Raw genomic sequence first — 70866 nt, 5'->3', positions numbered from 1 at the left:
TGAAGGGTTTCTCGGGAAACCAGTGATGTTTGTAATGCTCTGTAAGAAGAGAAGAAATTTCTAAGTGGACATGCACACCCTGCTGGAGCTAACTGGATAACAAGCACTTGCAGAACACCCATCCTATAAAACAGTCTCCCCAAAATACATGAAGGCCCATCTTAAGTACTTCACTTGTTTACACATGAGCTGTTTGCTCTTACATTTGGAGCTAGGATTCTCCAGGCATCAGTAGAATGATCTTATTTTAACCTTAACTATACCAATCCTGTCAGTCTGCTCTAATACTATAGGGAATGAAACTACGACAGACTACACAAAACGGGACCCAGATGATATTTTCCATCTCCTGATTTGTGATTGTGTGGCAGTACAGCAACTGCCTGCCTTGGAGGCCAGTCCATATGCATGGCCTGGTAGGGCTGGGGTAGTATTACCAAACATGAGCAATGTTTAGTTCCTCCTAGGGTGACCAGATTGAAAGTGTGAAAAATCAGGAGGGGTGGAGGCAAAATAAGCACCTATATAAGAAAAAGCCCCAAATATCAGGACTGTCCCTATAAAATCAGGACATCTGGTCACCCTAGTTCCTCCACAAGTAGCATCGTGAATTTAGTTTTGGTAAACCCCAAAGCCAGCTCACATGTCAGGATAATAAACACAAACCAACATGTCTTACTCCAGGAGATATCATCTAATCCAATATCAGCTGTGTGCAACAAAGACTAGAGAGGAACAAACTTCTCTAGGGGGTGGTTAGCAACAAGTTGAAGACACATCGATGTTCATCTGGAAATAGCAGAGCTGAGTCCTAATGTCTCATGGCCCAGAGCAAAGAGAGGAAATGTCTCCCCTCCCCACGAAGTTGGCCTGATCCAAAGCCCTTTCAGTTTACTACAGCGGACTTCAGAGCAAACCCAATATAACTAAAGATCCTAGACACCAGTTGCTGAAACAAAGGGGCTCCAACTCCCAGCAGCACAGAAAGATCAAGAGCCTGTTTCCATCCGATCCCCTTACCCCAGTCCCAGCGAAGCAAGGAGCCACTTCCAGACCTGCCTTCTCCTGATGCAAGGATGCAGCTCCCCACCCCACCAACCAAAGAAGTTTCTTATGTTATAGGGACACACAGCTGGTGGGAAGAAGGACTGTGTTTTGGGTTAATAAAGCTGTATTTGTGCCGAGGTGACGACACTTGTGTAACACATGAGTTTAACCATTCTGGTTTAGGACACTCATTAATTTCTCTCAAAAAGAGGTAGCAGCTATGATCCCTGTACTGTGTTACACCTTTACACAGGCAAATGGGGGGGGGGGGGGGAAGGGAGGGGTGTGAAGAAGCAAATGGCCATTCAATTCCTACAGCATCGTAAGCTTACGTGGCACAGAATGAACACCCACAAAAGCTTATGCTCAAATAAAGTTGTTAGTCTCTAAGGTGTCACAAGGACGCCTCATTCTTTTTGCTGATACAGACTAATACCACTACCACTCTGAAACCAAGGAGAATGGGGCCCTAACGGTTGGAGCAAGTGGGGATATGGTGGATAAGCCCCCACCTCACTAGGGTACGAGACCCCCCCAAACACACACACACACACACACACTCTAGGGCAAGCCCAAGCAGTCAATGGGGTGCTCCCTCTCTAGGGCACACAGAGGGGACCCCCTAAGCACCCAATGGGGTGCTCCCTCTCTAGGGCACACAGAGGGGACCCCTAAGCACCCAATGGGGTGCCCCCCACTCTCTCTAGGGGTGCAACATGCATATATCTCCTCCGCCCCTCGCCTCACCTGTGAGCGCCTCCTGCAGGGCCCCGCTGAAGACCTGCAGCTGATGCTCGCTGACGCAGCCCCGGGTCCGGAGCAGGCTGGACACGAAGCCCACGGCGGCGGCGATCTCGGGCACCATGTCCGCCCGGCTGCTCAGCCCGCTCCAGCGTTGGCTCATGGTTAGGCTCAGAGGGCGGCGCGGTCCCTTTAAGGCGCTGGTGTAGTAAGGGGGCGGGGGGAGCGATTTCCCGGCCGCTCTCGGGCTCTGCGCTGGTCTCGGAGGGGAAGCAGCGAAGCCGGATCCTTTATACCCCTTCCCCGATAGGCGTCAGCAGCTGCCAGGCCTCTGATTGGCTGGGGTTCTGCTTTGCTATGCTAATATGGTGTGACCTCAGCAGGGTGGAAGGAGTGACGTGGGTGCTGGGAAAGTCAGGCTCTGTGTGAGCCTGACAATAGCAGCTGGGATGGGGGAGCTCCAGGGGGGCTATTTTTAGGGTCTCTCCTGGTAGGGGGGCTGCGGGAGGAGGGTAAAGAATGGCACGTGGAATGCCTGGGCACGACAGCGGCACCCTGCTGCTTTTGCATTGTTATTAAGCCCTTTATACCAGCAGCTCTCAACCTTTCCAGAGGACTGCACCCCTTTCAGCAGTCCGATTTGTCTTGTGTACCCCCAGGTTACACCTCACTTCAAAACCAGACATAAAACAAAAGTGCCACAGCACACTAGTACTGCAACATTGCTAGCGTTCTCTTTGTACCCTATAATGACTAAATAAATCAGCTGGAATATAAATATTGTGCTTCCATTTCAGTGTATTAGTATACAGAACAGGATAAACGGTCATTGTTTGTATGAAAGTGTAGCTTGTATTTTTTATGTAGGGCTTTTTATGTAGCCTGTTGTAAAACTAGGCAACTATCTAGATGAGTTGCTTTACCTCCGGAAGACCTCTGTGTTCCCCCAGGGGTATATGTACCCCTGGTTAAGAATCACTGCTTTATACAAGGTACCATTATATGAATTGACTCCTAGTCTTCTGAACTAGCAACTCTCTAGGCTTTTTTTTCCTGAGTTGTTGGACTTGCTGGTAGTGGATTATTTTGCACTGGACTCTTGAACTTTGCTTATTAATTTTCAACTAATTTCAAGGATGCCAGGAGCATATGGACAGAGGTGCTTTTTAGTATTTGCTTACATTTAAATAAATGATAATCCTCTCCAGGGGGGGAAAGGCATTTAGATGTTACAGAGATGGCTGTGATACACAGCTTGGGCAAAAGCAGCGTTTTCTGGGAGAGTCTCAGAGCATTTAACAAATATTCTTCATTCAACTAAGCTTCTCAGACATCCCTGTGAGGTACCTGGTATTACGCACTATGGGTGGATTGGGCTGGCATATGAGACGAGTTGGTCTTTTCCCCAATGACTGCTCCAGAATCTAAACTTGCATTAATAATAATATTAAATCCAACATTTTCAACTGTGACTAGTTATTTGGGGTTTCATTTTTTTTAGGAACCCAACCTGATACAACTTCAGGCCTTCTCTCTTTCCTTGCCTGCTTTGATCGGCCACGGAGAGTTAACAAATTGACTGATATTTCAAAGGCTCCAGAGTTAATACTCCATTGAGTCAAGTTCCTTGTGCGTAAGTATCCCATAAGGCATTATTATCCCTAACACTTCATATTGGCATTCTCAGCAGAGAGGATTTGAGACACCAGGTGGGACAATTCAAACGTGTTTTTATATTTTTCTTGTTAAAATTGATGTAAATAAACCAACACATTTTCTATGCAATCAGATCTGCATGACACTGCCACTGCAGAATGTGTGTGTGTTTGTGTGGAATCAGACCACTGTAGGATCAGGAGATATATTCTTTGCCTGCCACTGAAATGCAGCCATTTCTGAAGAGTAACACTATGGTAATTAAACAGCAAACAGCAACATTCACACAACAAATCAGGATGGGGGGTGGGGGAGTTTTAAAATCTTGTTTCTGTTTACAACAAGTTTATTTTAAAAAATTGATCTCCTGTAGTTTTGTACAAATCCAGGTTTGGTGCTTGCCCTAGCTTAAGAAAGCTTTGGGATCCGCATGTAAAAATTATCAGTGTTCACCCAATTGAGTGTCAAGCTAGCCTGAAGGTGGAACAAAGTAACAGCAGCGTCTACCCTCCCCCACCCATCTGCCATTGCATTCATCAGTGGGTACAAGGAATCAGGCAAATCTCTTGCTACAAACCAGATTTGTCCTTGTAGGCTTTGAAATAAACCAAGAGATTAAAGTCATTTAAAGGACTATTTTTTCTGAATCAGTGACGCTTAGAGAAGCACATGGATGCAAGTGAGATTGGAGTAAGGATAGCGCAGGATGGGGTTATTTATATTACTGCAATGCCTAGAGGCCCCCCCTAGGATCAGGTTCGGGACCCCCTTTGTGATTGTGTAGCCCAACACCCACACAATGTAAGGGCACACCTATACTAGAGAGTTTTGCTGCTTTAACTATATTGGTGTAGTTAAAGCAGCAATGTCCTCTCTCCTCCCTATATAAAGTGCCTATAATTTATTCCAGTTTGGAAAGCAAAATAAACTATACCAGTATAAGGCACCTTTATACCAATATAACAGCAATCCCACTAGAGCTTATACTGGTATAAATATATTGGATTAAAAAAATCATATTCCTAACTGGGATCATTTTACTAAAGTAACTTTTCTAGTGTAGACCAGCCCTGCGAGACAGTTCCTGCTGCAGAGTTTACAAACTAACTAGACAAAAAAAGACAAAGGCTGGGAGAAAGGAAATATTTAAAACCCACATTTTAGATAAGGACTTTTCTCTAGTATTTGTGGTGTTCAAATCACTGAAAGCTATCTTGATGGTGTGAGAACATTAGCTGTCTTCAGTGCGGGGCTCCGTTGGGCCAATGTCTCTCTTTACCATAGGAAGAGCAATAGGTCTTGCACTTAAAACTCAACCCATCGTGGGATCAGAACTGTGCTAGCGACAAATGTATGTTTTGATATAGTTGGTGCTAACAGTGGTCTTACAACTCTTTCCCTGATCATGGTGGACAAGTTTTGGTTTTTGTCCTCCCCCTTCCTCACCAACTAGCCAAACTATGTGATGACACCATTTCTCAGTTCAGACCTGCTAAACCTTCTCTGCTACACATCCCTCCTTAATCCTCATCTCTTCCAGCAACCTTCCTGCCTCTCTCATTAGCAATACTCCTGCACCGTCTCAGGCACACGCTATTGTCCAGTGTGTCACTTTGTGGGTTGACCTTATCTAACTAAGGCCTGATCAACACCTAAAATGTAGGTCACTCTAGCTGCATCACTCAGGGCAGTGAAATATTTCGCACCCTCAACACAATTGTTAGGTCAACTTTTTTCTCCAGTCGAGACACCGCTAAGTTGCTGGAAGGATTCTTCTGTTGACCTAGCTACCGGCAGGTGAATTACCTACAATCAGCAGAGAAACCCCTTCCATTGATAGGGAGAGCCTATACTCCAGCGGCACATGATCCCTAACACCAACGCTAATTCCCACTGATACCAATCTGTGTGGGAACAGGAGTTTAGCCCCCAATCTGAACCAGTTTCAGGATGCTCACCTTAGATTGTAACCTGTTCAGGGCAGTGTCCTACATGTTTGCCAAACGTGCAGCAAAAATGACATTATTTTAAAATAATAATTGAAATCAGGAGTTTTAATTTGGTTTCAAAACCATTCCAGCTAAACCAGTTTCAGATGTGGGTTTGGCTGGAAAATGGGTTAGGTTATTTAATAAATACGTTTTAAAAAACGGGGTTTGTACATACCAATTAGTCAAACTAGATTTAAAACCAGTCTGGCAGGAAACAAGTTCAGACTAGTGTTTTCAGACAGTGTGTGGCTCTGCTTATCCCAGCCAGTCAAACCAGATTTCAAACCGGTTTTGCCAGAACCATGTTTAAATAAAGATTAACAATTGGTTTTCAAACCACAGTCAAAGCCCAGCCTCAACAGGCCAAGGCACCTACACAGGCTGACCACCTACACGTAAAGGAAATCAAATACACTTTTTCCATGGTTGTTTAAAGGGACAGCAACCCACCATGTATTATGTTGTCACTTTGAATCAGTACATAATCTTCTGTATTATCGTTGCTTGGAAACAGACCTTATCTCATCTTTATCTGCCCCAGACAATCTGGTCCACTTCAAGCCCTAGTGTTTAGGCCTGCTCAGAACTGGTCTGTCCATGATGGTTATAATACCAGCAGCAACCTGTTGGCTGCCAACTATAAGGACAAATCAATGCAAATTTCTGGGTGGGAGGGGACCTAGGTGGACAAGGCCACTATGTTTAAACACAGCTGTAGGTAGTGAGCCAGTTGAGATTCTGAACACCAGAGACAGAGGTCACAACAAAATTCAGCCTATGCTGCAAACATAAAACCTCTTTTAAAAGCACATGGTTGTGAAACATCATAGCTGTCACCTAACTGTGATAAATACAAGGAAAATAGTGGGGATGGAACACACAGCATATCATTATCTAGCAGCTAGGGTCCAATTTTCAAGTACTTGGGCTCCCCCCATAGCTCCCACTGTGACCCTTGTGGCCACGTTTTCCAAGAGTTCAGAACGCAACATGCGCCCAATGTGCTGAGCTCCTCCGAAGATCTAGCTGCTGGCTCTGGTGCCTAAATAGAAGCTCTTTCTGAAAAGCTGGTCCTTCGTGCTGTTGGTTTACTTAGGCTGCCATGATTTCGGAACATCACAGTGTTTGTGGTGTGGATAAGACATTTTAGAACATGTATTTCTAGACACAGCACCTGCACAGTTAGACTTGGAATATAGACAGGCCCTTAAAACATGATTACACCACCCAGGCAGGAATTCATTTATATACAGTTGGGTGACAGCCATATTTCACAACCGTGTTTGGACACGGTTGTTTTTGTAGTGCAAACAACATTCCCAGGGGAGCAACTTCCCAGGGTTGCCCTTCGGAACTCCACTTTTCTTAGCACAAGGAATTTTTCCCTTTGTAAAACATACCTGACTTTTCGTGAATGAGGGTCTGTGTGGAGATACTTTAAGCAATTGACGTCACCTTCTTACTGTACTCAGTGGAACAGTAGCGGTGATGGGGAACTGAATGAATTTTCTTCTAATTTCCTTAAGGCGTCTGGCCTGATTTGCAATGATGTTGAGCATCCCACAACTCCAGCTAACTTCAGGGAGAAAGAATTGTGGGTGAAAAATCAGGTCCCATGTGCTGATGGTGCTCTCCCTCACCTCTTTACAATAACTTATCTTAGAAAAAGTTGGGTGTTCAAAGAGTGACACTGCCAGTAGGAGAACAAGCCCAGGCAGAAACACCCCCATGCAGAAATCTTGCCAGAGAAGGTGAGCTGGTGATCTCACTATCTATTTCAGAGCTGGTTTCCTGTTCCTCGCATCTGGTTGAAGTTTTTCCACATCCTCTTTATAGAATGCAGCTCCACCCACCCCACCTTGCTTGTGTCAGTGATTCGCATTGCAGAGCAAAACCCAAGGAGGTGGCATGGGCAGAAACAAACCAGAGATCAGCCTAAGCAGCAAAATTTGGATCCAGAGCCAAACATCCCTGAGTTTGGAGTTTTTCAGATGTGGGGTTTTAGTTCAGCCCATTATAGAGGCAGCAGCTAGCTGCAAAGCCTGGACCTAGATTAATGACTCAGGAGATGAGGGGTGTTCAGATCCAGAGTCCTGGTTGAGGCCTTTCTCTAACAGAAGAGGAGCAAGCAAGAATTAGCAGGAGAGAGCTGGATGTAGCACTGGATGGAACAGAGGGAGGTCCAGGGGGCAGAGAGAGAAAGGAAGTGCTGGGGAGATAGGTGAAGCAGAGAGCAATTCAACAAGACATGCCCCTCAACACTGCTTCACCATCATGCTTGACAATCTCTGCAAATCAATCTCTCTCTCTCTCAAAAACATCTTCCCACGGTCCCAGCCTCCTGCAAGCAAGATAAACTGCATGTTTCGAAACACAGACACATGCAGAAGACCAGCAGTCCCCCAGGCAACTCTACGGTATTACAATCACGCTGAGGCTTGCCACGTCAGCTGGCCTGCTCCTTTCCTCTTTCTGTAGAAAAGTCCCCTAATAAATAAATATTAGTGGCAACTCCAAGTAGAGCACAAGCTCTGATTTCTCCTACCTACCCACCCCCAACAAAAAATTGAGGGACATTTGGATCCAGTACCCAACTTTGTCATTATTAGTATGACAGCGGTGCCTGGATCAGGGTCCCATTGTGCTAGGCACTATAAAGGCAGTCCCTGTCCTAAAGAGTTTACAGTCTTAATAGAAATGACAGCCAACGGGTGGGAGGGGAAACTGAGGCACACAGCAGTGAAGTGGCTTGTCCAAAGTCTCACAGCAGCGCTAGGAACAGAACCTAGATCTCCTGACTCGTAGGACAGGTCCCTATCCACAGAATAACACTGCCCCGTTATTTCAACCCAGCTTTAAAATGGGCTGAAGCAGAACGCCCTTCAATTTTGCAAGAGTTCAGAGTCTGAATCCAAATCTCCCCACTCAGGTCCATCTCTTGTTTATATACTGACTGATAGCACCTTTCCTTCTAAGGGATGGCCCAAAGCTATATATAGGAACCATTTCACACTTCCCTGAAACAAAGCCAGGCCAGCTAAAGGTTGTTCTTTTCTTAGAAAAAGAGAAGTTAAGAAAAAAAGAAGAAGAAGAAGAAGAAGAAGGCCTCCAACTGAAACTACAGGAGGGGAATTTGTAGGTGGTTAGAACGTAACTACCTCCCCCGAACTGGAACGTGGCCAGAGGACACCAGCACGACTGAGTAGCTGCCAAAGCAGCACACCGGCAATAAACATTGCTGCAGGATTCAGAGTATTAATGTGGAATAACGTCGCTCAGCACCATGGCAATTCAATTGTCAGTGAAGAATAGAATAGAAGGAGTCACTGTAGCGCAGTTGAGCGAATTTACCAACCAGCTCAGAACTGCCCAACACCCTGATTGGAATAGGGAGGCTCCTGAGCGGGACACATTTTTATGCCGTCTGTCTTTAAGGCCTGCAATGAATTGCTTAGGCCTGGTCTACACTAGGACTTTAATTCGAATTTAGCAGCGTTAATTCGAACTAACCGCTCAACCGTCCACACCAGGAAGCCATTTAATTCGAACTAGAGGGCTCTTTAGTTCGAATTTGGTACTCCACCCCGGCAGGTGGAGTAACGCTAAATTCGACATGGCTAGTTCGAATTAGGCTAGGTGTGGATGGAAATCGAACGTAGTAGCTCCGGGAGCTATCCCACAGTGCACCACTCTGTTGACGCTCTGGACAGCAGCCCGAGCTTGGATTCTCTGCCCAGCCACACAGGAAATGACCCGCGAAAATTTGAATTCCTTTTCCTGTCTGGGCGGTTTGAATCTGACGTTCTGGTTGCACATCGGGGCGAGCTCCGCAGCACCGGCAGCAATGCAGAGCTCTCCAGCAGAGGAGTTCATGTAATCTCTGAATAGAAAGAGGGACCCGGCATAGACTGACCGGGAACTCTTCGATCTGATCGGTGTGTGGGGCGAGGAGTCTGTGCTTTCGGAGCTGCGCTCCAACAAACGGAATGCAAAGACCTACGAGAAGGTCTCCAAAGCCATGATCCAGACAGAGGATACAGCCGTCATGCAACGCAGCGCCGCGTGAAAATCAAGGACCCCAGACAAGCCTACCAAAAAATCAAAGCGGCCAACGGACGCTACGGAGCCTGCCACCACTGCCCCACCAGTGACCATGGACTCTGATGATGGGACAGTGTCGACGGACAGTTCCTCGACGATGTTCACGGACGGGGAAGATGAGGAAGGGTTTGTGGAGGACGAGGCAGGCGATAGCGCTTACAACGCTGGTTTCCCCGACAGCCAGGATCTATTCATCACCGTCACGGAGATCCCCTACCAACCCTCCCCGGCCAGGAACCCGGATCCTGAATCAGGGGTAGGATCTGTCGGTAAGTGCTTTAACCATGTTAACTTTTATTCTTAATATAACAGGAATCTGAAGTGTGTGAAAAGGAGGTCTCTGTATATATGGTGATAGAACAGAAATCCTCCTGGGAGAATGCCACGAAGCTCTCCTGCCGTTAATCGATAAGCATCAGCAGGAGGTTCCTGGGGAGAGCTGCCTTATTGGGTGCTCCGTGGTAGCACACTTTTCCGCGCGAGGCTTTCATGCGGTATTCAGGGAGCACTGCCTCCCAGAGCACGGCTGCATAGGTCCGTGGTTCGTGCTAGATTTCACGCAGCATGCGCTCTCTATCTCCTTCAGTGCCCGTCCTCACGGTGATCTCGCTCGGAGACTCCTGCATCTAAGTAGGGGAAGAAATGTTACGTTACGCCTGGTCCAAAGTATTTTTAATAAATAAACGGACAGACGGCATAGCACAGACTCAGCACGCAGCTGCGTGACGAGCGTAACGGAAAGCCAAAGAATCAAATGGACGCTCATGGAGGGAGGGGGGAATGAGGACGCAAGGTATCCCACAGTTCCTGCTGTCTCCGAAAAGCATTTGCATTCTTGGCTGATCTCCAAATGCTTCTAGGGTCAAACACAGTGTCCGCGGTGGGTCGGGGCATAGCTCGGCAATTTACGCAGCCCCCCGACCCCCAGAAGTTAAAGGGAAAACAATCCTCTGTTGACTCTTTTACATGTCACCGTATCTGTACTGAATGCTGCAGATAGACGCGATGGTGCAGCACTCAACACCAACATCCTTGCTCCCCCCACGCTATGGATGGCTGATGGTACAATAAGATGGAAATCCATCCTCATCATCAGCCTATTGGCACATGGGGCAGTGCAAAAGGACTGGTAACCATAACGACCGTACCAACTTGCTTGGAACAGGTCGGTCAAGACCGCCTGTTGCTAATTTTTCATGGTAGATGGTGCAGTATGGCTGGTAACCGTCCTCATCATTGCAACAGGGGGCTGAGCTCCATCAGCCCCCACCCTTCATTGTAAAGAAAAGATTCAATTGCCCCTGGACTAGCAGAGGGATGAGTGGCTCCCTCCTCCACACCCCTTAATGTCATCTCTGGACTATCATTGCAGCTGGAGGCTTCCTTCCACTCATTTCTCACAAACGACTACCTGTGTCTTATTCATGCATTCTATATTACTTCATCACACAAGTGGGGGGACAATGGTATTGGAACCCAGGAAGGCTGGGGGAAGAACGGAATGAACAGCTGGGGTTGTTTCAGGAGCACACCCTGTGAATAGCGTTCAGCTCAAAATTTATGCAGGATTGGACAGAGAGCAGCTGTGGTCTCTGGTTGTATGATACAGTGGTTCTCTAGTACACTTGCCCATAATCTAGGCAGGACTGATTCTATTTTTAGATACCCAAAAAGGAGGGATTGACTCGGGGAGTCATTCCCAAATTTTGCTTTTGCGCCCCTGGCTGATCGACCAGGGGCACTTATGACAGCACCAAATGGCGCAGTGCAAAAGGACAGGTAACCATGACCATCTTATTACCGTCTTCTTACCAGTTCATGGTATGGTAGACGGTGCAGTATGCCTGGTAACCATCGCTGCTGTCATGCAAAAGCATAAGCATGCTGCTGTGTAGCGCTGCTGGTCCGCCTCTGTCAGCGGCATCCAGTACACATACGGTGACATATACAAAAGGCAAAATAGGGTCCATTGTTGCCACGCTATGGCGTGTGCCAGGGCATTTCATGGAAAACGTGCTCGAAATGATTGTCTGCCATTGCTTTCCCGGAGGAAGGAATGACTGGCGACATTTACCCAGAATCCACCGCGCAAATGATTTGTGCAACAGCAGGCACAGGGGTCTCAACAAAAAATTCACAGAGACAGCCTAGACTCAGTTAATTGTTCGCAAAAAAGTATCATTGCAAGGAATTAACTAACTGTTTCCCATCTCACAGCTTCCACTGTCTCCAGACCTGCCACAGCATCCACCTCGCAGAGGCTGGCGAAGATTAGGCGGCGAAAGAAAAAGACAAGGGACATGATTTTCGATGAATGTGTGGGCTGCTACCTAGCCGAGGCGGACCAGCAGAGGCAGTGGAGGGAGAAAGTCTCTCTGTACCAGCGCTCACACAACGAATTGGAGGAGAGGTGGCGTGAGGAACACAAGCAGGCGACTCAAGCAATGCTTGTACTACTGAGGGAGCAAACGGACACGCTCCGGCGACTTGTGTATGTTCTGCAGGACCGCTGCAGGACAGAGCCCCCGGCAGTATCTCTGCAACTGCCCTCCCCCGCCACAAAGTCACATTCCCCCCTCACCTCAAATAACCAGGAGGATGCCCGCCCTGGGCCGTGAATACTGTCACTGCACCCCAGCAGAGTGCTCAAGTAACCAAAAGCTCTCATACCCTACGTTTGCATAAGTCCTTCCCTTCCGGACTCAAACAAGTCCCAATCCCAGTCCCATCCCATAACTGTGTACTTAAGTAATAAAAATACTTTGCTGTTAAGTACTGTTTCCGTCATGTTTCTTCACTGAAGACTGTGTTTGAATGGGGTGCGTGGGGAAGTGCGTTGCTAATTGCATAGGACAGGCACCTTTCGCAGGGTACAGACACGGGGGCCGGATCAGCAGCGGGTAACACACACAGTGCAGTCAGCAGGCACCGTGGTCGGTATGGGAGGTGGTTTCCAGGTTCTGTGTGGGCGGTGGGGATGTGACTTTTTAGCGGGGGAGGGCAGGTACAGATCTTATACAGCGGTCCTTGTCGTGGACCGCTGAGTCACGCAGCAGAGGAATCTGTATCCGTCCTCCTCCGCCACAAGGCCACATAGCCCCCCGCACACAGAATCCCAAAAAGGAGGGATGGCAGGCTCCGTTGAAACAAGCAGTCCGGCAATGCGGACCGCTGTAGGAGCAGGAGCCTGTCATTCCTTGAGTTTAGAGGCGGTCTTTACATCAGCGCACACCCTACCCACCGCAGTCTGCGTTCCAGTTTCGACCCTTTAACGAAAAGTCATGAATAAAGAAACCTCTCCTCAGTAACAGTGTGACATGTATTTTATTTTTACACGTGTCTTGGAAGTGGAGGAAACGGGGAGAACGGGGTATTTAACCGAAGAGGAGAGTCAACAGTAACTGGGTAAAGAAACAGGGGCAGGTTCAGCTTCTCTGTAAAGAAACTGAACAGTCACAGGTCACGCTGCTCGCTGGTATTTAAAGAGTTCCTTGTCGCTGTCCCAGGCGCCTGTATAGGGCTTCATGAGCAAGTGCATTAGCGGGCAGGCTGGGTCACCGAGGATCACTATAGGCAAATGCACATCCACAACAGTTATTTCGTGGTACAGGAAGAAACTACCTTCCAGCAGGCGTCTGAGCAGCCCACAGTTCCTGAGAACACACGCATCAGGAACCTTGCCCGGCCATACGACGTTCATGTTGGTAAAACGTCCCCTATGGTCCCCCAGTGCTTGCAGAACCATTGAAAAGTAGCCCAATTTCTCAGCAGCTGAATGTGGAAGAGGTGGACGATAAAGTGCGAGGAGGAGAAAACGGCGAGGATCGCAGCGGGCTCCATGCTTGCAGTGCTGTGGCGTCCACGCTGTCACTGACCAGAAAAGTGCACGAACAGATTGCCCGCAGGCGCTTTCAGGGAGGGAGGGAGTGAGGGCGTGATTGACGGTTCAATGACGACAGTTACCCAAAACCACCCTCGACACATTTTTTCCCCCAGCAGGCATTGGGGGCTCTACCCAGCATTCCAATGGGCAGCGGGGACTGCGGGAACTGTGGGATAGCTTCCCACAGTGCACCGCTTCGAAAGTCGACGCCGGCCCCGTTAATGTGGACTCAGAAGTTCGAATTAGTGTATTTAGTATGGATACACAAATTCGACTTCATAAGGTCGAATCCACAAATTCGAATTAAGTAGATTCGAAATAGTCCTGTAGTGTAGACAAGGCCTTAGAGTAGAAGATACAGAACAATCCATAGGGGCCACTGAGACCCTGGACACCCAAAGAGCCAGCGGGTAGAGCTCTTCATATTGGATTCTAGGGGACTTGGCTCTTGGAGCTGTATGAAATCTGATACCTACGGGGAGGGGACGCCATGCATGGAAAACAGGGCAAGTGGGATATTTAATGCAGGATCGTGGGATCAGCTGCTGTAGAGTCCGAATCTGTGCTGCACCTCCAGGAGATTCAGTGCACAAGGGGCAACCCAGGGAAGATGAGAGCAGAAGTGGCCTTAAACCCTCCAAGTTCTGGGCTGCTCCAGGGCTTGAAACCACCCACGACTGATTTAACTTATGACAGCTTGGCCCAGGCCAGAATCCTAATAGCACCATGTGCTGTGGGTCTCCTCCCCTAACCCATCCCCATCTTGTCCTGCCCCTGATGTCAGGGCTTGCGATGGATGCAATGGCTGCTATGCTGTTCCTATGCTGTCAGAGGTCTTCCCCCACCTGTTTTGGGGGCTTTACTTGATCCCTATACGCTGCTGGAGCAGTGTATGTGTAGGGGAAGAATCTACCTCTAGATCAGAGACCACTGTGACAGATGGACAGACGTCAGGGAGAGGAGACGAGAGCCCCAAGATCAGACGGGCCCTGCCCCTCACCACTGAGAGTGCAGGATGAACCTCCCAACACCCTGTGGAGTGTGAATCACCGCACAGACGGAGCAACACTCTGGCATTCAAACCTGGGTGTGACCAGAGGGTTAATCCCAAATTTAGAAAGAGATTCTTCTAGTACCGGAGGGGGTGGGGGGACTTGGAAAGAGGCCCTGAGACTATTCCCAAGTGCTCCTCGCCATGCTGGGCACTGCCCTGGAATTCTTTGCACCTGGGCGAGGAGGGCGGGGCAAGGGTTGCTGCTTGGATTCCTCCTGCCCTGCAATCGGCACCTTCTATTGTACGTGAACTTCAGTTGGGCCAATACTCTGCATTAGCTCCCACCTCACTAATAGCGAACACAAAAATACAGCTGGAAGGCAGCAGCAAACACAGAATTTGTGTTTTATTAGCCTGACAGGAGGGACGCAGGCAGGCCTGGGGGATCAATCAGACTAAACCCCTTTAGCAGCAACTGCTCTATTAGCAAAATGGCTTGTGTGGGCTGACCCACAGCAACCCAGCGGTGGGGAAGAACAGAATTCTTAACCTAGTAGCCATAGCGTGTGACACATCCCCCTTGTTTTCCTCACTGACGCCATTTGCACTGTTGGATTGGAAGCTCTTGGAGGGAAAGCAATGGTGGGTTTTGTCCACTTTTAGCAGATTCTACCCATTGCAAAGCCCCACAAACAGTTGGGGCTCTGTATAAATCAGAGACGGGCCAGGGTGAAAAAAACATACAGCTGTGGATTCGGAATTCATCCCCGAGTGCAGCGTGTTTGGAACATGGGCTGTGATTGGCTCACTGTAAAGGTAGGGGCTACTGGCGAAAACGTCTGGATTTGGATTCTGAGTCTGCACAGAGTTTGGATCCAGGCTTTCAGTTTACTATTACTAACAAAGCACCTCAAACCAGCTTCATCATTAAGGACTGAACGTGCATTTCAGCACGAGCTAGTACATCAGTGTTGTTTCTGAGGGCATTATATTAGCCATATTAGAAGTGGAGTGAGAAGGGTGTTTAGCCTGTCATCTCAGAGTGTGTGCGGGGCGGGGTGGAGGTGGGAGGGGAGAGAGGGGGAACTTTGAACCATTTTCAATTTTCAAAACCTTGGGACATCTCCAAGGACTTGTTCTATTGCTCAATTCTGCACGTTGCTCCAGTCTCACTCTACTGAAGCCCAGGAGCTTGTTACAGGAGTGATCAGGGAAAGGGCAAGTCTGGAAGTGAAACATGTTCAAGTTAAACACGGCTTGCCCTGCCAGCTGCGGGATCATACACAGGAGCAGAACAGCCTGCTCCAGACCTTTCCCTGTGTTTCATCCCTACCCCCACTCCCCTGGAGCTTGCTGCGGGACAATATGTTCCCATAAACAGATGATACTTTGCCAGAGAAGGGGTTAAACTTCTCCCCTCTGAACAGAGAAAATTTGTACCTCCTAGGAGAGCACCACTAGGTTAAAATGGACACAGCTCGCCCAGGAATGTTTGAGGAAGGCATTTGATTTGTTTGCTATATCTCAGGGCCCAATTCTGCAACACTTTGAAGGAGTGGATAGAATTACTTGTGAGGGCAGAGATGGCTCACATGAGTAAGGACAGCAGGATCAAAGCCTCATCCTCCAGCTGAAGAAATCTGTTTGAGAGGCTTCCTTACTAACACGGTCAGTTTAGTTTATGTTAGTGGGGAATTGATTTGAGGGAACATGAACTCCCTGAAAAATACAGAACCCAGAATTCTCCAGATAGTTTCGAGTCTTGCAGGGGAAGAAAGGGAACAACTTGGCATGTGTCTAAACCCTCTTTTCCTCCCCACCCCCACAGGTCTTCCTCAACAACCGTGAATGCCCTCCCAGTGCAGAGCTCAAGTGATGAATATAAAAGTTGTCTTCACGTTGTACAGCTGTGTGTATCTGATGCTACCTGCCAGGCCCTCAGTGTCATCCGCAAAGCTCCCAAGCCCACATAGGCATGGGAAGTAGGGGGGTCCTGCAGCACCCCCAGGTTTTGTGCCCAGTGTCCTGGCCGCCGGCCCTGTGCCCCTGCCACCAAGGGTCCCAGCCGCCAGCCCCGCTGCTGCCCAGGGGCTCTGCTGGTGGCCCCAGGTCCTGCTCAGCCACAGGCCTGGGGTCCCGCTTGGCCGCTGGTCCCAGGAGCTCTGCTGCCGTCCCTGGGGTCCCACCCGGTCGCTAGCCCTGGAGTTCTGCTGGGCCACCAGCCCTGGCCCAAGGGCTCTGCCGCCAGCCCCACATACGGGGTCCCAGCTGCTGGCCCCACACCCGGGGCTCCGAACCTGCCCCTAGCTGTGGCCTCAGCCTCGACCGCCTTACCCCTGTCCACATCCCCCCTTCCCAGAGCCACGGCCCTTGTCCCGGCCCCAGCTCTAGGGGGCAGTGAGAAGTGCGGACAGGAGTAAAAGGGGTGCAGCTCAGCACCCCCACTGCAAGCCTGGGTAGAAGTCAATGCACTGCTTGCCAACCTGCAGTTCCATGCATACCCCTTAGAGTCCAATTACATCCCCACCAGCACTCCACCCAGCAGTAATGGCACTGATGATTTCCACCACCCCGCCCCACACAGAAAGATTTGCCCCTGTGACAATAAGGGGTGCGCAAAACCTTCTGAGCTGCAATATTTCGCTCTAATCCTGGTTGCTGGGCATAGTGTGGAGGTGGCTGGGTTGTGTTTAGGGCCCGTGATATACAGGTCGGACTAGATGATCTGGTGGTCCTTTCTGGCCTTAAACTCTTTGAAACATGCCACTACTGGTGAGCAGACAACGAACACTACCCTGGCTCATGAGCTCTGGGGAGAGAGCTAAGGAACCCAGATTAGGGGTGCGTTTCTTTCTGAGGTGCAGGAGGAACCCTATCTGGGCTGAAGGCAAAGGCAGCACTAAGATGATGTGGAGCAGGTAACAGCAGCTGGGAGGGAGGTTGTTACAATCGATACAACAGCTCCCAAGAGCTGGTTGCATCTGGGTATGTGGCTCCTTTGCGTTTGTTTGGATGCGGTGACATTTGTGTTGTTCCTGACAAGCTTCCCCCTGACTCATGTTCCCCAGGCTGGACGTGACTGTTCCGGAGGAATGCGAGGAACACGCTCTTAAATTCCGAGGCAGGAATCTGGAAAGAGCCAGGCGTGGTCCAAAAGCCTTTGGCAGCCACTGGCTCTGCTGCACTTTCTCTTTATAAAAGAACGGATGTTTTGGAGAAACTTTCCCCTTCCTGTGACGAGTCTTGGCTGAGGCTGCTCGGAGGCTGTTACCGCTCAGCTGCTTTGTCAGGAAGCCCTCATCGCAGCTGGGAAAGGCTAGTCCAGACTGCCGAATCTGAGACATCAGTGGTGGCCTCAGGAGGGAAATCGAGATGCTGGGGCACAGACAGAGAGACCTCCTGTGCTGAACTAGAACCCACCCTGTTTCCAGGCACCGCCAGCCCTGCCCTGATTTTGCACCCAGGACTGGGAACCAGGCACATTTGCATTCTTTTGAGCCCACTTGACCAAGGAGTGATTTGCCCAGGGCACGCCACCTGGCCTTGCTGAATGAGACCTGATGAGAGTGGGAAAACAAGTGAATTGCACCCGTATGATGAGAACCAGAACCACAGGGGCTGGGTTTCTGGAGGGATCGATCTTAGGTACTTTTATGAGCCCCATCACCACAGCATCTGAGCACATCACCATCTACAATGTATCCTCACATCACCCCTGGGAAGCAGGGCCAAGCTATTCTCCCCGTTGCACTGATGGGGAACTGAGTACAGACAGATCGAGGGACTTGCCCATGGGTCACACAGGGTGATTGGGGAACAGCAGCAATTGAACTCTGGGTGTCTCAGAGCTCAGGCTGGTGCTCTAACCATTAGCTCATCCTTCCCCAGCTTGGTGTGACCCGGGGCTCAGGAATGCAAGCTGGGGCCAGGCTGCTACATCGCAAACTACAGCCACAGCATGTAACGCTGGCCTCTCAGCATACTTAAGATCTTTCCTACAACTCTGCCTGCTGCCCTGACGCATCCCTTATTGCTAATGTCGCAGCACCCGCTAGAGAAATGCATCGGTGCTGTTTGAGCAGCCTTAAATTTTACAGGGACAGTGCAGCTAATTGCTCAGCCATTCTAGTGACATGGGCCTAGCATGGTCTAAGCCCATTGACCCTCAGGGCAGATTCTTTCTTTGCTCAGACCTTTTGAGGGGGTTGACATCTGCCAACTAGTTGTGCGAGCCTGCACCCTAAGATTATAGCAGAGGATGTATTTCACACAGGAAGGAAGCATGCTGTTGTTTGCTTGTCTGTTCAGATACTTCAGGTTTGTGTTGCTATCACTCTGTGTCCCCTTCTCTGAGTCACATTTGGGGCCAAGGCATCACAGGCCTAGCATTTGGACTAGCCTACCCACCACTGGAAGAGTAGGCGTAGCTGAGTGGAAGATGGTGGGTACCAAACAGTGCAGGCCAGCTCTTAGGCAACTGTCTCCTAGGTTACAAGACCAAGTGGAGCAGTCCAGTGGGTAGGGCATTAAACTGCATTCATGAAACCTAGATTCTGTTCCTGATTCTGCTGTCTACCTGTGTCTGACCACAAGCAAGTCATGTCCTCTATTGATGCCTCAGTTTCTCCTGATAAAACAGCAGTAATGATAGTGGCTTTCTTTGGGTAAAGTGCTCTGAGATCTATGAACACTGCGACGTTTTGAACTACGTAGCTGGTCAGCAGAGGTAGAGACTGAGAACACAGCTGCAAGAGTGTCCCTAGTGACCCGGCATGCTGATCACATCCCCCACAGCAGCCTCCAGCTGATCCAAAAAGTGTGCGCACAGAGCATGAGGTGGGGGTTTTCATCCCACGTCCCTGTAGTTCAGAGGCTGAAATGGAAGTGAAAGGTAGAGGACTGCTTTGTTAGTTATCTCCTGTGGGGGAGTTTCCTATGCAGGGTCGTGCACATGTTTCTCTGCAGACTCACCTCCCCAGTTATGTGTAATTAGGTGCTTGTACAATTTGTCTGCTATTTCTGTAGGTTTAATACATAGCAGGAAAATTATCCGTGAGAGTTTGGCTTAGATGATCAAAACTGAATGCAGGGTAGAACCTATGGGGCCAGAGATTACATTTTAAAATAAACCTCTCCAACTCCGACCTATTCATCATGAGGCAGTGTTATCTACAGGTCAGAGCAGCAGACAGGGAGCCAGGAGACATCGGGAGCTATTCCTGACTGCCACCACTCAGTGTGACACCTCAGCACGTCACTCACCTGGCCATTACCTTCTTAAATGGAGTCTAGCCAGCTTTGTAAAGCATTATGAAGATCCTTGGTTAGAAGGTGCTGGACAAATACAAAGTATTATTGTTTGGGTCAGTAAAACACCAGGTCCTCAGGTGGTGTAAATCAGCCATGTTCCATTGGATTTAGCACCTGAAAATAGCAAAGAATTTAGCTAGTATTGAGCGAAGTATGAGTGTAGTGTCTGACACATTAAAGGGAGATCGTTTCCCTGAGTGAGGCCTTTTCCATATTGAACTTCTGTGATCTGTGTCAACGCTGGTTTTATTAGATGTTTCTGACAGTCAGCACTCCTGGTTGCTTTGTTCTCAGCTTCGGGCCTACAGCTCCCGCCAGGATAACCAACATTTTTGAGTTGCCTCACGCACGGGTCCTTGAAATCTGTGGAGGCTGGAGGAGTTTGGCACTAGGGGAGTAAACAACCCATAAAAGGGTCTGGAATGTCTGTTTGCCACTCCCTCCCCCCTTCTCAAGAGCACTCTTGGTCTGAGCAGCTTTCGCAGGAAGTGGGCTACTGCAGGTGCTCTCCATGGTGAAGAGGAACTAATAATAGCCCACGTATTTTATCCTAGCCACTCCAGAGCTCAGAGGAAACGTTGCCTGGCACATTTTTATCTGCCATAAATGGCTGTTTTTTCCCTCCCTCTCAAGGCTAGCGGGACATGACAACTTAGATTCTGCTCTCAGTTACACCCGTAGAAAGGCAGAGAAATTCAGCGTCACCAGCTCATGATCTCATCGCAAGCCTCACGATATTTGATGTTTTTCTTAAAGCTCCAGCTCCTGGAGTCAAGTTATTACATGAGACTCTCAGCACTCATTTAAAACACACTTCTAGACCCCCATAGTTGTGGAAAAAAACCTTGACAATGTGAACCAAGTGCAGCCCAACGTTCAAAAAATCCAAGTGGCCAATAAAGAGAACCCAAAATGTGTTGTTTTAAGAAATCTAATAATTTTGGCGAGGGGGTTGATGTGATTTTTGAACTCTTGAGGAGCTGGAAATACTTATGACTCCACCGATTTTCCCTACTTCGGATTTACACCAGTGTAATGGAACATGATGCGGCCTAGAGTTTTTTTCTATCTCTGGACAGAGAGATGGAGAGGATAGGCTCACTTGATACAACTACAGCATTCAAGCTCTTGGTGCCTATCCCACTCCCTCCTTCCCCCATTCTGATAGGATTTCATAGAACCCGAGCAGCTCAGCTTTAGAATCTGGAGTGGGGGCCTGGAAAGGTCTCTCTGAGCAGATGGGAGCTTGTATGTTTAAAAACAAAACCCCAATATATGTGCCACCCAAACCAGGCAAGGAACTGGCTGCAGCCTCTGATGTAGATCCTGAGAGGGTTTTTGCGGGACAAATGGACGTGTTCCTTTTTGAGATGGACTATAATTTTGCCCAAGGGGGGGTTAAAAAGTCCTCCACTGAACAGTATTGTGCCCATCTGAGCACTCCAGCAATGGAAAGGCAGCTAAAGTCCCTGGTAATATAATTATTGTGTCGGAGCCTGCAGGCCTACTCCCCTCTTCCTGCAGGATCTAAAGACACCAGTGGGCCACGTTCTCTCCTGTGTGATACGTTTGGCACAGGAGGGAGCTGCCAGAGAGCAAGAGGAGAGAATCTGGGCATTGGCACTGCAGAGCCATGAGCCCAGATTCAAGGCTGGAACTGTTCACAGACACCGCCAGGGCTTGCCCCACCTGTGGTGAGAGGGAGACGCAGGTACACACCTGCCTGCAGCCCCTCTTCCATCTCCTCCAGAACTTCTAGCTGAGGCTCTGGCTGCACTTTTCCCCATCCAAGACCTCCATGTCAACCTCCTCCTGGCAGTGGCCAAGGCAGCTGTTTGTCAGCCCAAAGAGGTAGAAGCTTGACTGGGAGTGGTGGTGCAGCGTTCCTGTGACAGGTGTTTTCCATTTTGCCTGGATGTGTGCATGGAAGATTTCCTCTGGGTGATTTCAGGACACGAGCTTGTCTCTCAACGGGAGATGCTCCTCTTTCCTCATGCTCAGTCCTTGCCGGCCCACAGGCTGAGAGGCCCTAAGGTGGAATGGATTCTGGTTCTCCCTTGTGGCAGCTCCTAGCATTAAGGCAAACTCCTCATTTTAAATAGCACCTAAGCCATACATCATAGAACAACATTTTGGCGGTAAGTGACTTATCAGACACCTTGGGCCTTAGCAGTCCCTAGAGCATGCTAAAAATCACCCACAATTATACTGCTTAGTACCTACCCTACATGATTGCTCTATAATTACACAGGGCTGCCTAACGACACTATGATTAATTCTATAAATAAATGCATAGGACACAGGGTCATACCTTCTGATCGAGGCTCAACCAATGGAAAAACACTTCTAGCGCAGCCTTCATGGGCCTGGCCATGTAACCTAGCTGGGGTGGTGGTTTCTAATCAGTCTGCACCTATGAGATTAGAGACCTGGGCGTGACCCTCCTTTATGGCAAAACACTCCTTAAAATCAAGTCAGGCCAAATTTCTCAGTGGCCTCAGGATCATATTTAGGGAAAGGGGGAAATAAAGGTACTTTCCCCTGTGCCAATATGTAAGCATTGTGTTTGCCCATGGTAGTACTAAAGTGGCTTGGCTTAATGTGGTGCGTGGAGGGGCAGAGAACTATTCACAAGATGAACTACCCTCTCCCCCAGCAGGATTTGAACATGGCTCTCTCTTATCTTCCAAGCAGTTAAAAAATGTATGTAGGTGGGTGAAAGACAGGCTAGCTCAGTGCAAAGCCACATTAAAGGAGGGACTTAACACTGCTCACAGCACAGTCAGACCTATAGGGAAGGTAGTGAATGAGGGTATGTCTACACTGCAATGTAAGGCCAGGGTCTGAATTTAGGATCAGACCCACAAATTGTGCTAACCCAAGGCTCGGACTCAGGATCCCACAGGGGTGGAGGGTCTGAGCCTGAGTCAAGCCGGGACCCAGGGTTCAAGCCCTATTGCTTTGCAGTGTAGACACAGCCCCACTGAACTCATGCTCTGGGAGTCCTCCAAAAATATCGCACAATCCCATGGGCCAACTTTCTTTGTCCTCTGGACAGTCAAGTTTGGTGGACAGTCACATTTTCCCACACTGCACCAGGAGCAAAGGGCTAGAGTGGCCAAATTTTGGGAGGGTGCTAGGAAGTCTGGGCTATGAGTGGTCGATCATGGGCCCAGATAATGCAGTGTAGATGCTGGAGTCCCAGCTTGGGCCCTACTGTTCAACAGATGCTAATCTGGGGTTACAAATGAGTGTAGATGCTCAAGCTGTAGGTTAACAAAGCAACAATCTGCTCACTCAAGTTCTACTGACCTTCATCTTACATTGCAGGGTAGAGATACCCTGAGAGACCTTTTAAGAAAGAAAGAAAGAAAAAGAAAATCAGAGACTGGCATTTACCATGAATTTTGGGTCCAGATCTGAATTTTCCTGAAACTAAGGGGGACGTTGGTTCTGAGGTTTGGGTCCAGCCCATCTTACTGACAGAGGCCAGGATCTGAACTGGCTTAACTAGACAAGTTCAGACCCATATGACAGTTTAGGGGTGCTCTGATCCAGGGTTATTTTGTCTGGCCTGTTTTAAAGCCAAGCCCCTAGCTGGAGTTATGTGGTGTTCAGATCTGGGGCTTAGGTTCTAGCCCTTTCTCTAGTTACAAGACATAAATTCTTGGGCTCCAAAAGGATCTTGCTTCAGGGTATCGGAAGATTCATGCCCTAAGCACAGCTAGTGTCGCTCTATTTCAAAAAGTATCGTGCTGTTGTAGCCACCTTGGAGAAACTAGACCAGTGAGCAAAACTGGAGAGAAATCAGAAGTCTACTAAAAATACCCCAAGGAAGAACGTTCTGCCCGAAGCAGTTCTCAGCAATAACAGAATGAGAAAATTGTGCTGAGCTCAGGAGAGAGATTTGCCAGTCCTAGGATGTGTTTATGGGGAGTATTGTTTAAGAGATTAGTACTAGATTACTGACAGAGACCAGCTGTTCTCTGAATCTCGCCCCTCCCCTCCATCCCAGCCAAGGCATTTTGCTTCGCTCTGAGCCCAAAAAAGGAATGCATTTCCCTTCCTGCCTGTGTGGCGTCTGACGTGGCCGGACTTGCACACGTCAGCAGGATCGGCTCCCCACGAGGAGGCTGGTGAAAGCTGCTTATAAACATGTGACGTAGGAGACAAACAGACTCACACAAAGCTGTTAACCCCTCCAAATCCAGAGCTGGCGCTGGGGGAGGGCCAGAGCTGAAGGGACAGAAATTCCACCAAGGGAAGCCAAAATAAATTCCGTCTTGCAGTAACACACACACACACACGTATTGCTAACCCCAAGCATTCAAAAATCATGAGTCTCCCCGCTCCAACACACACACTGCTAACCTCAAGCATTCAAAAATCATGAGTCTCCCTGCTCCGACACACACACACACACACATACACAGCTAACCCCAAGCATTCAAAAATCATGAGTCCCCCAGCTCCAGCACACATACACACACACTGCTAACCCCAAGCATTCAAAAATCATGAGTCCCCTTGCTCCAACACACACACACCACACACACACACTGCTAACCCCAACCATTCAAAAATCATGAGTCCCCCTGCTCCAAAAAAGGCCCTGATTGGCTTGAAAATCATGAGGAAAAAAACACTGGGTTCTTTTTATTTGCTCTGTGGGTTTTGAGCCTTTAGAGGTCACATTAGCTTCATATTTTAAAGCCTTTCTCTGCAACCGTGATGAGGGCTACACATTTCCTTGTAGAAGTGAAAGCTTTCATTTGTCTTGCAATTTCATGATTCCAGCAGCTGGGACTTTAATATATAAGAGGTCAATCTGCAGGAGTCAGGAGAGAGCATGTCCTCATGCTACAAATGGGCAGAGGATAAAAGTCCCTGTTGGGGTTTCTGCAGAGATGTTAATTATCTTCTCTGTGGACAGGGTGAAGGAGGGAGGTGAATCTGGTCCATTTCACCCACTGCACCATGGCACTAAAGGGCTGAAACCCTGAAGATAGGTGAGCAAGACACTCAACCCTTGCTCAGTGAATTCCTGACAGATTCTCTTCTGTTGTGCCCAATCCAGATCTGACAGTGGGTAGCTTTTCAAACTGTTCTGAAAAACAGGAGCAGCCTTAAGGTAGTCCCCATCACCCAGTTCCTGCTTTCCAACTTCCATGAACCTGGTAAACAAGCCATTCAGCAAGCAATTGTTAACTAGGAACTTAGCCAGACAAGGTACATGAGGTAATATAATGTATTGGAGCAACTTCTACTGGAAGAGATGAGCTTTTGCGCTTGCCTAGAACTCTTCTTCAGGTCTGGGAAAGGTACTCAAAGTGTGACAAATTGGAACAGATTGGTTAGCAGGAGTTAACACATTGCAAGAACTATACAAGGTGAAGTGGGCAGTTAACACCCCTGCAGACAGTAGACAAAGAGTTCTAGCGGCTTACAGCTTTTTGTAATGAGTCATAAATCCAGTGTCTTTATTAAGTCCATGATTTTTATACGTCTACACTACAGACCTTACAGCGGCAGCTCTGACAGCATCTCCCACCAATGTAGCACTGTCCACACCGGTACTTTTGTTGGTCGGGGGTGTGTGGGGTTTTTTTTTCCCCCCACACTCATGACTGACAAAAGTTTTACCAGCAAAAGTGCTAGGGTAGATATAGCCTTAGTGTCTAGCAAAGTTATGAATTTAAGCTCCCAGGCTCATCTTTCGATGTGTAAGCTCCAAAGCCCTGTCTGTCTTTCACCAACAGAAGTTGGTCTAATAAAAGAGATTACCTCACTCACCTTCTCTGCCTAGAATTGTGGGACTAAAACAGCTATGACAACATTGCAAACTCCAAACTTGTTAATGTTTCTCTTTATTAACCCAGCTCTTTGCCCCCTGGAGCATATCTCTTGGCAGGGAAAATAATCAGTAGTTTCTTTAATGAATTTCACCTATTTTACTGTTTCAAAATTGGCCGTAAACCTTGAGTTTAATAGGATTTCATGAATGTCTGTGGTATTTGAAGTTATTTGCTGAATAATTTCTATGAGTAATTCTGGTAGACAAACAGTTCACAAGCATTTGAAATCTAAGCTGTGCTTAGTTCTGAGTACATGCATTGTAGGTCACATGGTATTGTTTCGGGTCCCTGATTGGAGAAGCATAATGTAGGCCACCAACAGAAATCTGGAACCTGCCAAGTTGAATCTGGTTTACTTTAATGAATTGCCAGGTTCATACCACCAGGGTCTCCTGAGAGACAGAAATTCTCCCACAATTAAATACACCATGAAAGCATTCATAGACCAGCGGAGATTGCTGTGATGCTGTCAGCCATGGGATGTATCCCCAGAAGTCTTAGCACCATGAGTGATAAGCACCAGGAGGTATTGGAGCACCAGTAAAAATGCTGGGCTTTACAGCTGCTCTCCATCATGACAGGCTAAAGTAACTCAAGGGTAGATCCCTCAACTTAACTCTGGAGTAAAATGCATCCTTACAATCAGGCTTACTGTCGGCCTACCCTTGTTTGAAAATTTAACGTTTTCTAAGTCAGTATGCAATGTCTCCCTCTCTCGGCTGGTCTACAGAGCGATAAGAGCCTTCCTACTGCTATCAGCTAATGGAGATGCTCCTTTAACTCTGGGATATAGGCCTTTGGTTTTGGTGCAGAACATCTCAGGTTGTATATATCCCTGCTTGGGACCAACAGTTCGGGTACAAGGGTCTCTTTTCTCTCTTCCAGTCTTGATCCAGACAGCTCCGTATATGTGTGGATTGTCAGCAGGCAAGGTTGTTGATGGAAGGGGCTCAAACCACAGACATTTGGATCCAGATCTAGGATTTCAAATGCCTCAGAATCCAGGTCTGGGATTTCAGTTCAGCCCCTTTTGAAGACAGGAGCCATTCGCAAAACATGGATCCGATTCCAGGCTTCAGATTTCAGATACCCTCAGAGAGGTTGCAGATAATCATCTCCTGTGGGCTGTAATAATATTTCAGTATCATTTCAGTGGTTGGGTTTAGCATGCAGGTGCTGGGTGGTAGTGGTGGCCTGTAGTATACAAGAGGTCAGACCAGAGGATGGGGTGGACCCTTCTGGCCTTCAACTGTATGAGTCTAGATGCTGTTCCATCCGGGGATTTTCATTCTCAGCAGCCTCCTCTGTTACAGGAAACTTTCAGATACAGACAGTGGGAGGATGGAGCACAAATGTGGGGATTGAAGTGAGCGCATGAGCCATAGTTCTCCGCTCCCCCTTGTGGCCAGGGTGGGAGGCATTCTGAAAGCACAAGCCTACTTCCCGTCGGCTAGAACTGCCGAGCTGCAGTTTTATTATGCCTACTGTGTGCTGCTGTTTATCTAGCCCCTGCCGCTTCTCCTTCCCCGTGCCACGGGAGCCATCATGTTTCCTACGCAGACAACCTGAACAGTAACTTTGCTAATCTCCGCCATTATCCAGCTCCCTGTTCAGGTCATAAGAACAAGAACAAATCTAGAATTTTAAGACAGATCTCAGATTAGAGTTACTGACCCCTCTTTGCCCTGAACAGTACCCAACGCCAACTCCCTCCTCCTGCCCTCTTAATATACTGCAGATCCAGCCTCTGCAGAGAGATTATGGGGTAAAAAGGGCCTAGGATTGAGGAGAAGACACACAAGACTTTGGGTTTTTCCTTATATGACCAATGGAGAATCGACTGTCACCAACACTGACTCCAGTCACCCTCTGAATGGGGGAGGAGGGCCGTGACTGGATGGCTCAGGGAGTTGGTAATCTATGTTAGGATTTTATACTGCCACCCATCAGCCATCACCACAATATCTGGGCACTTTCCATGTAAAACTGATAGCAGAATCCCTAGTGGACTTCATGGAGTGTCTGATTCTTCTCCCTTTTTGGGGGTTAAAAAATAAACTTTGCGTGGGGTTGTGTTTTACATTTTATTCATTTTGGCTTCTGTTTATTGTACAGGGCCGGCTTTAAGACGATTCACCCGATTCCGTGGAATCAGGCCCCGCGCTGAAGAGGGCCCCATGCCCGCGCCTAAGGGGGCCCCACTCCGGGGGTCTTCAGCGGCATTTCAGCGGCAGGGGGTCTGCTCTGGGGGTCTTCAGCTGCAGGGCGGTCCTTTGGTGCCGTGGAGAACCCAGAGCCGACACCCCGCCACCGAAGTGCTGCCGAAGCCCCAGACCGCTGTTGAGTATTCCATTCGGGCCCCGCGGGTCATAAAGCCGGCCCTGATTGGGTAGACGGGGTGGGTCAGTGTTGAGAGTGTCATTCTAATGGTGGAAAGGCTTTTTCGAAGAAGGAGGTCTGCGGCAAAAAGTTTTGCTGCGTTTCTTGAAGATGGTCAGACTCTGGCTTTGTCCTATCTCGTCCAGAAGTCTTCGAAAAAGCCTTTCCACATTAAGAATGACACTTTGAGAGCTGCCCAGTCAAGAAGGGAAGAGACACCAAAACCCAAAACAAAAAACCCATATAAAACTGGTGATAGAGAAGGGAGAAAGCCCTCAAAACATCTCCAATCTAAGTGTATTGGCTGAAGAACCTTGTAAATTAACTTTACAAGAGACAAAAACAAACAAACAAAGGAACCCCTCCTTCAAAGTTGCTTTTCAGATTACAGAAGTCAGCACTGAGCTGGGGGTATCCTTCCCCATTAAAAGCAAAGGTGTATTATCTCCCAGATCTTGCAACCTTTTCCCTTCTCCTGGGCAGCTGTCCAAGTACATGGAAGTTTGGAAGAAGACTTGGTCCCACGCATTGTAATTGACCTAGGACTTTATTTTCCAAAGTCGATAAGATTGAATAATTTTTTGATATTTTTTGTTTTCTAAACAGGGACAGGAATCTTCAGATGAGGACATTGTCCAACAAGAGGAGACTAAACCAAGAAAGTTGGTCAAGACAAGGGGAAAAGGTACTGTAAAGGCACTAAGCGTGTGCCAAAATACATGATTGCCCTCCCCAGGGGCGGCTCCAGGCCCCAGCACGCCAAGCGCGTGCTTGGGGCGGCATGCCGCAGGGGGAGCTCTGCCGGTCTCCGGGAGGGCGGCTGGCGGCTCCGGTGGACCTCCCACAGACGTGCCTGCGGAGGGTCCGCTGGTCCCGCGGCTTCGGTGGAGCATCCGCAGGCACATCTGCGGTAGGTCCACCGGAGCCGCGGGACCGGCTACCGGCAGAGGGCCCCCCGCGGTGTACCACCGTGCTTGGGGCAGCGAAATGGCTAGAGCCGCCCCGGCCCTCCCCCACTACTTACAAAACAACCTCTCTACCCTAACTTGCTTTCGAGATCACTGACTATCATTGTATTATCCTGATGTGCCAGTAACAGTCAAGGATGGATCATCATGCATCATCCAATGATGGAACTGTTCATTACAGCCATAAATGTTTGTTTTTAGGATCCTTGGCAGTACTGGCTTATTGTTTAGTAAAGGCCATTTCATTAGTAGCTTACTGTATGGAGCTCAGTTTTAATTTTGTGTATATTCCACATCACATACTGGTTGATTAAAATTTTCCTACACCCCATTAAACTCTTTTCCTTCTACAGATAAGTACTCCATCAGAAGACTATTTTCCTCAGCATTTCAAGTCATTGTTTCCATCCCAACTAACAATTAGCAACATAAGACATAAAGAGGCACTGCAAGAAAATCACCTTAGCTAGTGTTTTCAAAAGGGACCTATGAAACAAAACTCACTTACTAATATTTGTGGTGAAATAGAGAGTGGAAGCTAATGTAAATTTTGCTAGAACTGAGTGCACATTTCTCTAGCGTCAAGAAAATTGAAGGAAAGGATTCAAGTTGAATGTTTATTTTTTATATTTAATGCTTTTCAGGCTAGTTGGCATCAAACATTGTTTGTTTTTTAATATTAGTTATTTTAGTAAAAGGGGCTTCCTTTTCCAAGTTTCTATGATCCAAGAGTTGTTCAATTGTTTGAAATTCAGCACACGGGGACCCAAAAGTAACAATTCTGTTTCCTGCACTTAAAAGTGTAGGAAACAGAAACCACTGCCCTTTTGCTTGCAGTCCGATGCCCCACAGATTGCAGGTTGAGGATTATCGGGTCGGGGGAATAGTGGCAGAAACGGGTTGTTCACGTTCAATTCTAATGTGGCCATGGAGTAGCACATGGAACGTCTCTCAGCTCTTCTAACCTGCCAGGCGGGTGCACCTCAGCACCTGTTGCTTCGATCCACTCTTCCTGTTAAGTCCTGTAAATGTTTAATAGGAGACAGTTGTTATCTCCGTTACCTAGGCAGATGGTTTAGGTTACTGAGCTTGTGAACAAGGACTAATTGGAAAGTGGCAGATGTCAGCTAAGCAAAAGGGTCAGGCAAAAAATGGGCTTAAATAAGTAATTAGATGAGGTGGGATAGTGGTGGGGCCAGAGCTACCTCTACAGTATCTGGTGGAGAAAGAGTGGGTCAGTAGCCAGGAACCCTAGAAGAGTCCTCTTTGTTTAAGCCTTAGTGTAACTTACTTAGAGTTGGGGCTACAGCTAACCCAAGGATTGTCTCATTTGGGTCTGAGAGAAATGGATCCAAGTGTAACACAATGACAAGCTAATAATATCCAAGCCCCCCTCGGTGCCTCCAGTGAACAGACTAGGGATCTTTAAACACACTGCCTAAGAGCTCCCAGTCCGGAGATCTTGGGATCAGGTCCCACTGATGACTGCTCACATTATCCAAGAGCAGGAGGAGAGAAATCTAGAAGTTTGCTGCAGAGCAACTGGAAACACAAAGCCTTCTTCATCAGGCGTTCCCTTTGCTTAAGACAACACATGCATGTTCTGCAGTGTATGTGCATACGCTTTTGGTTTTCCCGTTGGGCATGCACACATTTTGTTTGATTGTGTACACACACTTGTTTGTGTACACATTTGTGTTGTTGGGCACGCAGGTGCATCTGTACCTGAGCTTTTATGCATCTGTGCGCATGTGTATTTAAGCACAGTTGTGCAACATCTGCATTTTCATGCTTGCACCTATATGTAAATGTGTACAAGTCTGTACATGGCACCTAGATACTACGTGATAGGTCCATTAGAAATACAGAGACAGATGGAGGACCCTGGCACTAGAATACATTCTTAGATGCAGATGGCATCCACTTCACTGAAGACCATGAAACTGAGGTCACTACGGTCACAAAGAGCAAAAGGGCACATTACCTCAATCCTGATCGCTGTGGAATGTCCTTACGATGCCTGCGGTGCAGAGCGAAGGCTTATTTGAGGAATGGGTTGGTCACAATTTGAGTCAAAGCCTTCCACGACCTCAGAGGAAGCTGGAGATAGGTTTTCATAGCCTAATGATAGCTGTTTGGTGCCAGCAGGGAATGGGAGAGGTGAATGATGCCTCAGAGGGCGGGTATACATGGAGATGGGATTATGATGCTTCTTTGATTCTTCAATAAAATTCTTTTCCCAATGGTGTGATAAAATGCACACAGGGCCAGATCCATGGCTGGTGTATGTAGATGTAGCTCCATTGGAGGCAGCTGATCTGGCCACAGAATTTTGTAAGTCATGGGCAGTAGTGAGTGGTGAATTACAGGTGATGTCTATGGGAGTGTGTGCTTTGAAGGCAGGACTGGCTGGCGTCTTAAGAAGTTAGCAGCTATTTAATTCGACTCTGATCTACAGAAAAGAGGGACCGAGCATCCGGGGTAGATGGACGTGAAGCAGAACAGCCCCAGCCCACATCACGAAGGGCTACTGTTGAGGAAGCTGGGCTTAAAAATAGAGAGTCCTTTAAACAAATCAACAGGTGTCATATGACATTAATAAAAAAGAATTAGCACTCCCTCCTGACTGCCTTATATAGGCAAAGTGCTCTGAAGAGATTCAGCGTGGTTATCTTCTGAGTGAGCAAACCCAGACGCGTTTAAGCTTTGGGTTCCCCTCCATTGATCTAAAACAGAACTGAGTCCTCCACCTCTATCCTCTGCCCCTGGAGCACTGTGTGCTTCTGGATGGACCAGGTCTTCTCGCAGCTGGCATGGAGCTCTGTGCATGGGCTGCTGTTGTGCCTGGCTGGTTTTGGATCAGCCTGGTTTGGGCTCCCACTGTAGTAGTCTCATGGGTCGGCAGTGCCACCACATTCTTTTCTCCCTGTCGTGCATGGACGCGGACTCACCAGGCTGTAAAATTTGCAGGCACTCTCCCCTTGATCCAGGGATATTTTTTTCCCCCCAACATGCAGTTATTTTTTCAGCACATTTGGGGTCGGCCTTCTTCCTATCACACCTACAACAGGTGCCCGGTCCGCTGGCTCTTCTTGGCTGGCCTGTAGAAATGGAGTTGCCACCGCCGCACCAGAAGCCCCAACCATTTGAATCATTTCCCCAGCCCTAAATGATTTGCATCATGAAAGGAGAGCAAGAGACTGAATACCACTGCCCCTTAACTGCTCTCAAGTTCACTGCTGGGCAGCTGAGCCGATGCCAGATCCCTGGGTATTTCAGCTATCTCCTTACTCACACAATGAGTAACATTATACCAGATGCCATCATCTCTGTGGCACATGCAGACTGAAGAATGCCTGACGGGTCATGTGACTCGGAGAAAATCATTCTCCCCTGCAGTGTTTACACATCAAGTTGTTATAGCCCCAGTCAAACTGAACCAAGTACCAAAAAATTGCATCTAGGGCCTGATTTTCAAGGGACTGGCACACACTACTGGGACTAGCTTTTCAGAGGAGCTCAGCAGCTAATGTTCAGAACTGAGGCTGAGAGGCTTTGACAAGCTGGCCACACAAACCTTGGAAGAAGGCTCATGTAGTTCTCCATGAGCAAGCTCAGTGCGTCTCTAACATATCCATCAGCGTTCGGATTCTATCCCTGGTTTTGCTACCAACTCACAATGCGGCCCTGGGGGAAGTTGCTATTTTGCAGTAGCTTCCTCATCTTTAAAAGGAAAATGGCAGATATTTACCCACTCCAATGTTGCAAGACTTAAGTCATTGGTCTACTTGAAAAGCTTTGAGATCCATGCATGAAAGAGGCAATATAAATATAAAAGCTAATCAGTGAAAGCACTATGCTGAGTTGGTGGCTGAGTAGAAGCAGACATCAGGTTCATTGTGATGAGAGCCAAGTCCGGGGCCCTCTCTGATACTTTGCTAGCAACTTAACCACTGCTAGTGCAATTTTTGATATTTACAAAGTTAAAACCTAAAGGAGGCCTATGTAGTTACTCGCTTTAAGTCATGACATTAGCAAATGAAATTAATGCAATGCGTTTGCATGAATGCCCGGGACAGGCTTGTCTTAACTAGCCCACTCTTCTGAAATTCAATACGGGTAATTAATGCAGGGATCAGAAAAAGCTTTGCGGGAAACAGGATCACTATTTATCTGTACCAGGAAGGATTGCATCAGAGTCGTTTCCCAGGAGAGCGCAGCTCAGGCCAGATATGGGCAAAGCAGAGGGGAGGACCATGGTGCCCAGCTACAGAGGGACACAAAAAACAAATCGCCAATGTGGTCTCGAAGTAGGACCAACGTTTCTGATGCTCATCCCCTTGCGCTACTCAGATGTGTCACCCCAGTGCGCAAACTCCGATGTCAGGAGCACCAAGGTCACTCATCAGCAAGACTTAACTCAGGGAGTTTAATGAGTCACTAGAGCAAGCAGACAGGAGTGAAAGTAACACCATAGGAGTAGCTATGAATAACAAAATGACCTGAATGCCACTGGCCCTTAAGCCCGTTTTGATTGTAATTTTACACTGAAAACTCAGAGGAAAAGCAGAATCTCACATACACTTTTCTGGGTCATCCAAAAGAAACTAAGTATTGACTGTACGCTGCAAAAGTCCTGGCAAAGCATTGGTCTGGAGAGTTTCTCATTTTGGATTTTATTCTGATTTAGCAAGGGGTTTTAAGGAGAAGGCTGTGATCAGCTAGAAGTTGCACATTCAGTGCAATCATGGCTGTAAGTTGTAGCTGTTTGGAAGTATCAGGAATGTCCTCTGGGGACCTTTCTTCTTATTGCTGGAGGATTTGTTGGGCACCTCAAAGGAGGCTTATGGGGCGCTCACCCACTTAATTGAAGAGTGTTTAAGTTTTAACAGAGAAGCCTTTTATCCAAAGTGTTCATTATTGACGTTAAGGAGGTGCTAATGGACAGCCACCCTTTTGGTCAACCTGAGGGATTGAACCAGGGACCTCCAGAGGTAAAAGCATGATCTTAAGCTAAAGAGCCAAGGCTTTGTAACGATGGGCTGGCAACAACTCTCATCATCTGCTCATTGGCACAGAGGAGTACCTGTAACACTCAACAGTGAATTACACGAACAAAGCGACAGTGACTAATAATCCCTTCTCCTCTCGATTGCTCAACTTTCACTGTCTTGTGACCAGTTACATTAGCTTTCCAGTTATCCCTTGGGTCCTGCCCTCCTGGATAGGCCTGAATTAAGCCAGGGGGATGGGGGTGGCGGCTAGGGTGACCAGACAGCAAATGTGAAAAACTGGGACAGAGGGTGGGGATAATAGGAGCCTATTAAAGAAAAAGACCCAAAAAGCAGGATTGTCCCTATAAAATCGGGACATCTGGTCACCTTAGTGGCGACGGAATGAGGGAAGGGATAGGGAGGAGGAGAGAATCCTTTCAGGACTTCTTTACACAAGAAGTGCACAAGCTCAAGTACCACTCCCCCCAACACACACACACACACACACACAGAGGCCATCTTTACCCTGGTATCACTGAAACGCCACCTCCTCTGGAGAAAGCCTGTTCAGGGAATTTCCAGACAGAAAGACGGATGAAATGTAACTACCAGAGGAGGCTGTTCTACAGGATCTGCTAGCAGCAAGCACTGCTTTATAGACCAACTCATCTATCCTAAAATGGCTACAGCACAGAACCTCCAAAAATTCCTAATCCAGATTGAGCCACTTTCTCATTCAGTGGGACCTTAAAAAAATCACTTGTTTGTGCCTCACTTTGTCCATCAGGAAGCCTGGACATCAAGCAGAAAACACCGTGGAAAACAGCCCCAATACCTGAGCTGCGCTCTCCTGGATAAGAACACATGGCTGGCCAATGTTTAAACTGTGGATTATTTTATTCACTGTGATTTACCTAAACACCCAATAGATGGCACCATTGCTATAGGGGAAAATAACAGAGTGCTTCTCATATATATTTCCAACTGGCAAACTGGATGATTGCATCGGACTGAGCTAAGGTGAGATAATATCTTTTATTGGACCAACTTCCATTGGGGAGAAAAAGATATTACCTCATCCACCTTGTCTCTCTAATATCCTAGGACCAACATGGCTACAACATATAGTGTTGGACAGAGCTGTCACTTATTCCAATTTAAATATCCTGTTGTAGTAATTCATACACAGTCCCCGAGGTAGAAGACTGGATAGCAGAGGCTGTGAACTGCAACTATTTTTTTTTTTAAGAGTGGTCCCTTGTTTCATTTATTTTATCACACAGATTAAGTTAGGCAATAGCCTTTTCCTCTGTTGGAACACTGGTTCATAGACACCTTGCATTAACTAAGAGTATGGTATTGCAAACAGCAAGAGACTGCAAACAGTGATAAGTCATCCACAACACAGTGCGCCTCCGCTTCAAGGCATTTTGCACATATGAACTAAAATCTTCTGAAGAATCCAATGTTGTGTTATTTATTTGCATTCATTTCACGCACAGGGTCCTCTCATTAAATCTTATTCTATTTTGTAATTATATAATTCAACACTGAAGATAGCAGATTAGAAAATACATCTGCTATGATCAAGTCAATGCTATAAATATTAAAGAAAAATCTATAATCAAGTGTAAATTCTCTGGTATTTATACATAGAACTTGGCATTAAAAATTGGGTCAACAAATGGTCTTTTTTATCCAATGAAATATTTAAGAACTTTGCTTTCAAACTTGAACAGTTTTGAGAAAATCTGAATCTTTTTCCCTTCCTTTTCTTGTTTTTACCCTTTTCCTTTCTGCCCTTCTCCCTTCTTTTTCTTTCAAAAATGGCTGAAGTTTTATTTTCCAGTCTTCTCGTTTTGTAAATAAATAAATAAATAAATCACAAAAAATTCCAAGTAGTGACAAACTGGTCAATTTTGAACCCTGCGAAAACCAATTTCAAGGGATTTTTGGTGAAACTAGCTTCCCCTTCACAGACAAGCTTTAGTACAGATTTTTCCTACAACAGCGGTTTGTTTTCTCCAGGTAGTATTTGAATTCCCTTCTCCATTAATGCTACCACTGCTGCTAAATCTATTTTTTAATCCAGAAGTGCTTTAGACACAAGTTGATATACAAATTATACAAACAGGATCAGATTGCTTCACCTTTCACTGAAAATTAGCCACTTCCAGTTGACAACAGCCGTTTAACAGCAAACAGCAACACTACACAACAGAAAGTGTGTAAAGATACTGTTTCCAGCTGAACCTGCAGAGGAAGTTTAGGAAGGCAAAATGGAAGGCACCAGAACTGGAGTTAGGTGAAGACACTGGGGTTAGTACTCAGTCTGGTGGAAAGAGCAATGGAATACTTAATGACCATGTGTGGTCAGGAGATATGTTTTATGGCTCATCTATGATGATTTTTGAGTTATGAATGTCAAAGTCACAGACTTGTGGGTTCTCAGTGAGTTCTGAATTTATGGAAGTTTTCCTGCACATTCAAAATCCAAGGAAAAGCGAACATCTTGTGGATATGGACTTATACTGAAGCTACAGTCCAGAGCCTACAGAGGCTTCTGCCCTTGAGTCCAGGCAGGCTGATCACATGGCACTGGTCCCTGGTGCTCTGGTTTGCTACGGACCAATATCTAGGAAGAAAAATCACAGATGCTCAGATTCTACAATAAAGGAGGCCATAGATAAATCTGATACTTTGCTTTCATCAAAAATGAAGTTCTCTTTTCCCCTGGCAGGCTGCAAGACACTCATTGCTTAGTTATATCCAAGACAATCCAAATCACTGTTCTCCATTGACTGGGTTTTTTCCTAGGTTCATATACATTCCTGGTGCTATATGGTGCATAAAGGTTTATTTGATGTATTCAGTGACAAGGTCTCCAGCCTTTATAAGTCAACTGCTTTCTTGCCTTTGAGCAAAGATATGGTAATTATCTTTTGTCCTAAACAGATTTCCACTTTCCAGACTTGTTTTAGGGCTTTATTTTCTTTCACAACCTGGTTACAGACCTGCCTTTAGCAGAGTCACTAGTGTAATAACAGCAAAGTGACTGAAAAGGCCACTGTCTTAATCCATAGCTGCTCCTTGTGGGTCTTAAAAGTCACATCTGCTGGCCTTACTGACAGCTGTTTGCTCTCTCCTCCCGCAGAACCGTTGCAGCGGGTGATCCAGATTTTATTCTGTCTTGTACATCATTCAACAGAATGGTCAGCTAAGTTCCGCCTGCAGAATCCTTATTCCCTGTGATGTCAAACAGCAGGAACCCGGCTGGATTTCTAGATTCAAGAGTGAGTTTGTGACCCCAGCAGTCAGTAAAAGTATCTTTTCACGTGTAAACTGAGCAGGATTGATCTGGGAGTGATTGAGGCACAATAAATAGATGACCTCATGGTGTCATTTTACAGGTGGGAACATATGTGCTAGAACTAAGGGTGCACAGCCCACCACTGAAATGCAGCCACCTCTGGCAGCACTGGCCCACAGTGCTACAAATTTCAGCTTGGGACACTGTGGCAGACTCCTATCCCCGTTTATGAAAAGAGCTATGGGATCAATAGGTCCTGGTTCTTAGCCAAGTCTCTACATGGTTTCCAATATTTTGGGAGCACTTGACTTAATTGCAGGGAGCTGAGGGGCACTGATCATTTTGTATTTATCTGACACAAGGGTGAGTTCCTTCAGAGAATGTACTGTAGGAACTTGTTAAGCCACATCATCTACTAGTGTTACAGGAGTGCTCTGTACTAGAGAGATGTCTGTAGTTATGCAAATAATTACTAGATATCATTCCAGTAGGTAGCACGCAAGATTATGTAGCATCATTTCTGGGTGTTATAGGGCTAACCAACTTCTTTTTGTTATGCACCATATTCTGCAGTTCTTTACAGGCTGCTCTTAACTAAAACAGGGCTCCTGCCAAGGATCAGTGAATTAAAAGTATAATTAGTCAAACAGAACATGTGCCTCAGGAAATGACTTTAGATCCTCAAAATCTTGTGATTCTGTGATCACCAGTGCAATTGCAAAACCTGCCCTTGAAAATTTAGGAAATTGAGCAAAATTCCTGCACATGGCAAAATCCTTTAACTGCACAGACTGGCAGCATGCACGCCTCTCAGTTCAACACAGCTGTCCTGCATGGGTGTGATCAGGTATAAAGAGAAATACTGAGCCCAAGCCAATGCTGAGCATCAATCTGCAGCCAGAGGCACAACCCAGGTCTACAGAACCCAGCCCAGACCATCTGCAGCCACCATGGGCCGGCCGTTTGTTTGGGTTGGTAAGTTTGCAACTGGAGATGAATTTATGTGGGATGTTACTGAACAGGACTGTTGAGTTTTATGGGATTTGGATGTGAGACTGTATAATGTATTCTTCACCCATGACATGGATAATGGAAGACATTGGGTTAGGCCAATTGCATCCTGCAAAACACCCACTAATAAAAAGTGGCTTAGAGAAAAGTTGCAACTGTCTAAACTGAAACCCAACATTTCTTGGGTTAACCAATACTGGGATGCTTAACTTCAGTGGTGCTGGTGGAAAAGAGGAACAATATCACCCCCCTAAGGCAACATAGTATGATCCTCCATCTTGCAGCTAGGAAAACTTTAAGGGATTTTCTGAACAGGGGCGGCTCTAGGAATTTCGCCGCCCCAAGCACGGCGGCACGCCGCGGGGGGCGCTCTGGCGGTCGCCGGTCCCGCAGCTCTGGTGGACCTCCCGCAGACGTGCCTGCGGAGGCATGCCTGCGGGAGGTCCACCGGAGCTGTGGGACCAGCGGACTCTCCGCAGGCACGCCTGCGGGAGGTCCACCAGAGCCGCGGGACCAGCAGACCCTCCGCAGGCACGCCTGCGGGAGGTCCACCGGAGCCGCCTGCCGCCCTCCCGGTGACAGGCAGAGCACCCCCCGCAGCATGCCGCCCCAAGCACACGCTTGGCCTGCTGGGGTCTGGAGCCGGCCCTGTTTCTGAAGACTGTAGAGGCAGATGGTTAGAGCTAGTATTAGAACTCAGTTGTTCCTGGCTCTCAGTTCTGTGCTCTTAATCCATCTCTCCCTGCATGTTAGTTAATTTACTTTTCAAGGTAGTTCTCCTGGGTAAGATTCTTGAGCAGAACCTTCTGCTCAGCTATAACATGCAACAGTCTTTGCTGCCACATGCAGAGACTGGAGACTGAGAGTAACTGTGTCTTTGGAACTGACTTTGCAGCATGTGGTTCTCTCTGGCTTTGACTTTATTTGTATTGCAGTAGCACTTAAGTACCCCAGTCAGGAGCCAAGGTCCCATGATAACAAGTAATGCAAGACACAACCCCTTCCCCAGGTGGAGAACAAGGAAGCAGAACAGAGGGGCAGTGGCATACGTTAGATAGCCACAGTAGTCTCAGTAATAATGGGTCCACGAGAATATGTGTGGTCATTAGTTATGCAATGGACTTTAAACTTCTTTCTAATAGGAGAATTTCTGCACATTTTAACCTTGTAACAGTTACTGCTAATGAACACGAGGCTGGATCTAGACTGTTCTCAGTGGTACCAGATGACAGAACAAGGAGTAATGGTCTCAAGTTGCAGTGGGGGAGGTTTAGGTTGGATATTAGGAAACACTATTTCACTAGGAGGGTGGTGAAGCACTGGAATGGGTTACCTATGGAGGTGGTGGAATCTCCTTCCTTAGAGGTTTTTAAGGTCAGGCTTGACAAAGCCCTGGCTGGGATGATTTAGTTGGGGTTGGTCCTGCTTTGAGCAGGGGTTGGGACTAGATGACCTCTTGAGGTCCCTTCCAACCCTGATATTCTACGATATTCTAGGCCTGGGGGAAGGATTTTTAAATAATCTTCTCTTCTGTTTTTATTTTGCTGTAGGTTTAGCTGTCTTGCTGTTTCTCCAGTGCAGTAAGTCACCTTTTCCATGATCATCCAGTTCTTAAAAGAGCCATGGGTAGTAGAAAAGAAATCCCTGTGGGTAACCGAATCAGGCCCAGTGTTTAGCTGGGATTCAGGAGCCATTTCCTTGTTCAGAGGTTTAATTTTTGAAGTGGTCTCTGTGAGCCTGATCCAAAGCCTCCTGAAGTTTCATTAACTTCAGTAGGGTTTAGATGCTACTAATAAACTCGAGTCCGTTAGCTACATGAAAGTTTTGTGAGCCCATCCCCAGCCTGCATGTGTGTAACTTTGCTGCGTCCAGATTGCAATGCTGCTTGCAGAGCAGTGGCAAACAGCTGCCCTCCCATACTGTCCCATATGAGCACAAGTGGCCCGTAGGCTGTGGGACACATTCACTTTGAGAACCGAGGCAATGGAGGTTGTTCCTACTTAGCCGACTCTTGTCCTGTCTCCATTCAAAGATCGGGCGCAACAGACCCTCTTCTGGAGCATGTTTTAGATGGTCAAAGCCCTGTATCACTGCTGTACTACAATCGTCAGTGGGGCGGCCACAGGCCCCCGCTGTGGGACAAAGTACAAAGCGAAACAGCAGTGAGGCCTAGCATGGCCATTTCTACACCCAGGTGTGCAACCCACCTTTTCTCAAAAGCTTTCGTCACGTCAGTACCAAAGCACAACCAGTCCCATTCCCCAGAGACAGGAAAGGAACTTAAAGGGCATGCCAAGTCCTTCTGGGTTTGGGGAACCACGCTAGAAGGAGCACGGTAATGGCCCACGTGGACTCAAGAGCTTGAATACTGTACAATGAACTCGAGAAAGTCTGTGAGGCCCCATGCTATCAGCCAACTGAAGGGGTGTGTCGCATTTTGATTCCTTGCCTCAGTCCTCATCACATCTTGACACCTCTCTCCTATTTCCACAGGCTCTGCTTGCAAACTGGTCTGTTACTTTACCAACTGGTCCCAGTACAGACCAGCCCAGGGGCGCTTCCTTCCTGAGGACATTGACCCCAACCTGTGCACTCATCTTATATATGCCTTTGCTGGCATGAACGACAACCGGATCACCACTGTGGAGTGGAACGATGAGCAGCATTACAAGACTTTCAATGGACTCAAAAGCAAGTGAGTCAAAGGGGAGAGGGGCCTATCTGGGTTTATCCTGAAGGAGGAGGCAGACCTGGGATTTAAGCTAAGGCTGTTTCTAGCTTCACCAAGGGAGAAAACTCCTTTGGAATCATTCTTTATCATGTGCTCAGCAGCGTACAAGACCAAGTCAGTCCCTGGCCCAAAGACTTTAGAATTTAATCTATCCTCTCCACGAGAAGAAGAGTGGATGTGACCGTTTGAAGACTCATGTTGACATCACCATAAGTGTTAAAAATCCCAACTTCTTCCATCTGAGAGGGACAGAATGTACACAAACAGGTTTTCAGTAGGGTTATAGCAAAATAGAATGTATTATCAAGCATTGGGGCAGGAGCTAAACTAGAGGGGGGAAAAACCCACCATTCAGTATCTGAGCATAATCTGGGGACAGTTCCTTAAACTTCAGGGAGGTCCCAACTTCTCCTTCCTCCCATTTATCTATAGGAAGGTTTGAGGGTGTTTACATTGTAGAAGTATGGAAGCTTTCCCCCAGATTAAGCCTCCAGATTATGGCTGTGTTTATTAAGATCGGAGAACACTTGCAAGTCCAAGTGCAAAGGATACAATGAAAGTGAGCTTTTTCAACTGCTTTTAATGCCACCTTTTCTCCCACCCAGGAATCCTGGGCTGAAGACCCTCTTGGCCGTTGGTGGTTGGAATTTTGGCTCTGAAAAGTAAGATGAGAGGATATCTTTTTTCTGCATGCAAAGCATGAGACAGGGGTAGTGAATTATGCTAAACCTCAAAATCCTGTGACATCCAGGAGAGTCAGAACAGTAGCATTTAGGAAGGATATTGTGCATTCTATCTACCTACATTAGGCACTTATATGACCACCATTACCATAGTATCTGAGTGCCTCATAACACACCAGTAGTTAGCCTCAACTCCTCTATAAGGTAGGGCAGGGCTGTTTTCCCCATTGTGCAGATGGGGAACCGAGACACAGACACTACATGACTTTCCCAAGGCGCACCCAGTCCGTGACAGAGAAGGAACTGAATCTGGGCTTCCTCACTCCTAGACTACTGCCTAGCCCATTAGTATTATATTTCAGAGCTCAGTCTCCAAAGACAATCAGTATCAGCTGAACACCACCTCGTGATGCCCACATCAATGTTCAGTACAACCTAGAGTTAGTGGAGTCACTCCATCTTGACACTGGTTTAAGAACAAGATCTCGCCTGTAGGTTATTATGCCCTTTTTTGACTAAAATTCGTCACTGCTGAGGTTGCCTCAGAATTTTCGTTCTGGGCTTTTTGTCATGAAGAGGTGGTCTTGGAAGGCAGAAACGCAAATACTGTGTTTGGTACTGAGATTTGTGTGGTAACTTTGGGGGAAGTTTCCAAATCTCTCATGCTCTTTGACAGCAACAGAGTTACTAGCAGTTGTGAAGTCTTTGGTATTGACAACAATTCATCTCATCAGTGCTTAGCAACTTAGATTTTTTTATATTCATTTGTAAAGCTTTGAACCTGAAGCTCTCCCTGAAAGCTGTCTCCAAAGCAAACAATATTCAGAATACTGTTTTGCAGACAGAGTCTCCTTCCTTCTCTGGATGTGACATGGGCTGGAATTTAAAATGAACTGAGGCTGAATATGGCCCTGCGAGGACCAGTGGCCTTTCCTCCCAGCTGTATGTAGCCCTCTGTGCTGCTGAGTTTACCTTCTGGACACAGAAACTCTAAACTAGCCCCCAAATCTGCAGCGGGTGGTTAGCAGCACGGACAGGGTAGTTAACGTCAGCGGCAGCTCCAGGCACCAGCACTCCAAGCACTTGCCTGGGGCTGCAAGCTGCGGGGGGTGGCCTTCCAGTCCCTGCGAGGGCAGCTGTCAGGCTGCCTTCAGCGGCTTGCCTGCAGGAGGTCTGATGGTCCCGCGGCTTCGGTGGCAATTCAGCGGCAGGTACGCCAAAGTGACGGGACCGGCGGACCTCCCACAGGTGCGCCGCCGAAGGCAGCCTGCCTGCCGTGCTTGGGGCAGCAAAAAAGCTAGAGCCACCCCTGGTTAACGTGTCACTTCCATGCTAGGTTCTCCAGCATGGTGTCCACGCCTGGTAATCGGCGGACATTCATCCTCTCTGTGGTTGAGTTCCTGCGCAAGTATGAATTTGATGGTCTGGACCTAGACTGGGAATATCCAGGTGCAAGGGGAAGCCCACCTGAGGATAAACAGCGTTTCACTGCTCTGGTCCAGGTACAGTAAGACCGAGGAGTAAGCCCCCTCCTTCCATTGCCAAGGCAGAGATATAAGGATGCAGGACGTGTGCTTTGTCCTCATATTTCACCTGCAAACACTACACAGTCTGCAAAGTCGAAGTCAACGCTGGGGTGCTCTCTAAGGTAGAGACAGCTTACATCTGAAAGGGTCAGACAAGTGACGGAATCAAGTCACCAGACTGTTTCAACCATCTGAACCATGTTTTTTGGATCCAAGGTTTGGGCTCGTCTCTAGCTCATAGATCTCCAAAGAGTGGGGGAAGAGTATACCCAAGGGGCATACAGGTAAGGTCAGGGATTGGACTTCCTAGCCTGCTGGTGCCTGGCTCAAGGAATCCCCACCAGATGAGCAGACACATAATGCTCCCAGTGTCGGAAGATGCTGATCAGCCACTTTGATTATTTGCTTCCTGGAATCTACCATCAAGTCCTGTGCCTTTCCAGAATCAAATCATTCACAGCATCAGCCCTGAATACATTAATAAATTGATCAAATATGTGATCTAATTGGCATGACCCACAGCTACTAGAATGCTCGGGACCCTACTCTAACTGTGTTTGTCAGACATGTGTGCAGTCTCTCCTTTAGTTTAGATTTGCTTTTTTTGAAAGAAAAAAAAAAGATGGAAGGCACAATTAAAAAGAGGATAATTGACGGTTGTTTGGGGCTTTCTATTATTTCCCCTCAGGAAATGGCTGAAGAATTCAAGGAGGAAGCCAAGAGGACAGGGAAAGAGCGGCTGCTGTTGACTGCTGCTGTGGCAGCTGGGAAGGAAAACATCGATGGAGCCTATGAAATCGAGAACATCTCAAAGTAAGTCTATCCAGCCACGCAGTTTTACAGAGGACAATCAAGCTACAGGACCAAATTATATTACCCAGGATGCTTTGCAATACTTCTCTTGCAGAGGGGAAATCAATGTCATCTTGGTTCCTTATTCTCCCTTTGTAGGGCCTTAGACTTCATTAACCTCATGACGTATGACTTCCACGGTTCCTGGGAAAAGATCACAGGACACGTCAGTCCTCTCTACAAAGGGAAGACCGACACTGGATCTGCTGTGTACAGTAACACTGTAAGCGTCAAAGAACTTCGTAGGTTACCCCTCTTTTTGACAAATAAATAGAGCTCAGCTGCAGGAAATGGTTGAAAAGTCACATTTCCAACAAACCTGCATGTATCATCCTTACCCCTGGTGCAAGTATCAGAACTTGCATCACAAGCCCCAGACAACAGACATTCAGTGGCTGTATCACAGTGTGGTTGCAAACTCCAAAAACTGTTCCAGCACCCCGGTTACATGGAGAGACTTCATGTCTGATCCCCTCGTACAGGACTATGCTGTGACGTACTGGAGGAACAAAGGTGCTCCAGCTGAGAAGATCATCATGGGAATCCCCACCTATGGACGGTCTTTCACCCTCTCTTCCTCCGAGACAGGGGTTGGTGCTCCTGCCTTTGGGCCTGGATCACTCGGCCCTTTCACTCGAGAGGCAGGATTCTGGGCCTACTATGAGGTAGGGAAGAATTCACTTTTCCTGCAAGCGGCTCATTAAATGCTTCTGGGTCTACTATGATTTAAATATGGTGCCTTGAAACTGCCCCTTTGATCCTTCTATTGCCAATCATGCTAATATTTGTAAGATTATTAATTAATTCAGAGAGGCAGCCAATCTCAATGGTCTCTTCCCATCTCTCCATTTCTGTATTTTTTTCAGATCTGTACTTTCCAGAAAGGTGCCACCACCAAAAGGATCGAGGAACAGAAAGTCCCGTATTCCTTCAAGGAGAACCAGTGGGTGGGGTATGATGACCAGCAGAGCATTAAAACCAAAGTAAGCAGTTCCTATGCATTCTTCTTGTCACATGTTGTGGAAGGCTGGAGGGGGGCTGTCGGAACCTTCCTGTAGCCCAGAGAGATGGGCTCCACTTTGTGTCATTGTGCGTATCGGCAGACAATGCTTTGTGTGTCCCTAGCACTGTGCATCTGAGAATCTCAATGCACTTCACCAAAGTTAACCTGTTAAGCCTCCAGTCCTGCCTATCTTCTGGGAAGCCTAGTGTTATCCCATTTTACAGATGAGGAAATCAAGGCACAGAACGGTAGGGTGACCAGACAGCAAGTGTGAAAAATCAGGACAGGGGGTGGGGGGTAATAGGAGCCTATACAAGAAAAAGACCCCAAAATCGGGACTGTCCCTATAAAATCGGGACATCTGGTCACCTACAGAAAGCGTACATGACTCGCTTGAAATCACAGCAAAAGATGAGACTAGAAGATGACTTATGTGGTGTGCTGTGAATGGAAACATTGGCCCATCAGCAGGTGAATTCAGCAAATAGGCCCCCCACGAGCCCACTCAATCTTTTCCTTGCATGTAAAGTGTAGGCGAGAGGATCCAGACAATGTTCTGGAGCAGGAAAGTTTCATGACTTGCAATCTGCTCCACCCTGGCAACAGAATCTTAAGGTCATATGAGATTTCAGACCAAGCAGGAAGCAGCACAGGGCTGTAAACATGCCAGGCATGAGCACCCTTAACCCAAACGGGATTCCTGCCTACATGGAGATTCACTGGTTCAAGCATAGGCAAGCTTTTAGCATGCACTTGCCCCTTCTCCCATCCACCTCTCAACCTCATGGCAGGTTGTTTTGGACTTGCAAGAGGCTCCTTAGACAAGTAACAGTTGCTGGAGTTCTAACAGAGGCAAGATGTTTTAACTTCCGTCTCCCACCAGCACCCAATGTCACAGTTTCAGAGATTTTTTCCTCTCCTAGGTTCAGTATCTGAAGAAGAAAAGTCTGGGAGGGGCCATGGTCTGGGCCATCGACCTGGATGATTTCAGCGACTCGTTCTGCGGCCAGGGGGCGTACCCTCTTCTGCAAACTCTGAAGAAAGAACTGAGATGCGGTAAAGCATGAGTTAAGGATCTGCCCCATACAGATAATGCAATATCTTCTTGACACATGTATTTTTTCATTATTGGGCAAGAGATTTTTTGGGGGCGGGGAGAGAGAATGAATTGCAAACTTGCACCACAGCCTCAGCCTCCTCTGAACGCCCTCAGGGTCTCCAGGGAAAGCCCTAATGGCAAAAACATTTATGTAATACACCATTTTTCTTTTAAACACCCATGGCCAGCTTTTGGTTTAGAGCGCAAAGGCTGGAGCTGCGTCACTGTTGCAGCCTAAAGAGGGGAGCCTGATGAAACACAAAACACCCTGATGAAAGTTGTCTGAAATCTTTGCATTAGGCCACGTTGCTATGCCTCCTAAAATTCATCCATGCAAGTCCATTGGGAATGCTTGGGGGAAAGCCACATAACTGGGGAAATATAGAGAATTGGAAGAGTTTGCATCTAAAAAACACTCATGAGCTGAGCCACCAAACCTGCCAAAAGCAGGCTGGGAAATTACACAGCAGAGACCTTTCCCCAGCAGCATAGCTTTGTATCTAATTAGCCCAAAGCTGATTTCCTGTAACGCCTCTCGTAATAGCATTATTTATTAGTTTCTCCCCCCAGGCCTGTTTCCATGTTGGTCCCCATGTGCCCTGTTCTCTTTGCTCTGCCAGACCACCACTGTCACACATTTGTATCCCTCTTGGAAACTCATCGCTCATACAATCCTCCCAATAAACCAATCCACTTTCAACCCCACCCTATTTAGATACATTATGAAAAAGATCAACCAGAAATACTGCCATGATTTGTGCATCTCTAAAGTAAATAGCCACATTGCATTGCTGTAACATTTTTCTTCACTTATCTCATTCCCTTCATTTGTTTCCCTCGCCCAGGTCATGGGCAAACTCTTCAGAGCAAGGTCCTAGGAGACTTTGGGGTGCTATCAATAATCTATCCAGCCACCATGTATTTACGCTTCAACATTAAGTCACCTTTAGTTTTACAGGTGTCTCTACCCAAAAGTGTCTAAATAGCGTAGCATAATATAGTCCATATTTATCGCACCAAACAGTAATTTACCAGATCATCTTTCTACAGCATTCGATTCAGAGTTAGAATCCTTGTGGACTTTATGCCGAGTCCACTACAACTGCTGCGTATCAAAAGGTTGTCCTGTTGTTGGTTTGTTCTGCCCTAGAGAGCCACCAATCTAGCTATCGGCACCTTTACATCATCACTCGTTCATATTTCACAATAAAAGGCCCCATGTCACCTAATGACCATTTAAACCACCACCAAGCTGTCTAAAATCTCTGAGGGATTGGCCACAAAATGTCTCCCTTTGTTCCATTTTCTTTCTGACTAGTAGATGCAGATAACATTGTTCCTTCTGCTAATGCCTCCGCAGGGCTGGTTCAGACGACGCCTGTTCCAGAAACCACCACCACCACCACCAGCTCCACTACATCACCGCCAACTGTTTCATCCTCAACCCTCAGCTTCACTACACTACCGTCCATCCCCGCCACAACTACCAACTCCACGACCAGCAGGTTTTGCCTCCATAAGGCCAATGGGATCTACCCTGTCCCCGAGGCCCACGCCATGTTCTACATATGTGCCAACAGGCGCACCTTCCGAATGTCCTGCCCGGAAGGATTGATTTTTGATTACTTATGCAAATGTTGCAACTGGCCGTAAAAGCAAAAAGCCTCAAATTACCTTAATGGAGAATGAAATAAGAGATCGATTTATATCAGCTCAGATAATTTAGTTTCCTCTGCCATCAAATCCGAGCTTAGGAGATGGTCTATATTGCAAGTGTCCCCAGCAACCTTCTTCTCTGTCCTGGGTGAGTTACTTTCAGGGGCAACTACCATCGCAGTAATACAGGTCAGAGTTAGGGAGGAGAGTGAACAAAAGCAAAATATTGGCACTGACAAGCAGGGATGATGGATTTTTCATTTTGCATTGGTCTCTTTTAGAGTCTGGCTTCATCCTCTGTCTTTATTTCATGTTTGTTTGCTCCAAGAAAATAAAGCTTTCATTTCTAAAGGAAGTTGTTGTACTTTTCTTATATTGGGTAGAAGTGTCAGGCCCTATAAGCTACTGAAAAATGGGGCAGGGAGAAGGGAAGGAATCAGGAGATTTATGGCCTTCTTACATCAATACAATATCCTAGAGTTTGATGTGTGGTTCACTAGACAGTATAGTAAAGCATCATGCATTATCTCAGCTCCATATTATCCCTCTTGGAGAGCTCGGCAAGGTAAATTCAAGATGTACTGGAGTGTCTGTAGGAGAACACAACCTGCTATTAGTCCAGTCTGCCACAGGTGTCAAAGCTGTTTCTTCATCTTGCAGGCTTACCCAGGAAGGTTCGACTCAGACACGTTATATGGTTTTCAAATCATGCACAAGAAGGTCAAGTGATCTTTCTGATACCAAACAGAGAGCCCCACCCCCCCTACAAACCTAGGTCTTCCATTGGCCAGGACTTTGCTGTTACCACTGGGCCAGTGACCCTATCAAAAGCAGAAATCCTGACATAAGTGCAGACTGGGATGGGACGAGCCATTAAACTTAGGGATAGATTCACAATATTTTCAACGCCAGATAATAAAGGTGGCCTTACATCTGCTACGGGAATGACTGACTGACTGGGACTCCTAATACATCAAAAGCATCCGATTTCTTCCTCTCCAAGGAGTGCAAGGGCTGTGGTTTTTATTTGTCTTTGATATTTCGGAGGCACATAACTTGGTAGCTAATCACGAAGCCTTCACAAATTCACTTACTGAAGAGAACAGAGAGGCACCGACAGACCAGCCTACAGAATCCAACACAGGTCATCCATCATTGCCCATGTGGACTGACCCAGATGAAATGACGTTTAGGCCTTGCCTACACGTGAAAGTGGTCACATTAGTGGGGCAGAGATCTTTCTGAATGATTAGAAATACAGGCAGCAACTGTCAGCAAGTGCTGGAGTAAGTGACTCCAAATGCATTTGGTCCCCACCGCTCTAGTGATGATTCATCCAGGGGGTAAATTCATTCCCGGCCTAAGACCATTCAAGCAAACAGAGTTACCCTATAGACAGAGTTGGCTCAGTTGCTGCTCATCTTAAAAACCAAACAGCAATGTTGGGAAGGAATATAAACGTTCCTGCTTCAAGGCACAAGCTGACCTTGAATGAAGAGTTATAGGGAAAAGATAAACAACTTCCCCCAGGGATAGGTTATCCCATAACTGCAGGGTTTCTCACATCTTCCTCTGAAGGAGCAGGTGTTAGAGACAGGACACTGAGCTAGATGGACCCATGGTCTGGTCCGGAGCGGCCATTCCTCCATCCTTGGAGAATCTGGCCCCGAAGGTGCTATGGGTAGACAAATATAAATGCATTAAAACATTCCCATTGCTCTGTGAAGCAAGATCCCCATTTTACTGCTGGGACCTCAGCAGCACAGAGGAAGTGAGCCAAACAGTTTCTCGTAACACCCTCCCCTTGGCAAAGTAGTCACAATAGCAGAAGTGAAAAAAACTAGGAGGCTTATCAGGGTCTGAGCCCCTTTGGGGCCAACCTCGCTGCAGTGGGAGCTTGCAGGCAATGATAAGAGAATGAGGCTTGGAGATTACGCAAGTCTCTCCAGTACAATGACACTATTTAAAAAGTCTTTGCTCTACATCTTCAAGAACAGTAATAAACCAGAGAAATGTGTACCCAAGGTCTCCCGCTCCTTGCCTCGGCACCATTTGTGTTTGCACAACAGGACAGAGCCAAGCTGATGGTAGGTATTGCAAAACCTACACAAGCACACACACAGTGCATGCTAAAATTGCACAAGAATTCCCTCACTAAAAATAGCCAGTTAAGTTCTCAGAGAGACAGAGTAAATAAGACTGTTCCTTTGTGAAAAAGAACATGCTGAGTTCTTGTAAATCAGGGTTATTGTATCAGACAGGTATAAAAAGTGACAATGAAAAGCAGAGACCAACCATTTGGCAGTCAGATACTGTCTCCTCCACACCACAGTGACAGAATCCAGAGCAGAGCTGTATGACCCAGCATGGGACAGGCAATCATTTGGGCTGGTAAGACTGGGGCTGGTGAACTGGTTTAACTCTTGTGACGGGTGTCATTGACTAGTCCCTAAATTGTATGGCAGTTTGGTGAAGTGGACGCAATGGGATTCCCGGCTGGGGAAATCTCAATGAAATAGGCACTCAGGGTGAATGTATTTTGGAGACTCGGTTGTTAATGGCTTGTGACAAGGGCCACCACAAAGCAAATTTTAAAGCAAGACAGTAATTGAAGATGCTTTAAAAAAAATCTAAAATTTTTTGAAGGGCCAAGCAGAAGAGGTCTTAAACATTCAGAAGAGATTTTAAAAAGAGAGATTTCCAAATTCTGCCTTTCATTTTCGCATCTGCAATTTGTGCTTGCAATCAGGTGCTTCGACATTTAAGCGGCCTAAATTACACCCACAAATAATTGTAGGCACCAAACTGCAGGTGCAAAACGAGGTGTGGTTAAGGCCATTGTGAAGATTTCTTAGACATGTGCATATGCCTCTTTGGAAGTAGGGAGGTGGGGCATTTATCATCCAAAGCACCAATATTACTTTACTCATACAGTCCACAGGATCTCAAAGATAGGTCAATAGTACACTTTACCCTTGTTCTTGTATTTCTGTAGGTTTCGCTCTCTTGCTGTCTCTACAATGCGGTAAGTAGCCAACTTACATTATCACCTGGTTTTACAGAGGCCAATAGAAACATGATCGATCACAGGGGATGGGGAAAAAAGGTTGTTGGGTTTTTGTAAGTGCTCCAGTGTGGGTGGGATTTTTGATGCTTGTACCGGGCTCTGGAATTCAAAAGCGGAAGAGGAAAGTCCTTCTCCTTCAAAACAGCTCCAAAAACGCTGTGCCAGGCCTAGTCACATCCTGCAAAGCCATCGAGTCATTTGAAAAGGAAGGAGGGAAGTTGCAAGGTTAGGAGGAACTGCAGGGGTCATTCTGGCTGCACGTCCACTGCCTCCCTGCCTGAGGCCACCACCAGCCAAAACTGCCCCTTCTCTGCCTCCCCTTCAATCCCAGCTACACTCATGGCAGAGAGACAGAGGAAATCCATTTCTTCCAGTGATTAAGTGTTTTACTGTAGAGCATGGGCAGTCTAGCAGCCCCACTTCAGTGCTCTGTGGTTAATATCGACTGCTCCATCTATACCCGATCTCTGCAGGCTACAGTCCTGTCTGTTAGCACTGCACAAAGTGCACCATGATGCTTAGTCACGGCGGTGGGGAATGGATCACAGAGCTGCTTTCATCCTTCAGAACTCAAGTCAAGATTCCTCCTCCTTTGGCTTTCGTTCACCTGGCCCTCGCATTACAGGAGATGCGCCTTCTAGCATCACAAGCTGCCATAGGCACGATAAGGCTCAATACATTTTGATTCATCCTGTGGATCACACCGTGGTTAGTTTACCAGGTGGGGCCTGGGTGCCCCCAGGAAGATTCTATCATGGTGCAGCCCTGTAAGAGTCATGCCATGTTACAGCCTCTCATAATAGAGCACTGTCTGCCCGAGGCCCCAAAGTAAACGCAACAGAAACCACAATCCACTCACAAAGCTGTATTGATATTAGAGGACTAAGAGGCCATTCAGGTCCATTGGCTGTTGTCTTGCTGGGAGATCCCCGGGAGGTGGCAGAGACAGCACAGCAATCTCAGGTTTCCATGGCACCCCGTCCTCTCACTGTCTCCCCAGGTTCTGCCTCTAAGCTGGTTTGTTACTTCACCAACTGGGCCCAGTACAGGCCTGGGGAGGGGCGCTTCCTCCCCGATGACATCGACCCCCATCTCTGCACCCACCTCATTTATGCCTTTGCCGGCATGAACGACCACGAGATCACCACCGTGGAGTGGAACGACGTGACACTTTATGAGGCTTTCAATGGCCTTAAAGCCAAGTGAGTAACACAGGGGGCACACCTGCGTCCCCGCAGCCGGGGTTCTCGCCACCAGGCTGGCTGCAGGAGGAAAGGCTCACCCTCAGGTCGAAGGGTGAGAGTTTTCCCAGGGAGCATTGTGTCATCCTCGGGGGAAAGAGGGGCCAGTGCATGTAGCCAGAAAGCAACAGGAAGCTTCCAGGGGTAGGGAATTAAACAAAGCTCCACTGCTGAGCATTCACGTCAAACCCAGTTCCGTGACAGAGGATGAAGGGAGCAGCTGCTCCCCATGTCTTGCCAGCAGCCTGTTCTGAGCCGGATTCGCAGCTAAGCAGAGCCTGAGCAGGCAAGTCAGCCAGCTTTCCACTCATCCTGGGTAGGCCGGGCCTGAAACCGCCCCGAGCATAGTTTAGATCAGTGGTCCTCAACCTTTTCCAGGTGGCAGGCGCTGGACGATGAGCCACCGAGGACCTTGGCCGGCAGAAATGCATCCGCCGAAATGCTGCTGAAAATCAGCAGCATTCTGGCAGCGATGCCTCTTGATGACTCTGCTTTTCGGCAGCATTTCAGCGGATGCTTGTCCGCCGGCCAGTACGTGGACCTAGATGCCCCGCACCACATTGGGGACCACTGGTTTAGATCATCCAAAGCTCTCCAAACTACATTAGCTATGGCAGTCCCACAGGGCCCACTGTGCTAGCTGGATCCGAGTGCCATGCTCTCCCTTCCTTTCCCCTGACACCCACCTCCATGCAGGCAGAGGGAGTGGGTGGGAAGGGAACTATGTCTGTCGAGTGACAGATTCCCCATAGGACAGCCAAGCCAAGCCAAGCATCCTTCATTTAAATGCACTTTTCTCCCTTCAGGAATCAGAGCCTGAAGACCCTGTTATCCATTGGAGGATCAAGCATGGGAACTGAACGGTAATACTGGGATCTGCAGTACCGTTCCACTTCTGAGAGTGGAAGTTAATATACCTTCGTGACACACCTGCTCAGAACAGCGACGGGCTTTCGAACCCACCACCTCCAGCTCTGGGAAAGCTTTTAACTTATAAACATGGAGGCTGAGGAAGGGGGAAATTGGTTCCCCCAAGAGCAGATGTAAAGGAGTATGGGCACGTCTAGGGTGCTTCGCTGCTGCGTTATTATTGTCCCTGTAATGGACAGCTTGCAGCTGTGAAGTCTGCATACTGAGCAGGGCCGGCTCCAGGAACCAGCTTATCAAGCAGGTGCTTGGGGCGGCCACTCCGGAGCGAGGTGGCACTTTCAGGTATTCAGCGGCAATTCGGCGGAGGGTCCCTCACTCCCGCTCGGAGCGAAGGACCTCCCGCTGAATTGCCGCAGACTGTGCCCTTTTTTTTTTTTTTCCTTTTGGCTGCTTGGGGCAGCAAAACCCCTGGAGCCGGCCCTGATACTGAGTGTAGCCAATTCAAACAGCACTGGGAATCTATACTACAATATACATGAATACACAAGGCACGTCACTTTCATTCCAGCTTCTCCCACATGGCTGCTTCGGCTGCTAATCGCTGGACATTTGTCCGCTCTGTGGTACAGTTCCTCCGGACGCATGACTTTGATGGACTAGATGTAGCCTGGATTTACCCAGGGAGGAAGGATAAGAGACATTTCACTTCTCTGATTCAGGTACAATAAAACCAGGGGGTGTGGTCACAGTTGCAAAAGGGCTACCTAACAATGGCAGAACATACATATCAAGCTCATAGCCTACTGCACCCAGCACATCACACCCCCAGTGGAGCTAGATCTCTGGGGAGGTGAATTTTGTCTGTCTTTCATAGAGATGGAACCACTTACAGAAAGAGTTTGAACATAAGGGAAATTCAGAGGCACATGAACATTTAGGAAGTATCACCCGGGAGAGCAACAACACAGTCATGCTGTGTCAGATTTTGAAAGGTCTGAACAATGCCCATGAGATCCTGCTGCGCAGGATCATAGCTCAGTTCCTTTCCCTCCAGGCACACTGTTGCGGGAACCCTCCCATGTCTCATTTTCACTACAACCCATGTGCTTCAGCCTGGGGAGATGGAGAAACATGGACTTAGTACAAAAGAGTTGGCACATTGATTCTGACCCTAAGAACATCCAGAAGTAAACAAATCAGTTTTAAAAGAACCCACCAGGAGTTTCAGAAAAGATCTAAACACTCCGAACTTCAAATCAGAAGCTGAGCTCTGAGAGGCTAGATAGGAACGCCCATGGAACTGTCACTGCAGGGTTCCTTGCACCTTCCTCTGCAGCAGCTGGTACTGATCAGTGTCAGACAGGATGCTGGGCTGGATGCTCCCCCGGTGTAATCCAATGTGGGAAGTTCCTATGTTAATTCAGATATTCTTACTTATACCCTCTAGGAACTAGCAACGGCATTTGAGAAGGAAGCTCAGAAAACCGGAAAAGAGAAACTTCTACTTAGTACCGCAGTGTCCGCTGGAAGGATAAATATTGACACAGGCTATGACGTCGACAAAATCTCCAAGTAAGTGTATCCAGTGACACTATTTTACAAAGGCTTCTAGAGAAGCTGTAACCAATCAGGAAAAATACCTGAGCATCATCGTGAACAGCTCAATGAAAATATCTGCTCAGGTAGCAGCTACCAAAAAAAGCAAAACAAAGTTAGGACGAATGAGGAAGAGAATCATCCTGAACCTGGCTTCAGTGATATTCTATAATTCAGTGGTACATCCTCATCCATGCTACTGTGTTCAATGCAGGTCACCTTCTTTCAAAAAAGGATACAGCAGAAATAGCAGGGGTTCTGGCAGGCAGTATTGCCTAGTGGGTAGAACACTGGACAGGGACTCAGGAGAGCTCAGTTTAATTCCCAGCACTGCCACTGGTTTGCTGGGTGACCTTGGGCAAGTCATTTCCTTCCTTTGCCTCAGTTTCCCAATGGGTAAAATGGGCATATAACACTATTGACCTCCTTTGGAAAGTGCTTTGAGATCTATGGATACATACGCATACAAATATTTATATATAAAGAGATAGGCAACAAAAATCTAGACACCTAGAGAGAGTTCCATAGAGAGACATTGGAGACTGGCTTAGAGAGATGAGTAACAGGGGTTATGAAAGAGAAATAAAATAGTGAATGGTATAGAAAAGTTGAAATTGCCAGCTCCTATTTACCATCTCATCATGCAACAGAAGGGGAACATGAAATCACATGAATGCTGCTGGAAATTTTACAGTATAGATTAGCCTGTGGAACTCATTGCCACAAGATAAAGGACAAGGATTAGACTACATTAGTTTAGATTTTTATTTTAAGAGCTATAAATCTTCACAGCTCAGGCCATCAACCAGTCATCAATTGACAAGGTTAGACAGAAACTTCCCTTAGAGCAGATTCATTCCACAAATGTCCCCAATAGATTTTCTGGCACCTTTCCTTAAAATATATGGCGCTGACCACTATCAGACAGGATAGTGACTAGATGGACCCTGAGTCTGATTCAGTATGACAGTTCTTAAGGTACATAGTCAATATACTTGGCCGTGTACAGTTACCCAGAATGTTTCATATCATTGTCTGCCGTTAGAGGCGCTAAAACTAGAACCTGGATTCTGAAACTCAATCACATATCAGGAATGTTCCTGCCACAAGAGTTTTGTTTCCATGTTCAATGGAACATGGAACAATGGAACAGACCCCCAAGGGTCAGTCCTAGGACCAATCCTATTCAACTTATTCAGAAATGATCTGGAGAAAGGGGTAAACAGCGAGGTGGCAAAGTTTGCAGATGATACTAAACTGCTCAAGATAGTTAAGACCAAAGCAGACTGTGAAGAACTTCAAAAAGATCTCACAAAACTAAGTGATTGGGCAACAAAATGGCAAATGAAATTTAATGTGGATAAATGTAAAGTAATGCACATTGGAAAAAATAACCCCAACTATACATACAATATGATGGGGGCTAATTTAGCTACAACTAATCAGGAAAGAGATCTTGGAGTCATCATGGATAGTTCTCTGAAGACGTCCACGCAGTGTGCAGCAGTAGTCAAAAAAGCAAACAGGATGTTAGGAATCATTAAAAAGGGATAGAGAATAAGACAGAGAATATCTTATTGCCCTTATATAAATCCATGGTACATCCACATCTTGAATACTGCATTCAGATGTGGTCTCCTCATCTCAAAAAAGATATACTGGCATTAGAAAAAGTTCAGAAAAGGACAACTAAAATGATTAGGAGTTTGGAATGGGTCCTATATGAGAAGAGATTAAAGAGGCTAAGACTTTTCAGCTTGGAAAAGAGGAGACTAAGGGGATAGAGATATATAAAATCATGAGTGGTGTGGAGAAAGTGAATAAGGAAAAGTTATTTACTTGTTCCCATAATATAAGAACTAGGGACCACCAAATGAAATTAATGGGCAGCAGGTTTAAAACAAATAAAAGGAAGTTCTTCTTCACGCAGTGCACAGTCAACTTGTGGAACTCCTGGCCTGAGGAGGTTGTGAAGGCTAAGACTATAACAGGGTTTAAAAGAGAACTAGATAAATTCATGGAGGTTAAGTCTATTAATGGCTATTAGCGAGGATGGGTAAGGAAAGGTGTCCCTAGCCTCTGTTTGTCAGAGGGTGGAGATGGATGGCAGGAGAGAGATCACTTGATCATTGCCTGTTAGGTTCACTCCCTCTGGGGCACCTGGCATTGGCCACTGTCAGTAGACAGGATACGGGGCTGGATGGACCTTTGGTCTAACCCAGTATGGCCGTTCTTATGTTCCAAGCCAGAACTAGAAAGGGTCCATGTTCTTTTTTTCTTTTGGGTACAGCTGAGTTTGTGGCAGAATGACCTCAGATAGCAGAAGTCTCACCAACAGAGAAAGTCAGCAGATCTTGTTAGATGAGACATGTTGGGCTGAAATCTTATGAGAACAGTTTGCAAGAGATTCCACCTTATCAGTGAATCCAAACCCACACACTCATTGTGTGAGAGGCTCAGGGAACTGGGCTTATTTAGTCTGCAGAAGAGAAGAATGAGGGGTTTGATAGCAGCCTTCAACTACCTGAAGGTGGGTTCCAAAGAGGATGGAGCCAGGCTGTTCTCAGTGGTAGCAGATGACAGAACAAGGAGCAATGGTTTCAAGTTGCAGTGGGGGAAGTCTAGGCTGGATATTAGGAAACACTATTTCACTAGGAGGGTGATGAAGCACTGGAATGGGTTACCTAGGGAGGTGGTGGAATCCCGTCCTTAGAGGTTTTTAAGGTCAGGATTGACAAAGCCCTGGTTGGAATGATTTAGTTGGAGTTGGTCCTGCTTTGAGCAGGGCGTAGGAGTAGATGACCTCCTGAGGTCTCTTCCAACCCTAATCTTCTATGATTCCAGTTCAGCCTCAAAACTATTAAACCTAATCCAGATCCAAATGTAAATATTAGGTTGTCCCATCCCTCTCCACATATTATTCCTGTGTGCCATTTTTGGGATGTTTATTTTGGGTTATGTAACTTATCTCATTCTCTTTTTCCTTTCCTGCAGGATTGTGGATTTTATTAACCTCATGAGCTATGACTTCCATGGGGCCTCCTGGGAGAAGACTACAGGACACGTCAGTCCTCTTAACAAGGGAAAGAAAGACCTTAGAACTGCTGCATACAACAATGTTGTAAGTGACAAAGATCCTTTTGTCTCTCCTCCCCTCATCCACCTAAAGTTTTACAAGCAACACAAGTTCTGAAAGCGGAACTGAAAGAGGAAGTGACTTGCTTTGGAACTGTTTCCACAGTAACTGAGCTAGCTACCAAGTAGATAGAGAAACTTGTGGATTGTGAGCGATGCTCGACAGACACCACTCCCCGACTCCTCCACATGCCTCAGTACAAACAGCCCTGTACATTGCCAACATTCCTACAACGTGGTAAGGCAGGTCAAGGGGTATTTTCAGTGTCGACTCATGACAGGGCACATGGGATGAGGTTCATCAACAGTATGACCACACCCTTCCAGCTCTCCTGAAGACATTCGGATGCTGGTGTTGGGCTAAAACCTGCTGCCCAAAGTTACATGATGGCAGATAGTGTAGGACAGCAGTGTGTCTTTTTTAAAAACTGTATTTAGTGTCTCCAGTTAAGTCCGGTGTGGTCTGGGGTTTAAGTCTGGCGTGGATCACACCGGAGAGGAGTTTGGCAGTCCCAGCGTAGATGCGAGCTGAAAGTCACGAGTAACTCTGTTGAAGCCCAAGAGTGGCAGTTGTGTCAAAACAGCTTTAAGCAAGAGAAGAAATCTGGCCCCTTTGTTCTAATACAGTGTTTCTCAGACTGGGGTCCATGAGGGTATTCCAGGGGGTCCCCGGGCCCTGCTGTTCAACTCCAAGAGGCACTGGGAGGGAGGGAGAGGAGCGGGGACAGGGTGCGCTCGGGGGAGGGGGTGGAGCAAGCATGGGAAGAGGTGGAGTGGGGGCAAGGCCTAGGGCTGAGCAGGAGGCTTGGGGATCCAAGTAGGGTTGCCAACTGTCTAATCACACAAACCCACATACCCTTGCCCGGCCCCTGCCCTGACCCTTTTCCCGAGGCTCCGCCCCTTCCCCCAAGGCTCCATCCTGCCCTGCTCCTTCTCTGAGCCCCCCCCCACTCACTCCATCCCCCCTCCCTCCATCGCTCACTTTCCCTCACCCTCACTCACCTTCACCGGGCTTGGGCAGGGGGTTGAGGTACTGGAGGGGGTGAGGGGGGCAGGCTCTCGGAAGGAGTTTGGGTGTGGGAGGGGGCTCAGGGCTGGGGCAGAGGGTTGGGGTGCTGGAGGGGGTGAGGTGCAGGCTCTGGGAGAGATTTTGGGTGCAGAAGGGGGCTCATGGCTAGGTAAGGGGGTTGGGGGGGTACAGGCTCTGGCCAGGAGGCACTTACCTTGGGCAGCTCCCAGGCGGTGACGCAGTGGGGCTAAGGCAGGCTCCCTGCCTGCCCTGGTCCCACGCCACTCCTAGAAGTGGCTGGCGCATTCCTGCAGCGCCTGAGGGAACGGTTAGGGGGCTCTGCGCCCTGCCTGTGCCCGCAAGCACCGCCCCCGCAGTTCCCATTGGCTGCAGTTCCTGGCTAATGGGAGATGCAGAGTCGGCGCTGGGGATGGGGGCAGCACGCAGAGCCCCCGGCCCTCCCCTAGGGGCCACAGGAATGTGCCAGCTGCTTCCAGGAGCAGCGTGGGGCCAGGGCAGGCAGGGAGCCTGCCTTAGCCCCACTGTGCTGCCAGAGTTTCAGTGCCTAAAATCTCCCAGTTTGGCTTCAATAGCCTTCAGGAGATAGGGCCTGATTCCAGGAGACTTCCGGCGAAACTGGGAGGGTTGGCAACCCTAGGGCCAAGAAAATTTTTAAATCAAAATGGGAGTCCTCAGGTTGCTAAAGTTTGAGAACCACTGTTCTAATACACAAAATTATCATGCAATGTAGCGGCCCAAATGGTGAGGCCAGAAAGAGGAGATGAGAATGTTCTTTCTTGCCACCCTGTCATCTCCCATCAGTAAGATCCAGGAGTAACTCCATTACTGAATGTAAACTAATGTAGAACTCTCCGAGGCAAGATCAGGACCCTAATGGCTGATTCTTCAGCAGAGCAGTGTCACTCCAGCTGACACAGCTCCGGCCTGCATCTTTTGGGGGGCTCTAGTTAGTTTTTATCAGTCAGCACGAAGACACTAACCAATAGAACTGAGCCCAAGTCTTTGTCTCTCCCTTCAGAAGTTCAGTCTTAGGTTTGTCACCCTAACGACAGAAATAACGGGGGAAACGGATGTGTCTTAGCCTGACTGTGAAGAGCCCCATATTTCCTACAACCTTTAACAGCTGTCACCCATTCTGGTCCACTCTAGGACCAGCCCAGTAGCTTGTGAAATGTCTGATCACTTGAAAGATTGGGGTTCCTTGTGCCCTCTCAATGGCTATCATGCCATCTGCAGGATGGTTTCCTGTCCCCGGGAATGGAGTCCCCTATAGCCATGGAGCAGGCTGGAACTGACACGGACCCTTTGCATGGAGATGTTCAATGTCCAGAAGCATGTTGCTGGAAAAATGGAGATGAATAGGCAGCCATATCTTGGGAAGCCTTAGAATTTGTACCAAAGCACCGCAGGGCGGTATAAAAAACAGGTCTCAGTTTAAGCTGCCAAATACACGTTTAATATTTCCTTCGAACAGGACAACGCCGTGAGACATTGGAAGAGAAAGGGCGCCCCAGGGGAGAAGATCATCATGGGAATCCCAACCTATGGGCGGAGCTTCACCCTTGACACGCTAGATACAGGCGTTGGGGCCCAGGCTTCCAAGGCAGGACTGCCAGGCCCTTTCACTTCCGAAGCAGGATTTTTAGCGTATTATGAGGTAAGGAGTATATTTGTTCCATCTGGGCTTACTTGGGGGGAAGCAGCCGTAAGAATAATCTGATTTTGCATAATCAAAGGGAAGCCGTGCTCAGTTTTCTAACATGAACATGGTTTCAGTCTGCATGCCAAGGAGGAAAAGGCTACTTTTCATTTCCTCCCCATCACACTGGCTCTGACCAATACCCACAGCCTCATCCTGCCTCCAAATGTGTTTTGGTTTAGATCTGCACCTTTAAACAAGGTGCCACCACGGAGATGATTGAGGAGCAGAAGGTCCCTTACTCCTATAAAGGGAACCAGTGGGTAGGGTACGATGACATGGAGAGCATTAAAACCAAGGTAAGGAGGGTCCCAACCATTCGCTTTGGGCCAAGAGCAACCCAATGTCTGGCACCAATAAGCACAGGGGCGGCTCTATGTATTTTGCCGCCCCAAGCACGGCAGTCAGGCGGCTTTCGGCGGCGCGCCTGCAAGAGGTCTGCTGGTAACGCGGATTTGGCGGCGTGCCTGCGGGAGGTCCGCCAGTCCCGCGCCTTTGGCGTACCCGCTGCCAAATTGCCGCCGAAACCACGGGACCGGTGGACCTCTCACAGGTGCGCCGCCAAAGGCTGCCTGACTGCCGCTCTCACGGTGACTGGCAGGCCACCCCCTGAGGCTTGCCGCCCCAGGCATGCACTTGGTGCGCTGGTGCCTGGCGCCGCCCCTGAATAAGCATGACACCTACTTTCCACTGAGAAGTATGGCCACTCACCCAAGTCACATGGCAAGAGTAACAGCTTCATTTTGGGCAACGTGCACGGGGTTTCATCCACCGTATCTGGCTCCCATCGCCACTCAGGCTGAGGTTCCATATGGGAACATTAAACAAAAGTAACTGGAGGAATGTGACTATTTGAACAGCTGTATTATCATAGCTCTATTGCTACGACAAGCAAACACCACTGGGGCGGTGGAAGCTGCCCGTTCCCACTTTTCCATTCTAAGCTTTCATGTGCTTACAACGCATTTCAGGGGAAATCTTGTTCTTCTGGGCTACAGTTTCTTGTGTCCTCAGCCCAAAAGGCAGCATAAAAACAAACAGAAATCAAGAGTTTACCTGCTTGAATTCTGCAGGGGGGAGAAAGAATTGTCACCACCCTCCTCCCCAAAATATTGTATCAATTGTGCAGGTGCTCGCAGGCCTGGATACTTCTACATCTTCCAACTTGCCTTGGATCAAGTATTCAAATCAGAACTGAGGAAACAAGTTCTAAGCATCTGGGGCAGGGGACCGGCAGGGGTGGCTGTGTGCGTGACACACTCAGTGCAACATGAGCAGGACTGTCAGTATCAAGTATGAGGCCATACGGCTCTCTAAGGACAGGCAACAAAAAACAGCCTGGCTTGATGAAAAGTCGGCTAAACCTACCACAGATAGGTCAGCTGGTTGCTCTGTTTATGAGAGCCATGCGGGGAGGAAGGTCGTGCTTTTCTTGCTGTCCTGAGAGAAAGCAAGTCCCCCACCACACACACACACACACACACACACACACACACACAGTGCAGCTGTGACTGCTTAGGATCAGTGTCAGACTGAACTACGTATTTCTGCCCATCATGTTGAGGGGGAATATTCTTTTTCCCAGTCAGTTAAACCTGGATCACACCCCAGACTGCACTTTGGAGCTCTCTGTTGCTTTTTGACAAGGGATGTTGTGCTGTAGCCAGCCCCCACCACCACCCGGGCATCTGGGACCGGAAGCCCTATTTTACAAGATAAATTGCCCAGGGAAATAATGCAGCTCTCAGAGCTGGTGTTTAAGTGTAAAAAGCAGATGCTGGAGAGAGCTCCCAATACCCCCTGCAACATGTGGGTACCAGACAGGACCCAGCCAAGATGGTCAGGGATGCAACCCCATGCTCTGGGTGTCCCTAAGCCTGACTGCCAGATGCTGGGACTGAACAACGGGGGCATCACTCGATAATTGCCCTGTTCTGTTTATTCTCTCGGAAGCATCTGGCACTGGCTGCTGTCAGAAGGCAGGATACTGGGCTGGATGGACCATTGCTCTGACCCAGTATGGCCGTTCTTATGCTGAGTACTCACTAACACACTCAGACTGTGAGTCGGGACCCCAAAGCGGGTCATGACCCTGTTTTAATGGGGTTGCCAAGGCTGGCTTAGATTTGCTGCAGCCCAGGGCTGAAGCCAAAGCCTGAGCCCCATTGCCCGGGGCCGAAGCCGAAACCCTTGAGTTTCAGCCCTGGGTGGTGGGGCTCAGGTTACAGGCTCCCTGGCTGGGGCTGAGGCCCTTGGGCTTAACGCTACCCCCCCCCACACACACACACACACACTTGGGGCGGTGGGGCTTGGGCTTTGGTCCCCCCTCCTGGGGTCATGTAGTAATTTTTGTTATCAGAAGGGGGTCACAGTGCAGTCACGTTTGAGACCCCTTGTACTAACACAATGAAATCCCTCCCTTAGGTCCCAGAGGAAGGTCAAGCAGGGAACAGGTGTGAAATACAATTCACAAGAAAGCCGGTTTCAACAGGCTTTTGCCCAAATGGAAAGAGTTCAGGATCTTAGAAAAAGTTTGGAGAGAGGCTGTCCCGTTCACCCCTCTTGCCTCGTCAGGGCTATTTCTCACTTTAGTAACATGTTGAAAGGAGATGCCCACCTGACAGAGCTGAAATAGCACAGGTGCATCTAAATGTCTGTTTCTCATTTCACCTTGTCCATTTTTTCCCCTTTCCCTCGCTTAGGTTAAATATTTGAAGCAACATGCTTTGGGAGGGGCCATGATTTGGGCCCTCGATCTGGATGATTTCAGCGGCTCTTTCTGCCATGAAGGAGCTTACCCTCTCACACAGACACTGAAGAGTGCGCTGAACGCTGGTAGTCAATGAGTGATTGCATTGAAGTGCAAAAGTTTCCAATATATACAAGGGAAGTGATCACTGTAGGTTTTGGAAGCATATTGATTTACTGTGACAGTAGATCTGAGCTTTGCTTGGGTGTCTTTAAGATAACAATTGTATAAAACTTGAATGGCAGCAGCAGTCTCCTTGGGACATGAGGAAAAAAACCTGTTAACCAGAGACAGTAACATTTGTTATTAAATATGTGCACGAGTGGCTGCTTCTTTTCATATTTTTAAGTGCTAAGGGGTTGCTTTACAGCTAAAACTGTCCACCATAAAGAGAAAGGTGGGGACCACAAACACTGAATCTGGGTTTAAATTTTCCTACTTATATAGAATAAATTATATGCCAAGAAGCCCAAAGATCTATACTTGCTTAACACAGAACCACTTGAGTAAAAATCAGCATCTGAAGGCCACACCCACAAAATGGGATCAGAGACAGAGACTTTGTGTCATAAATAGTTAGTTAAGGGTTAAGTTTCCACCTGTAAAGGGTTAACACATGGTACCTGGTGAACACCTGACCTGAGGACCAATCAGGGAAGAGAATTTAAAATTCCTAGGAGGGAACTTTTTCTCTCTGTTTTTTTTGTGTGCTGTTCTTAGACGTTTGGAGTTACAAGGGTCCAGATGTTTAATCAAGTCTTCTGCAAGTTTCCATCTTTCTGAACTAATTTCTTCTAGTCAAGATAGTGAGTATTAGAAAGGTACTTTGTGTCCTCATCTAATAATCCTATGTTTGCAATTCTGTGTGTTTGTTATTGATTATTCTTAATTCTGCCTGTATTGTTTGTACTGAGAAGGAGGGAGGATTCTCTCCAGAAATTGATAAGGTTATACCCTATGAATGTCCAGCTTGGACTCATAGAGATTGTATATTTTCTTGTTTTTCTTTTAATAAATTCTTTCTATAAAGATTTGATTAAATCCCTTCTACTGTGGATACAGGGGGAGGGGGCTAAGAAACTCTCTCTCGGTGGTGAGACAAGTTTATCTCCGGGCAGAGAGGGGAGGGAGGAGACGGGGAGGTTTCTCCCTCTGTGAGTTGATCTGTGTTTCCCCAGGGAACGTCTTTGGAAAGAGGAGGGGGGAAAACAGGGGTGTCCCGGCCCACATATTCGACCGGGTGGTGGCAGCAAAAAAGGGACCTACCCTAGGATTTTAGGGTGGGGGGATACATGCTGGTCCTCAACTTGAAACCCCCCAGTTTCAAGTGAGGGTGAGACCATGACACTTTGCCTCTTATCTGATCTGATCAACTGAGCACAATTTCCCATAGGACAAAACTTCCTTTGGGGGATTAAAAATTTAACTCATGATGGATGCAGCTGTCAAAGATTTAATATAGCCAGAGGAGCCTTCTCAATAGCAAGCCCTAGGTGCTGAACTCACTAATAGGAGATAGGATGATCCTTGCACACTCGCAAGGTGACCCTTGCACTTTGAACTGAAGGTTACAATCACACACACCCCTCCTCATCAAACCATTCTTCCATGAAACAGAATATCTTGCAATGCACTCTAAGGTAGAAGCCAATGACCATGTCACAAAGCAGGATAAAGAGAAAACTGACTGTCCCTTCTGGCTGACTTTCACTGCTCCTTCATATTGCACAGATAGGATGATAGGTACTTTACAAACATTGGTAGATTAAGAGGTGGGACATACAGAGACATGCCACAAAAGACACTTTTTTATGGCTCACAGGAAACATGACACAGATATCAGTGTTTGTAATAATCTGATGCTATTGCAATTGACATTCTCCCCATCACAAACTTTGTCCAATATATCAAAGGAGTGATTGTCCAAAGGAAAATCTTTTCTTTCCTAACCAGTGCAATTGGCTGTGAATACAGTCGGTTGTGCCAACAATCAGTTTATTAGGCCATGTAGTTTTCCTGTCTGTACCTGCATTTCCTCAAACACATTTTGAGGATCTAGCCTAGAAAGAGAAACTTTCCCGGACTACAAAGAAGTCCAGCCCTTATCATGGCTGCTAAAACTAACAACTTAGCTTAATATTTCAAGATTTGTGTCTCATCTCTAGTCAATGGCTTAGCATAGCTATTTTCCAGAGTTTTCATTCTGCAGGCCATTTTATGAGAGAAATTAAGTCAAGTATAAACATTAGGGGCCTCAGATCATGGATTGTATTTCTAAAAGAGCCAAAACTCAGGATCTGGCTGGAAGATAAGGTCTATTTGGTAGCTCTTCGTTTTCCTTATCTCAACTATGGATAAAGATCACATGGTACTATAGCTGCCTACTGACACTGCATTCTAGTCATTGCCTAGATGTGACTTGCATTTGTCTTGTCCCACTGATCTTTTATAAAGACTAATATACACAACATGGCATTGTAAATCTACAGAAGGCTCTGGACAACTTCAGGATCTTGATTTGCTCTGGAACAATGAATGGTTAGCAACCTCTAGAGGTGCAGCTTCCAGGGAGCCAAAGCTGGGACTTGAACCACTGTTTCTAGTTTTACAGAACATTTCTTCTACCGGCTAGGGAAGGCCTCTTTGCCACATTGATATAGAAGAGCAAGCAACACTGACACCTACTGGTTGGTGACTTGAATTGCCTGGATAGACCCATTTCTTTCAATCCATAGCAAAAGCCAGGCAGGAGGGAACTGGGGAGGGTTGAAGGCAGAAACTCTACAGTTAAGTGAGAGAAAAAGAAAAAAGTCTCTAGGAATAATACTGTTTTCCTTATCCCAGTAAGTGTATCTGTTTAGGGTTATAAAAAAGTGGCTTTATGACTCATCATCATTGTGGCAACATCACCCTGTTCACAGGCTTGTTGGTAGATCGTTTACTTCCCCTATGCACAGAGAAACATTTCAGTGTTCACAGGAGTCTTAAATCCTCCCCCTGGCAGGGAGTCCTCCCTGTTTTATTCAGTTATTTCCCCCCTTCCCTAGCTTTTAAAAGAGACCCCTTTAAAAAAAAAGTCAATTTAAAAGTTTGTGTAATTTAGGAAAATGTGGGGTCCTTTGCCACAGATTCTGGGGATGCCCCTCAAGAGCAGAATCACATTCTGCAAGAGTGTTTTCTGGATTGCTTATATTTTTAGAGTCAAGTTGTTCATCTCCACACTCCACAACTTCAAAGCCCCTCCACACACACCCCTCCAGATTCAAACTGCATTTCTACATTTGTGCTTTCATTTTGTCTCCTGTAGTGATAGATCAGAAAGTATTTCAAATGCAAACCCAGGAAGCACACAGCCAAAGGAACTTTCCCTTTCCCCCTTAGAATTAGGTGGACCCTGAGATTGTTATTTGCAGTAATGCTGAGTTTATTTTGCAAGTGGACCGATAAAATAGAGTAAAGCTGGATACTTGTTTTGTTTGTATAGACCACCAACCCAGCCCAACCTGGGTTTTAGATCAGGTGATGGATCATGGTGGGTTGTCAGGGCACTCAATACACCTCTGGCTACAAATGAGATTAGTTTTCTGTAGCTGGTTTTCCCTCACAAACTTCCCCTGTGAATGGAGATAGGAAAACCTTTGAATCAATAAGTAAATATCAAGTTGCCTCCAGCATCTGAAATGTCCCCCAGTGACAGAATATAGGACAATGATTTAAAGAGAAAGAGGGTCATATTTTGCCATCTGAGTGGTCTCCTCTATCTGATGAAATCAAAGTACTATCCACAGATGACCCAAGCCTCACAGCCACTCTATGTTAGCCCCTTATTTTTTCAATGACCCTAAATAAACCTAGATTCTGACTCTCCACCCTGAGTATTAGCCCCCTGCCATCCTTGTTCTCTTTGTTAGAAGCTTTATATGTATTGGTCTCCAGTGATTATATAAGAATCTGAGTTTTGCCTATAGTTCCCCACCTCCTGACTTAAGAGACTTAAAAGGCTTCTAGCCAACCAAATACTGAGTAAGCATCTAAACTTACAAATCAGTCCATAACATTTAGAAAGAAAATGCCTGTTAACAATGCAGAGAATAAAAATCAGCCTGCTTTCTCCTACATTAAACTACATTCCATTTTGCTGTGGGCAACACAGCTCTAGCCTCTCATCCTAAGCTTCCCTAACAGGCTACCTGTGTGCAGGAAGGAGAAAGAAAAGACACACATACCCCCCATGCAGTCTTTAAAGCCTCCTGATTTCACACACCCACCTTCTGCACCAATCACAGCTTGCAAGCTGCTTCCTCACCCATCCCTTTGCAGCCGGGGAATGAGGCTTACCCCAGGTGTCTTCCATTAGGGTCTCTGGTACTCACTTCAAGCCTGTGTGCACACACAGAGACACACACACAAGTGAAAAGTAAATTAGAGAAATAGTATTTTCTAAGTCAGTGGCTCTTAACCTTTCCAGACTTCTGTACCGCCGTCAGGAGTCTGATTTGTCTTGCATACCTCCAAGTTTCACCTCAATTGAAAACTACTTGATTACAAAATCAGACATAAAAATACAAAAGTTCCACAGCCACTATTCCTGAAAAATTGCTGACTTTTGGATTTTTACCATATAATTATAAAATAAATAATTTGGAACATAAATCTTGTACTTACATTTCAGTGTATAGTATAGAGAGCAGAATAAATAAGTCATTGTCTGTATGAAATTTTAGCTTGGCTGACTTCACTTGTGCTTTTTATGTAGCCTGTTGTAAAACTAAGCAAATATCTAGATGAGGTGATGTACCCCCTGGAAGACCTCTGCGTACCCCCGGGGGTATATGTACCCCCGGTTGAGAACCACTGTTCTAAGTGACAGATGAGAGTAGATATGGGCCAGAGCCACAACGTGGGGTCAGATGTGAATTTCAGAGGGGAGAGTATTGGGTCAAATGATCTGGTTCAGCTCTGTCTCCCATTCAGAGGGCAGATTCCTGCATAGGATTGTATCAGCAAGCTGATACCCGTTCTCCGGCACATCAGCAGACCTCAATCTACATCACCAAGTTTAATCCCTGCCTGCCTCCAATGAAGCACAGACCATGGCATGGTTCTATTCCCTGCCCGGCCACTGGGCTGCTGGGTGAGGCTGGGCAAGTCACTTAGCTGATCTGTGCCTCGGTTTCCCCATCTGAAAATTGGGGTACTTGATGCTAATGACTTCCTTTGTAAAGTGCTGTAAGGCCTGAGCAGGATGGGAGGCATGTGGGATTTTGGCTGCGGTAGATGGGGTCAAGACTTCTATGCTGCTCATAAAACACAGGGGTACCAGTGAACCTTAAACTCATTTCCATTAAGTAAAGGAAACATTCATTTCAGTCATGTAGAGCATCTTGCCTCTTTTATATTTCACACACATACACACACACACACACCCCCAAACAAGCAATTTTTGGCTTGACATTTTTCACGCTTTGATGGTCTTCGGACAGAAGAGAATCTCTTGGGAGTGCATGAGGCTAATCAGACAAACAAGCTGTTCCTGATTCATGGGACTTAGAGAACACTTAGGGTATGTCTACATTGCAATAAAAAACCTGCCGTTGGCCCACATCGGCTGACTCTGGCTCGCAGTGCTCGGGCTGCAGCCCAAACTCTGGGACCCTCCCACCTCACAGGGTCCAGCAGCCAAAGCTCCAGCCCGAGCCCGGAAGGCTACACGGCAGTTAAACAGCCCCTTAGCCTGAGCCCCGTGAACCCACGTCAGCTGGCACGAGCCAGTCACGGGTGTCTAAATGCAGTGTAGACATAGCCTGGGTGGCCTTTCACTTTTTGATAACTATTCTATAGACTCTAGCCACTAGCTCTAGTAATACAGAAAATACCATACTCCTTTGTGTACATGATCAGCTACACAACCACAGCTGATCAATTTCCATGACCATAACAAGATTAATACCTGCCCATTATCCACATGTGGCATTCCGGCTTTCCATTGCTATGCCTTTAATCGTGAATATTGACAAACTACATCACTCATTTCTTAATGACTCCTAGATGTTATTGTGGTCTAACTACCTGGTTACTGCCTTGTTACCAGATTGCTAAAGTCCCCCCCACCCCAACCCCCGACACTTCCTTCTTACAGAATTCTGTGGGGTACTGTATTTTTCGTGGTTACTTGTTTGTGTCTCATAATGAAAGTTCAGAATTTGTGATCTGGGCTTATCTTCTTGAGCCTACCAGCTTTTAGCTAAGATTCAGCCTTTCGTATGACTACTGCCACAAGGCCTCCCACTAAAAAACAAGACTTTAACCATAGAAAAGTCTAAAAACCCAATTATGTGTGTTCTCCTACTTGCTGTCACAGACTTCATAACATGCTAAGCATGCTTAGCAAAGAAATTATATGTTACCCAAAACTATAAACCGTCCAAGATCAGGTCAGGGGATCAAAAGTCAACAAGCAGATACAGAGAAATTATAACTGCTTTCAGTAGGGTGTGACGGGGTGGACAGATATGGGATTCCAGGCCTACTTTCCTCTGTAATTTCTTACCAGTGTCTTGCCCTGTCATTTGCAGGACCCCGTATGAAATCTGGTATAGTGCTCTGTTCAGTTCCCTCTCCAGATGAGCTCGCAAGCTAAGTAAACAAGCACAGCTCTTTAGTTAGCAATTAAAAGGTCTGAGAACAGTAGACTTGATTTAGCTGCTGAAGGTCTCCATGGACTCCTGAATACAAGAGAACTAGAATTACTGTAACTCTTTGAAATCTACAAACTTGAGAAGGTAACACAACCAGCATTCTCAGTCTCATCCTACAAGCTGCAGATAAAAGATTTCTCTTTCTAAGCACCCAGCCCTTGAGAAGATGGAGCGGTGACTTTCTGTCTAATACTGGATCCCCTAAAGCAGTGGTTCCCATACTTGTTCCGCCGCTTGTGCAGGGAAAGCCTCTGGCGGGCCGGGCCAGTTTGTTTACCAGCTGCATCCATAGGTTCAGCTCCCAGTGGCTGCAGTTTGCTGCTCCAGGCCAATGGGAGCTGCAGGAAGCGGCGCGGGCTGAGGGACGTACTTGCCGCCGCTTCCAGCAGCTCCCATTGGCCTGGAGCAGTGAACCGCAGCCACTGGGAGCCGGGATCAGCCAAACCTGCGGACGCAGCAGGTAAACAAACCGGCCCGGCCCGCCAGGGGCTTTCCCTGCACAAGCGGTGGAACAAGTTTGGGAACCATGGCCCTAAAGGCTTTGCAGACAAAATTCCTGGTTCCTCAGGTTGGCAGTGTAGGATGGTGAGAAGAAACTTCCAGTCCTTTCTCTCAAGAAACAAGCTGAGTCTTCACATGAACCAAACCACTCAGTGATGATTATTGTCTGATATTTTAGATTGCATGCGCTGCAGTCTAGTCACGTTGCATAGACATATGAAATTCTGGGCCAGATTTTCAGAAAAGTTGGTGCATAATTGCACTAGCTGAAGTGTGTGTGAGTGTGTACACCTAATTTGCATATGTCATTGCCATGACTACACACCCAGCGTGGTTATTTATGCATACAGATAGCCAGTTAGATGAGAAGAGCCAGATTCTCAGCTGGCAAACAGCAGCGGTGCTCCATTGACTTCAATGTAGCTGTGTCCATTTACACCAGCAGAGGAAATGATCTGAAAAAAATCTAGTTTTGTTGTTTCATTATTCC

The 70866-nt window shown here is 47.2% G+C and overlaps 3 protein-coding genes across 6 annotated transcripts in view; 2 read left to right on the top strand and 1 right to left on the bottom strand.

Moving 5' to 3' along the window:
• BTG2 (BTG anti-proliferation factor 2) overlaps positions 1–2059 on the bottom strand; it is a 4528-nt gene extending 2469 nt beyond the window's left edge. Inside the window, exons 1-2 of the mRNA XM_045015015.1 lie at positions 1795–2059; positions 1–39 (exon numbers count right to left, since the gene is read on the bottom strand). The exon at positions 1–39 is cut by the window's left edge and continues 2469 nt beyond it. Of these exons, the coding sequence (XP_044870950.1) occupies positions 1–39; positions 1795–1951 (196 nt within the window). The 5' untranslated portion in view covers positions 1952–2059. The remainder of the gene's footprint in view (positions 40–1794) is intronic.
• A 35061-nt stretch (positions 2060–37120) lies between these two features.
• LOC123370265 (chitotriosidase-1-like) lies at positions 37121–48136 on the top strand. Of its 4 annotated transcripts, none has more exons than XM_045016638.1 (12): positions 37121–37242; positions 38020–38204; positions 39791–39820; positions 40734–40935; positions 41577–41633; positions 42991–43156; positions 43869–43993; positions 44132–44255; positions 44515–44697; positions 44899–45015; positions 45959–46091; positions 47495–48136. In XM_045016638.1, the coding sequence occupies exons 2-12, from the start codon at positions 38180–38182 to the stop codon at positions 47785–47787; spliced, it is 1455 nt and encodes a 484-aa protein (XP_044872573.1). In that variant the 5' UTR covers positions 37121–37242; positions 38020–38179; the 3' UTR covers positions 47788–48136. The 4 variants fall into 4 exon arrangements, with proteins under 4 accessions (XP_044872573.1, XP_044872574.1, XP_044872575.1 ...); XM_045016639.1 differs by having other exon boundaries at positions 37158–37242; positions 38028–38204; XM_045016640.1 differs by having other exon boundaries at positions 37179–37329; positions 37972–38204; positions 45959–46102; positions 47495–47633.
• A 1919-nt stretch (positions 48137–50055) lies between these two features.
• On the top strand, positions 50056–63500 carry LOC123368902 (chitotriosidase-1-like). The gene is made up of 10 exons (XM_045014131.1): positions 50056–50181; positions 50786–50815; positions 51858–52059; positions 52905–52961; positions 53537–53687; positions 54416–54540; positions 57559–57685; positions 60204–60386; positions 60611–60727; positions 63131–63500. The coding sequence occupies exons 1-10, from the start codon at positions 50157–50159 to the stop codon at positions 63272–63274; spliced, it is 1161 nt and encodes a 386-aa protein (XP_044870066.1). The 5' UTR covers positions 50056–50156; the 3' UTR covers positions 63275–63500.
• The last annotated feature ends 7366 nt before the right edge of the window (positions 63501–70866 follow it).

The sequence above is a fragment of the Mauremys mutica genome, chromosome 4 (assembly GCF_020497125.1).
Source record: "Mauremys mutica isolate MM-2020 ecotype Southern chromosome 4, ASM2049712v1, whole genome shotgun sequence".
Lineage (NCBI taxonomy): Eukaryota > Metazoa > Chordata > Testudines > Geoemydidae > Mauremys > Mauremys mutica.
This window is presented reverse-complemented; position numbering and strand designations above follow the sequence as displayed.

Excerpts from the sequence above, each read along its gene's own strand:
- LOC123370265 (XM_045016638.1), top strand. The coding sequence starts at position 38,180 with ATGGGCCGGCCGTTTGTTTGGGTTG. Across the intron at positions 38,205-39,790 it reads CCGGCCGTTTGTTTGGGTTG|GTTTAGCTGTCTTGCTGTTT; the intron begins GTAAGTTTGCAA and ends ATTTTGCTGTAG. Across the intron at positions 46,092-47,494 it reads GAAGAAAGAACTGAGATGCG|GGCTGGTTCAGACGACGCCT; the intron begins GTAAAGCATGAG and ends ATGCCTCCGCAG.
- LOC123368902 (XM_045014131.1), top strand. The coding sequence starts at position 50,157 with ATGGGACAGGCAATCATTTGGGCTG. Across the intron at positions 52,060-52,904 it reads TTCAATGGCCTTAAAGCCAA|GAATCAGAGCCTGAAGACCC; the intron begins GTGAGTAACACA and ends TTCTCCCTTCAG. Across the intron at positions 54,541-57,558 it reads GACGTCGACAAAATCTCCAA|GATTGTGGATTTTATTAACC; the intron begins GTAAGTGTATCC and ends CCTTTCCTGCAG.